This window comes from Echeneis naucrates, chromosome 7 (genome assembly GCF_900963305.1).
Source record: "Echeneis naucrates chromosome 7, fEcheNa1.1, whole genome shotgun sequence".
Lineage (NCBI taxonomy): Eukaryota > Metazoa > Chordata > Actinopteri > Carangiformes > Echeneidae > Echeneis > Echeneis naucrates.
The window spans coordinates 13,637,582-13,707,785 of record NC_042517.1 but is presented as its reverse complement, the minus strand read 5'-3'; the positions used below and the strand labels follow the sequence as shown (position 1 = coordinate 13,707,785).

General features: G+C 41.5%; 7 protein-coding genes across 9 annotated transcripts; all 7 read right to left on the bottom strand.

The window, feature by feature from the left end:
* Positions 1 to 7,527: 7,527 nt before the first annotated feature.
* On the bottom strand, positions 7,528 to 13,794 carry hoxc1a (homeobox C1a). The gene is made up of 2 exons (XM_029505447.1): positions 13,242 to 13,794; positions 7,528 to 9,706 (listed from the first exon to the last, which is right to left on the bottom strand). The coding sequence occupies exons 1-2, from the start codon at positions 13,792 to 13,794 to the stop codon at positions 9,315 to 9,317; spliced, it is 945 nt and encodes a 314-aa protein (XP_029361307.1). The 3' UTR covers positions 7,528 to 9,314.
* Positions 13,795 to 23,246: 9,452 nt separating this feature from the next.
* Positions 23,247 to 56,972, bottom strand: LOC115046695 (homeobox protein Hox-D3-like). 2 transcript variants are annotated; one of them, XM_029507223.1, is made up of 5 exons: positions 56,481 to 56,972; positions 41,287 to 41,328; positions 26,244 to 26,378; positions 25,740 to 25,912; positions 23,247 to 24,398 (listed from the first exon to the last, which is right to left on the bottom strand). In XM_029507223.1, exons 3-5 carry the CDS (start codon positions 26,333 to 26,335, stop codon positions 23,863 to 23,865), a joined length of 801 nt encoding a protein of 266 aa, XP_029363083.1. In that variant the 5' UTR covers positions 26,336 to 26,378; positions 41,287 to 41,328; positions 56,481 to 56,972; the 3' UTR covers positions 23,247 to 23,862. The 2 variants fall into 2 exon arrangements, with proteins under 2 accessions (XP_029363083.1, XP_029363084.1); XM_029507224.1 differs by lacking the exon at positions 41,287 to 41,328.
* On the bottom strand, positions 33,986 to 36,717 carry hoxc4a (homeobox C4a). Its single transcript, XM_029507225.1, has 2 exons — positions 36,059 to 36,717; positions 33,986 to 35,541 (listed from the first exon to the last, which is right to left on the bottom strand). Exons 1-2 carry the CDS (start codon positions 36,492 to 36,494, stop codon positions 35,180 to 35,182), a joined length of 798 nt encoding a protein of 265 aa, XP_029363085.1. The 5' UTR covers positions 36,495 to 36,717; the 3' UTR covers positions 33,986 to 35,179.
* On the bottom strand, positions 45,199 to 48,091 carry hoxc5a (homeobox C5a). Its single transcript, XM_029507229.1, has 2 exons — positions 47,554 to 48,091; positions 45,199 to 46,281 (listed from the first exon to the last, which is right to left on the bottom strand). The coding sequence occupies exons 1-2, from the start codon at positions 48,035 to 48,037 to the stop codon at positions 46,073 to 46,075; spliced, it is 693 nt and encodes a 230-aa protein (XP_029363089.1). The 5' UTR covers positions 48,038 to 48,091; the 3' UTR covers positions 45,199 to 46,072.
* Positions 49,224 to 51,174, bottom strand: hoxc6a (homeobox C6a). 2 transcript variants are annotated; one of them, XM_029507226.1, is made up of 2 exons: positions 50,616 to 51,174; positions 49,224 to 50,173 (listed from the first exon to the last, which is right to left on the bottom strand). In XM_029507226.1, exons 1-2 carry the CDS (start codon positions 51,010 to 51,012, stop codon positions 49,866 to 49,868), a joined length of 705 nt encoding a protein of 234 aa, XP_029363086.1. In that variant the 5' UTR covers positions 51,013 to 51,174; the 3' UTR covers positions 49,224 to 49,865. The 2 variants fall into 2 exon arrangements, with proteins under 2 accessions (XP_029363086.1, XP_029363087.1); XM_029507227.1 differs by having other exon boundaries at positions 50,619 to 51,174.
* Positions 56,973 to 61,541: 4,569 nt separating the features above from the next.
* Positions 61,542 to 63,689, bottom strand: hoxc8a (homeobox C8a). The gene is made up of 2 exons (XM_029506122.1): positions 63,254 to 63,689; positions 61,542 to 61,858 (listed from the first exon to the last, which is right to left on the bottom strand). The coding sequence occupies exons 1-2, from the start codon at positions 63,687 to 63,689 to the stop codon at positions 61,542 to 61,544; spliced, it is 753 nt and encodes a 250-aa protein (XP_029361982.1).
* Positions 63,690 to 67,834: 4,145 nt separating this feature from the next.
* Positions 67,835 to 69,915, bottom strand: hoxc9a (homeobox C9a). The gene is made up of 2 exons (XM_029506037.1): positions 69,322 to 69,915; positions 67,835 to 68,233 (listed from the first exon to the last, which is right to left on the bottom strand). Exons 1-2 carry the CDS (start codon positions 69,863 to 69,865, stop codon positions 67,989 to 67,991), a joined length of 789 nt encoding a protein of 262 aa, XP_029361897.1. The 5' UTR covers positions 69,866 to 69,915; the 3' UTR covers positions 67,835 to 67,988.
* Positions 69,916 to 70,204: the final 289 nt, after the last annotated feature.

Here is a 70,204-nt window from a genome sequence, read left to right as displayed (position 1 = left end):
GACAAATTGAACTCAACCAATAAGTAAAGAATGAAAACATGTTATTCAGCATTAAGTCTTGTACAAGGCTAAGCAAATGGCTCAGTGTTTTGGTCGAGCTCTTGATGTTGTTCCAGTGCACTGAAGCAAATATTGATAAATGAAGTCCAGTATGAGCCATTGCCTTGATGACAGTGATGCTTTTGTAGAAATGCTGGGTGCAATGCATTTAAGTACCCCCAACATTCTACGAAATAAGTTTATCATATTACTTACCCATACTCAGCCAAACTCATCTGTAATAATAATCCCATTTCTTTACATTCTGCTGAAAAATAGCCATTGCAGTGCTTCTAACTCTCCAGCATACTAAGAAAGGGCCCATGCCAACAGCAACCAGGATCTCTGTTTGAGCAAATAATTCCTCCAACAGCTTCAAGGTTGGGCAGTTAGTCATTAATTTGTATTACATAGCTGTACGTTATGCATAAATTATGAATTCATTATTTTTCCTGGATAGCGAGAATAGCATGGTCTTGTTTTTGTGGTTTGGCTTTCTTGTGTACCTGGTGATTAAAGAGATCTTCCTGATGAATAAAATATCTGTTTCTGCTTCAGAGCAAAGGATCCCAGCACATGTTCATTACCAAAATAAAATATGCAATTTCATACATTTTCATCTTGTTCTTGTGAGCATTCATATGTTTATTTCTGAATGGAAAATGCTCTGAGCTCCATGATAGTCCCACTGATAGTCTGGCTCTTCTTTGTTGTGCGTTGGCATTGATGTCAAAAGTGTTTATGTCCCACAGGCTTAGTTCTGAGGTAAACCATGACACACATATTGGAGAAATAGTCACCAGCCAGCTTCATGTTTTGTGAATAAAGCTTTGCCTCGTTTTCATCAAGGCACACCGGTCAATAGTTATAGTCTATTACTAGACCACCGGAACATGGCTGGCAGCAAGATTGAATGTGAAATTTGCCAGGAAAGTCCACTATTCTGTTTATTTTTATTCCTAACTTCTTTGCAATTCAGACATTACCTAACATTTCTGAATTTAGCTGAATGTTTATGGGCCTGAAAGTCATAGCTGAGCTAAGAGCAATCATCAATCAATGTGGTTTTGGCAAACTGAGCTATAATAAGGTGCCACAAAGGTCACTTTTAATAGCACCATTATGTTTATTCTGTGATAATGAAAGCTCAATTCAATGAGAAAATATGTCTCCTGGCCCCAGAAACAAATCTATTTTCAGCTGACTTCAGGATTTCGCAATTTGAAAAATAAAATAAATACTCAGTTTGGTCAATTGACTGGATTAAATGTGGCCTGATAAAATTTGCCCAAAGTAAAAATTGATATAGTCACCAACTGCTTCCCACCAGGTATGTCAATATGAGCTGTTTGGATCATCCCTCTCATTTCGAGCCCATTCTGTGTCACTCTGCACATCTCTCCCAGCTGCTGCTCCCAGCCCAGGTGCTGTTGCACTGACTAACTCATGGATCACAATCAGCCCCCTCGTTCAACCCAGCAACATCCGTGTCAATCTCCTTTGTCTCCCCAGGGCTCCGTCTGATCCCATTCCAGCCATCATGCTCACTACAGCTGCCCCTGGCTTCACATTGGAATCGGATGATCTGATGACTAGTACAAATGGTCAATAACAGTCCTTGTGATGTTCAAGAAACAATAAAGCTCACAACCCCGACTGCAATTGTATGACATCACCCTATTCTTTATGCAAATGTGTGGATAGATTAAGAAAAGAGGCTTAACAAGAGCAAGATGTAAAAGCAGTTCATTGGGGAGACACTTCAACAACATGCTCCAGTGCTCTTCAAATAGGGAGGATGAGATTTTGTGCACAAGGCACTGACACCAATGGGTTAACTAATGATGGCATTAGTGTTTGTGTGTGGGTGTGTGAATGCATGTGCCTACGTGTGTACGTACCTTTGAGCATTGCTGTCTGTGTGCTTTCATTTGCGTGTATATGTGTGTATGTGCCTTTCACAGGTGATCAGTCAAGGCTTTCCACTCAGCCCTTCTCTTGCAGCCCCCTCATTACAGCCCACTATCTCCTCTAAACACCTGCAGCCCCACAGCCCACCTTCAGCTCACGGGCCCACATGCTGAATTTTTTTGTCCCAGTGTAGAAAGAGCCTGCCCATCACATCAATCTACCACACTGTTTATATTTATGTACAGGAGAGAGGCTAAAAAAGGCCCCTCTTACTGTGGGCTTTATTGACTAAGCATTAAGCGGACATTATCAGGCGATAGCCTAGTTATTTATGAGTCGGTGATAAAGGCTGCAGGACTGAGTTATGTGAGAACCAGGAGCAGGATGAAAGCTGCTCATACAGCAGCACTGATACCCGACACTTGCCTCTCTCTGTCTGGGTAGAGAGGCATGGCAAATGCGCCAAACGGAGCTGAAACACTCAAGGATTTATGGGTGGTAAATTTATGCTTCCCATAGGTCAAACGAGAGGCTGTTTATCTGGGTTTCATTGTCACTGTCCTCGTGGCACTGCGCCGCAGGTACTGAAATTTTCATATTTGCCTTAGGCTTGGAGCCAAACAAGGGGAGGGGGGAATCTCTTCTATTGACCTTCTGAACTTAGTTTGAATTTTCAGAGCAACATGGCGCGTGTGTTTTTTAGACATTGTCATAAATTATGCATGACAGAGCATACCCCTCAATAACCGGACATGTTGAATACTTGTGTATTTCATTGGAATGTGGTAACCTTGCATGAGAGGTCTGTGGCAGTCATTGACCTTAAGTGGGAGGGTTGTATGACAAACATTTTACCTGTACATACCACAGCTGCATGGTCACTTTGAAATTGTTTTAAAACATGATGCATAGTGTACAGTCCAAGGTACCTTGTGTCGGTTGTGTGACTGCATTTGCATTCACCGTTTGGACACTCACTTACTTTTTTGGAGCTTACACTGATCTCAAACACGCACTGTCACCCAAATTTTTTGATCCTCACCTCTGTATACAGTACATGGCACCATCTTACCCAGCCAAAGCCATCTTTCTCCTCAATAAACCAGGTCAACAAACAAAAAGCAATTATGTTGGGCAGCTGCCGCCTGGGAGTGGGTAATTACAGTGCGGTGTGGACAGCTTCATTCTAAACAGGTACTAAAAGCATCATTAATCATCCTCCCTCTGACGCTTCGCCCTGGTCACGTGACACAGGCTGCTGATGAGCTGGGGAGGAGGGATCCGCCTTGGGGGGGAGGGAACAAGACCTGATTGGCTCCTTCTAGAAGTCCTTTTAGAGGTCAGCCAGTCAGCAGAGATAACCTGCCAATGACCTTGTATCACTTGACCCCTGAGGGCCCACCGGGTCACTCTCATATCAGTTGGAGAACAGGCAGCAGTGAGCAGGAGGGAAGACGAATGACATAGAGAAAGCAAAGAGGAGGAGAAGAATGGTGCAAGGGTAGAACGAAGGTCCACAGAAGGTTTGTGTGGAGACGCGCTGGGAGGGGTGAAGATGAAAAATAAAACAGTAGGTGTGAGGTTTGATTGAGCACCTGGTCTTCCCCTTTTGCATAAAATGGCTGATGAAAAAAAAGTGTTTTTACAGCAGCGAGGCCAGTCTTGATCCCCCCCCCCCCCCCCCCCCCCCCTCCCCACACACACTCTCTCTCTCCCACCCTTTCCCTCTCTCCCCTTCTCCTTGTCCATTGTCGAGCTGTCCTCTGGTTGGCTGAAAGGTTGATTGCATCATCTGAATCTAATTACCAAGGAGCTAAAACATCTGTATGTTTGCTTTTCTAATGTTAATTAGTCATTAGTATAAACACCAAAATGGTCAGAGACTGGAATGTGATCGAAACCTGCTAAATGAATTTACTATTAAACATTTCACTGAATTATCAGTCAATGTCCCCTTTGCATGTAACATGTTATTATGAGCAGTGAAGCCAAGCACAAGAATGAATCCTTTCCTGCATGTAATACAGCCAAGATGGTGCCTGACAGAGACTAGATTGAGAAAAGTTTTAGCACTGTTCCCTCGCCGAGCACAGACTGACAAGGACGGCTGACTGACAGATGAAACACAAAGACTAACCTGAAAGACACAGCGCCAGCCTCCTCCAACCAGTATACCCATCCCCTTCTCCTCCATCCCCTCAGCACCACACCCCTGCAATCCCACCCCTTCAACCCAGCTCCCCTTCTCATCTCTCTCCATATGTCTATGAATCTGTCACTATGGCAACCTCACCCCAGGGGCAGAGGAGGAGGGGGCTGCCTTCGTTCAGATAAATAAGCATTGGAGGGCTCATTTATGATGGTTTGTTTAGGGATTATAAAGCGCTGGTGAGAGGTCAAAATGTGCCCTTCTATCCACATGTTTGGACATGAGCGTATGTGTATGTTTGAGTCTGTCTAAATAGCGTTTAACATTTTAGAAGGGGGATAAAAATGACAAAAAATGTGTGTTAATTGATTTCATTCAAAATTCTTTTCTAATTTCTTACATGTTTTATGGGCGGTATTCTCAAATAGAAATCGACGTTGTGACAGATTTTTAATATCAGCAGCAATAATATTCAAATTGCTCTTATGGATACAATCTGCAGAGAGCCTTGGCAGCACACCACGACAGGCCCAGTCATTAAATAAGTAGATTATATCAATGGCATCATTAGCAAAGCCCGTCCCATGTTATGGCTGAAGTCTCAGATGCAGTATCAGCAAACTCTGTAAAGGCTCATTGCATTGTTTCCCATTTTCCCCTTCACTTTGTGCTTGTCTGCAACTTTTGAAAGGGCAACCAAAACTAGTGAGGAGACAGAGCTGCACAGGAGAGGTCAGAGGCAATCAGAGATACATAGCAAGGCCACCTTAGTTGAATCCACTGATGCTGCATGGTACAGCAGGGCAATGCTGTACATGTGCTGCACATGACGCTGCACAGGCACCAGATATCTCAGGAAAATAAGAATTTTTCCTATTCAACAGATCCACAACCTTGACACCATTTCACCTCTGCTTGCCCCCTCTGCTCACATTTACCCTCACTTCCGTCCTTATGATACCTTACATTGACTGATAAGCCTCCCCTCCCCCTTTTCAAGAGCAAATTTCCCTTTGCAGCCAGAAGTGCTGAGTGCTGCTGTTTGCTTTGTACACACAAATTCGCTGAGGCTGTAAGCTGTCCCCAAACATCTGCTCCCTGGAGTGGAGCAGGAGAGGGAAGGCAAGCACAGGATTGGTGTGCATGTTGTTCAGTGTAGCGCTGTCAGAATGTGTTATGTATGGATTTGTGTGTGCACGTTTGCGTGCGTGAATGAACAATTATTCAAATAGGTGCTTTGTATCTTTTTGTGCGCTTTATTACTCGCACCTAGGAAACAAAACACATATTTGTGTAATTGTACACAGGGCATTCACATATGTAATAGGCACATGCATACACACATACACAGGTGCACTTCATTTCAACTTTCTTGATGTACAAATTGTTTGGTAGTCAAATATGTGAATGAGACTGATCGTAAAGACAAATAGTGCATGAAAGTCTTTGCAAATAAAAATAAAAACAGTAAAATCAGATGAGCAGAAAAACTAAAAGGGAGGAGAACATTCAAATGATTAGTAATTACAACAACAAGTAAGCTATCTGTAAATGCTTCACATAGAGTTAGAAAGAGCTTAACTTGATCAATTGATTTAATTCCCCCAAGCACCGGTGAGGATATTACATGCATATTATGCATTAAGTTAATTTTGGGTCAACTTAGCATTAATTACAATGAGCCAAGAAGGAACCCACTTATATCTGTTAATTTAAAATGTAATGTAAGCTGTTCTGTAAGCTGCATGTGTTATCTCATTGCTCATGCCACACAGCGCTCCTAGGGAGAATTGCAACAGCTGCCAACATCAGCTCACTTATAATACAAGACAATACGGGAGAAAATACAAACGTTCAATGGCCTCATTCATCGTGAACTAATACATCAGTGGTTTCTCTTCAATATCTCAAATGCTGTTTACTCAAAAAAAAAAAAAAAAAAAGAAAAAGAAAGAGCAAGTGACTTCAATTTTACAAGTAACCTAAGATCACCTGTATTACATTATGAATATATTTATTATCGATTTAAATACATTAGTCTAACAATTTAGTGTATTAGGTCTGGAAAGAATTGCATCAAAATATATTATTCAATTAAGTGAGGCAAAAGGAAAAATGACTTTGGACTTTAAGTCCACATGGCTCCTACCTGTAGCATTCCGAGTTTGAGTTATTTTGGTTTCATTTCCCCCACATTTACCATGTGTTTGCTGGTGTATAAGCACTCCACAGCTGTCAGTCTAGCGAACCGACCGTACATCTTCAGGAAGGAATTACAGAAGAGCACAAATTCATCAGAGCAGAGTCACAGTCAAATGCTTTTGAACAAAATGTCAGGTCTGAACAAACAATGTGCTTCGACTTCCATCAATTGAAAGGAAAATGCTGAAGCTGCCACAGGATGAAATTAAAGTGATAGTTCACACTAAATAAATCAGCTCTTTTCACCTTCACCTTCTCTTCATGGTACACATTAAGTTTTACTCTTCACATATTTTCTTGCTGTGGTTTTAAATTGTTTTGCAAGTCTAAACGAATGTATTATTCAGTAGGAATTTGATGAAGTAAGTTGGGTTTTTTTTTTTAAAAAGTGCACACCTGCTGCAAGCATCCTCTGTTCACATTACAACCTGTAACGTGAAGCCCTGCATGTGGCAAGGGAACTTAACTTCACGAGATGATAAAAGAGTTTCTAACAAGGTCAGACTAGCACGCTTCTCAGCAGGAACACTGGACAGACGAGACCGTTCACAGCTTTTGTTTCACCCTCATCATCCTCATCATCCTCATCATCGTCCTCTTAACCTTCACAAGTGCACACTAATTTGCATTAAAAACAAGGGTGCATTTAATAGTTTTGTTAAACATTTCACTTTGTACTATTTTGTTTAGAGAAGGCAGCCTTAATGGTGCTGATTTTCCTTAAATGCAAATTCAAAATAAATTGAGTTCAACACACTTTCAGTCTAGGTTGCACGTAAAATCCTTCAAATCAATTACAAATAAACTTTTAAAACATTTGCATGGTTGAGAAGTTCCTCTACTGACCTTTAGGCTTGAACTTCAAATCCCATCTTTAATCTTTTAGGTAATATTAAAGAGGTAAACATTTTCAATGATATTGTCTGGGAAGGATTAATACCTGAATTACTGCCAGATTTTATTTTTTATTTGTAGTTATTCAAGCAGATATGCATGAAGTAGCAAGCATGTAATGAATGGTTGCTCTAAATTTTGTTCATACTGGCTCTGACATGGAATTATATTAAGTGTTGACTATGCTCAAGTATCTTAAATTTTTTTAACCATAAAAAATAGGTCTGGAGTTTATATCCAAAAACTTACTGGATGAAAAGACTTTTTCATCCAGTGTATAAAGTGAGCCACTAGCATATATTTTAACTTCTTAAAATAAGAGCCGGGGCAAAAATTAGGTCAGCTCCTGGTGTACAAAAAATGCATTATCTGGTGCAGTATGGAATTATAATATGAACAATAATCACATGGCCTGGCCGCCCTTCTGTTCAGCTGGATGAAATATTATTGCGTGGACATCACCAGAACAAAAGCTTTCGGAGTTGCTTCTTGGAGTGAAAAACACAGAAAGCGAATGAAAGAACGAAAGAGAAAAAGCTCAGACTTCGAGGTCACCCAAATTAATGGTCCATCCTTCTCTCTCCGAGCCGCTGACCGGGTCATCGTTGTCCCGAGGCAAGACAAAGGTCAAGAGGTGAGAGGTGAACTCTGGTGTAACTGCATATATTAGCTTGGCCTTGGAGGTTTCATGTCCACTCTTGGACCCAGCACTGGTGCGCGTGCTTGCTAACTATAATAATTATTATAATTCTAATTATCATTGTTATAATAATAAGAATTATTATTGTTAGTAATAGCAGTAGTAGTGGTATTAAACTTACAGGCAAAATTTCAATGAAGAAAAAAAGTTTATGAACAGCCCAACAGTTTTAAGTTCAATGCACTGTCATCATTAATATGTTTAGGTTACCTTCATCTCCAGTGCACACACCGCTAATTGAAAGCTAAACAAAAATATTCCCTAACATAAAATTAATGTAGCTGATGGACCATATCTTGATATTAAAATAGACATTAACTTGATAGAAATGCATTGTGATGCCGGGAACATAACAGTGTTTAAGGGCCGAGTTTATAATCATTTACTGTCTATGAGATGAGCTGTGAATCTGGAAGGAATATTTAGCTGCTGGAGCCACACAATTTATTGGTTGATCTGCAAAACAGCACAGACAGCATTTTATTGTGTGCTCTCCCGCATGAGTGTTCAAGCTAAATTATCATTTTCTGATGCATGTACAGTGGTAATAAAAGACGAAACAACTCCCGGTTGTGATATTTCTACATTCCATTACCATGCAGTTACAGATGCATGCAAATGCTCCCAGATTTGTGCCTTAAATAGATGGATCACCACGGATCAATAGTCTTAATACGAGTGGTCAATAAATCTATCAGTCAATTATGGCATTTTAATCCTTCCGTGGGCTGAAGATAATGAAAACCTTAAAACTGAGCGAAATATCGACAGCGTTAAGGCAGCATTGAAGTGCTGCTAAATTAGTCTGACAGTTATCTGTAAAAAACAAACAAAAAAACAAAAACAAAAATATGCTGTCTACAGGTGCATGAGACAAAGAGGCTTTTTCAAAGAAATGGGAGGTCTCCATAAAGCTGAACTGAGGCTGCGTGATTTGGGGGGGGGGGGGGTCGTTTGTAAAACTCGCTATAAATGTAGCCTATTATCTTTCTGTGTCGATAAAATAAATATGATCAAATGCAGACCTTAAAATAAATAAAAAATAATTTTGCCATCGTTATTTTCGAACGAGCCAAGCAAGCACGCTGCCCTTGTTGAATAAATACGTTCGAGTAAAGTCTTGTTCCTGAATAAATTGTACAAAATAGCCTAAATAAACAAACAGTCTGCCACATTTTCTATGGACAATTAATATAACTTTGTATCTTCATTTGCACTGTGTAGATAGGAGTGTGTGCATTGACTTGAATTTTAATATTCAAATCAGAGCGCCAGTCTGAAGCTGGAGGATGACAAATTGTTTTGACCCGTTCTTGCATGAAGAAACTTGCCATTGCGCTTCTTGCAATAAGCATCCATCGGGGTAAGCAAATAAAGGTGATGGCTGATTGAAAGCGATGCAAAAGCAGAATCAAAACATCACGGCTTCGGGGGCAGGTGTTGCGGGGAGCTCTGTCCGGGAGAGGGGCAGGTGTCCACGGCGTCGGCGTGCGAGTGCGGAGCCGCGGGCCCCGGGTCGCAGAGCAGCCCGTCTCTCTGTAATTTCTTCTGCTTCATGCGTCTGTTCTGAAACCAAACTTTCACCTGCGTCTCGCTGAGCTGCAGGGCGCTGGCGACCTCCATCCGCCTGGCCCGCGTCAGGTACTTGTTGAAGTGGAACTCCTTCTCCAGCTCGGTCAGCTGTTTGGTGCTGAAGCTGGTCCTCGGGGCCCCGGTCACCGGGACGGGGCCATCCGGGCAGATGCTGCCGCTGCTGCTTCCAGCCTCCGCAGGACCAACTATGCTGAACCCACAGGTCATGTGCGTCCTGGCTGGGAACAGAGGACACGAAAACAGTCGTCAGCGAGCTCAATGAGGTTGCTCACAAAAGAAGCACAAAAAGCCCTCTGAATAAAATTATCCACGCCCATAAACAGGAAATAAAATGAAAAATTATTTAAAGCTGAAACTGGTAAAAGTCTTATAAAATAAACATTGCTATTTATATGTTATGGAATCTTAAAATTAAATGAAAAGATTTATTACAGATTACACTAATAAAGAGGACTATAAAATAAATAATCTAAATTTACATGCATCCTAGGTTTGTTTGGTACAGAGGCAAATTAGTTATTCAAATATTAAACTATTTAATGGACTTAAAATGATTTTTAAGAAAATTCTAAAGATTTATAGGAAGTGGCGCTGAGCCAGTGTCACCATGGAGCAATTTTTCTGTCTGTATAACAAAGGTGTACTTCGCTGGGGCATCAACTTTAGCAATAGCCTGTAGGCACTTTGGATTGGGAATTGTGTGTTATCTAAAGGGGCGGACGTAATAACAGAAAGGCCTGAGCAATATGATACGATCCAAAGCAATACAGCCTAAAAAAATGACCAGATATTTGAATCAGCGCCTCTGAATCCAAGAGAGTTCGACCTCTCACAGTTACTGCAGGGCTATTGTCCTGAGTCATGCGATACTGTTGCGGTCTGTGTGTGTGTCCTGGAAGCGCTCACCAAATCACGGGGGGGAAAAAAGATGTTGTATGTTGTAACATGTATGAAAGTAGTCAGAGAAACATTTGGCAAGTCAAAAGAACTTTACAGCTGAGCGTTTACAGTCCATTAACTGTATTCATCAGAATCATTAATAATTTGCCTTTAGGCCTTTCTCTGTCAATGACAGTTTAACAGTTTACAAATCCTTTCAAACACTGTATCAATGACAAATGTCTCCATTTTTTTTCCTCTGAGGTTTCTGGGTTACACATTAAAGTATCATCTGTGCTGCTTATGTGCAATGAATGACAGGAACCGCAGCTATATCTTGGTCCTTCAGCGCTGACATTGTGCATAGTTGTCAGTGTGTGTTTGCCTCTGAGAAAATGTGCTGCTTCTCCTCCTGCATAATGGACTCAATGTTGCCAGGTGGAGTCCGATGTCTCCCCCCACAATTCATAGACAGGAAGGTTAACAGGCCTCTAGCCACTAGGAAAAGCACGGCAGATGGAAAGGTCAGTTATAGGATAAATGTCGACATCTGTGTTTTAAGAAAATGAATGTCAAGGTAACCGAGCCTGAGAATTAGAGGCCAGAGAATATGAAGAACCAATGCAGAGGAACTGTGCGTAATTAAGAACTTCAGTTTTCAGGAGTGCAAATCACATGCACATTCTGATTAATGGCCCCAAAGATAATAGAATTGATGCCAGCCAGAAGGCATAAAAGAATCAAACTAAATATTTGAGGAATGACTTGCACGTTTAAAAATAGCCAGCCAGCAAAGGGAATGTAAGGGCCTTCCAAAGCCAAGGAGAAGGAAGAAGAAAAGGGATAGATCGATACACATTGCCTCAGTCATCTGGGCATCCAGCCCACAGTAATTCAGGTGCTGTCAAAGCATAATTGAAGAATGACGCACTGGGAGTATATACACTGAGCCAGGAGATCAGGTTACAGCAGGTCTGTGGAGGCCTTTCAACATGGAGGAATACGCAAGACTTTGTTTTGTGCCAAAACCAATACAACCTCCAGAGGAAAGCACACTCTCAATAATGACTCTTTTACAAGTTACACAGAAGCGCTAATGAGTTACTCCTACAGATGATCCCCTTCAGAGAGACAAAGACAGAGGTTACAAAGATACTGACATAACTGGAGGAGATGTCTTTGTGTGTGTGGGCGGATGTGAGCAAATGGCTCTCTCAAGTGCATGGACATAGATCAGATAATTCACTAATGTGTTTTATGAATAAAATGACTTTTAGACCAGTTAAGGGTTGTTGTTGTCACCCCTTGCCTCCCTCAAAGCGGCATCATATCACAGATGTTTACCCATTAATCTATACTATTCAACAGGCAACTAGAAATGATTGTTTTCTCTTTGTCAGTATGACAATTCAGCGTTGCCTTTTGCTTCTTGCATCATCAGAAAAATGTTGACAAACCAAGATGTGTGAAAGCACATTATCCCAAATCTGGATTAGGAGGCTTTTTTATTTTGCTTTGTCCACATTGTTTTGATTACCATTCTGGATATTGAGCATAATCAAAAGCAGCAAAGTTTAGTTTTGGGTTTATTGCTTTGCACACAACCCTGCAGTAAAATGAAAGTTGTTCATGAGTCGTTCTCCATGATGCAACAACAACATATGTTTTCCAGTCCATGCCATTTTTCACACCTAATTTGAATTTTGGAGCAGCTTTGTGCTGCATCCCTTGCAGAGGAAGTCAGGCCTCTTCCCACAAACAGTTTGTGTTAATGACCGACGTGCATCATTGGTCACTCAACATTTGGGTCAGCAACACCCTCACAGCAAACAGAGGCTGTTCTTGGGAGAGAATTCAAAAAAGGAAAAAAAGAAAGATGGACCACCATTGCTGTAAATTTTCCTCCATGCAAAATTTATGAAACTCAGTCCAAGTACAGCAGTCAGTCAGTCAACTGGCATTATTGATCAAATGAAGGATCTATATAAAATACTATAACTCATAAAACCGAAGATTGATATGCATTTTTCACATTAGTAAGCTATTTGTATTTTTCTATTTAAAGCTGTGTGTGTATTCTTCCGTGGGCTCTCTGCCCAGGACTCATCAGTCAGGGAAATGATGATCTGTGACAGCAATTATGTTAAAAAGGTGGACACATGTAAAGGTGCTGCAAACTGAAATCAATACACAAGGGCTTTCATTCCAAACAGACAACTAATCAATACTCAGGGAGCACTCCAGCTCACAAGAGTAAGTTTTACTCAACTTCCTCTGAGTCTGGACAGGCAGTGGTCTGTTGCATTATTCAAGAGCTACTGGTAAATAAGGGCAAGGGTAAATAATTGATCCTTTTCTGGGTTGCCTACACGCTGAGGCTAAGCAGGCCTTTTACTGTAGGTCACCCTCATTCTGTGTGTACAGTCTACATCCTGTTTGTAACAGTAGGTGGAGCAAAAAAGTTAAATAACCCAACAGATTTACATTAACACGGAACCGTTAAGGAAATAGTATCCGAGTCCTCATGTGCATAATCAAATGTACCGTCGAGTAAACAGCTACTTCCGCTTTTCTTGCGTTTTGATCTGCCTTTCACATGTGTTGATTTTATTTTATTTTATTTTTCTGACTAAACTTTTGTTGACGGAGGACAGAGGTGTACGATGACGCACAAAACACGTCAGATTTTTTTCTCGCCCTGCTCGTGGAGTAAACTTGGACCAAACTTTTCCAACTATTAAAGAAAGTTATCCAGTGCAGAAAAATGAAAGTGATTTAGTCTGGACTGTGATGCCTGTGGGTTGATGTACCCCTCCTGCCGTGCTCAGACAAAAAACAAAACAAAACAAAACAAAACAGAAAAAAAAAACTTACCGGGCCGGTGCTGACTCCTCTTTACTTTCATCCACTCAAAAGTTTGACTCCTTCCTTCCACACCAGCCACGTTACAGTCCGAGCTGGCCGAGCCCCCCTCGGAGACCTGGATCTCCGGGCCGTGGAAGGAGTAGATGTGGATTTGCTCTGTGTGTGACCCAAAATCGGAGATTCGCTTCTGGCTGTTATTTGACGCGCAGCGGCCGCGTCCCGGAGAGCCCTGCCCCTGCGCCCTACGCCGCCAGGGGACACGGGACAAGTGGGGGCAGGCCGGTGCCGGGAAGCCCTCCAGAGCCTCACACGGTGCAGGAGGAGGAGGGCTGTCCGTGGAGGTGCACAGAGTCACGTTGTTGGAAAGAGTTAAGTACCGGGCATGCGGAGAATTAAATCCTGAGGCAACTTCCACCTCCAGTTTCCCCTCCTCATCTCCACCGCCGAGTTCAGGATGAGTCCTGCAGCTCAGGTCCCGGTTTATGACCCCTTTCGCTCGGCAGCAGCCCGTGAACAGAGGACCACTCTCCCCTTCGGCCGTTAACTCCTGATAGGAAGTCATTATCACCTCTCCCCTGCATAATCATTGGACGGGGTTGCACTTCATGCCCGGCCTCTCATGCATCCAGTAACGCATGGTCAGGCGGCTGGACGACCGCGGGGACATTCCTCAGAGGAAAAACAGCAGTCCCTGATTGATAGGGATGACGTGCCCTCCCGGTCTCGGCCAATAGCTGGACATCTCTGTCATCAGGGAGGACAACACTGATTAAGGCGAGCATGCAAGTTGTGAAAGAGACTTCAGGTTAACGTTTTATAGTCTGAGCATGAAGCAGCGACCTGGAGGCCACAATATAAACACATCATTTTTATCCTGATCATCCACAGACTGTGAGGGCCTCCGTGGGCCTCACCTATTCAGACAGGTAGGCTCTGACGTCACACGTTCATTTATTTAGATTTTTCTCACCTCAGGAAGAGAGACTTTGTGTTTTGGCTTAAATTCTTTTATCACGATTACTTTTCAAGGCAACAATGAAGCTTCTTTTCCCCAACGCTCCATTAGCATAATATAGGCCTACATTGATGCAGCTAATGGATCATGCAAATTCGGGAAGGCTTCTTGAAAAACCCGAGGCCCTCTTTAGCAGAGGGCTTAGGTCATGTGAAAGGCACACTTAATGGGGTCAGAGTTCATGACAGCTGGCATTTAGAAGTTCAGTGGCAGCAGATTTGTAATTAGCCTCGAACAAATACAAAAACGGCTCTGAGATCAAGAAGTTGTAAATGACAGAAGAGTGTTGAGCTCAAGTTAAAGCAGCCTCTGGCTTTGGTTTGGCCAGACCTGATTTTAGGACAGTGCTCTTCTCACCACATCTGCACATCTGTTTTTTTTTTTTGTTGTTGTTTTTGTTTTTTAATCTTGCTAACGAATCATCATGTGGTATTCTTTATATTTAAAGTTGTAGGAGAGACAAAAAGAAAACAAACTGCAGTGCACAGAGTTGAAAATCCTGGACACACATGGAAGCAACAAAAAGAAAAAGCCCAGTTTAGTCCTCGCTTCGGTTCAGCAGCAGTACATCTACAGGAACAGACAGTATCCCCCCCCCCAGTGCAGGAGTGAAAATGTCATAGAGCTCCACAAGTTAGTTGACCTACTTTCAAACTGACACGTCACTGTGTCTCAGCCTGCTGCCATACAGTGTTAATAATGGCTAATAATATCCTGATGTGCATCAGGTCCAGACTGCTCAATTGTTTTAATCTGCAGTGAAGGGAGAGAGCGAAAACTAGGTTTGGTGACCAGACAAACATGAGACTTGATATGGTCTTTTTTTAATTCCTTTTTTTTTTTTTTTTTTTTTTTTTTTTTTACATGTATGGTTTTCACTTACATGTCATGTGATTGATTTGCATTAGAAGGATACGACTACATGTATTTATTTATTTATTGAGCATTATTTTCGATATTATTATTCATTATTATCATTATTATTGCACGTTCTTATTCCTGCAGTAATAGTAGCAGTAATATGAAAATAAAATATCATTAAAAATATTTAATTTACCACAATATTAACAAAACACCAAATAGATTATTATTATTGTTGTTATTATTATTAGTCGTAGTATTTCTCAGATAACAGTACAAAGGAGCCATTTATAACATTTCATTAGAAAAAAACACTATAACTAAAACCATGTGGCCACTTTTATCGTTTTATTTTAACAGTATTTCCTTATATTTCCTGTCTTTTAAGTTTGCAGTAATTACAATATAATTCAGCGTAATGAACAACTTCCAACTGCATTCTTACAACACAGAAATATGGTCCCAGCTGTGGGAGTTAATGGGATTCTACAGGCAGCGATGTGCTGAATGACTGAGTGCAATATATCCCTTCTCTCCATGCATTTGCATGGCGCACTGATCCATCTTCATGTCAGCTCGGAGGTTACTCAGGGTTCACGCGCTGGCTTGTTTCTCTCCTCCACACTCAATAAATAAATCTCTGCAGCTCTCTGTTTACCGCCTGAATATAAATTTGTTTGCAGTCGATCGAAGACCTGTGCGGAGGTATTAGAAATTGTATTTCTGTAATGGCTTTCAGCAAAAGGGAGGGTGGTGGGAGAAGAGGGAAGAAGAAGAGGAAGAAGAGGAAGAAGAGGAGGAAAGGGGAAAAAAAACAGGTGTGAGCAATCTCTGCTCTCCCCCTATGCAAACGAATTTTAAAAAATGAAGCCGCCTCAGCCTATTACAGCTCATGGACGCATTCAAATTACATTCAAATCCAAGTAACCTTTTTATCTTGTAGGACAAGGACGGCAATCTGTGTTTGTTCCTAGATGTGCCATATGTTTGATTAGCATATTTGAGGTGTTGTTCCACATCACTGCCCAGCACCTTTATGCAACAGAAGTTATATGATCACATTTAGCACAAAAACAAAACAAAAGAAAACAACAACAACAACAACATAAATAAATAAATAAGAAGTGATCTGCTTCCTCTGGACAGATTGTTTCCCTTAAACCACAAATTCTCATTGAAATGCCTTCAGAAAAAAAAAAAAAAACTAACAGAATAATCTCACAATTTAGGTGAAATGGGTGTCACAAATACAATTGTGAATTTTACATCCCTCAAACCAAAGTCTGCACCACATTTACACACAGACCACAGATTTGACTATCTACCTCCAAAGCCCAAAGGATCCTCTTAAAACTCTGTGCAAGCATTTCCCATCAAGAGATCCCTATTCTCTTTATTGTTTTGACTGGAGGTGAGGTAAACATGGCAGCACTTGGGTGGCTGTGACAGGAGACAGGAGGTAGGAGATAATATTGATTGATGCTAATTTGTTTTTGCGTCTATGCTCTGATGTGTGTCAATAGGCAGTCGTGGCCCTGGGATCAGTCCAGCTGCACTCGGATTACCTCCACGGTTCAAATTGAACCCTCATCCTGCTACCGCTGCTGCTGACACCATGCTATGGGTGCTGTTGACACCAGACACTCGTCTCGCCCTCGAACACTGTCAGGCCTCATTATAAGTCAGTTCTTGACCCTCACAAGATCAGGAATTAGCCAGCGCTGACAGACGACTGTCAGCACACCCAGAGAGGTCACTGCCTTTAATGCAGTTCCAAAAGGGAAATATGACAGCTATCTATGCCACGTTTATGGAAGTCCGGCTCATCAATGTGGCACAATGATAGAGCTGTAATATGGCAGCAGGATACAATGAAATAGTAAGTAAGAGAAGAGGTAAAAAAAAAAGAGAAATAGAGGGAGAGGGTCAGAGCAGGGCTGACAAAGAAACAAAAACAGATATTCAAGTGTGGCACATTGACCGCTTGAAAGATGGCTATCTGTATGATTGATAGAGCATGTCAGGGTTTTTCAAATATTGACATTTTTGAAGAATAGTGATGTCAGAAGTAAGATTTAACTTAGTGTGTACTCAGCCCACACACAATCCAGGGAATACCTTTTAAAAGCAAAAAATAAATAAATAAATCCCATGTACTCACAGTGTACAACTCTAACAATTGTCCTTGCTTTGTTGAAGTGTTTGAAATCTGTCACAGTACATGAACGATTTTCATAAATCCAATGCAACTACCGTGCAAATGGCCAGGATATTACAGATAACTGCATTCTGCCCAGCCTCAACAGTGTGACAATGAAGCAATACCTTGCCAATACGAGGACTTTTCAACAACAGCCTGTAGTATGTACTGCAGCGCTTCACAGCTTCAGAGCCAAGAGGCTTCGAGTCGGCAGAATCCCAAACATCATGACAACAAGCCATCAGTCATCTTCCCCCCAAGCTGCTGCGCACACTTGTGTGTTTCCGGAGTTCTTACTGTGGGAAATGAGCAGGGTTAAACATGAAACAGGAGGAAATGTTCATCATTGCAGCACACTCTGTAATATTCCCCTCATACAGCATTGTTTTCGCTGCAGGGAAAGAGAGGGAGTGGTTTTTAAATTTTTATTTATTTATTTTTTGCTTAAACATCCCCTGTTGTTCACAATGCAGATCAGTAATCTACTGTGCATGCTAATCATGGTTAATAGCAAAATGCTGTTAGGAAAAATGACACTGTATTAATAAAGCACTTATCTTCCTTTGAGGCTGAGGAAGGTTTATTCCTGCAGTCAAACAGAAAAGATATTTAACCTAACCAAAATGTCGGAAAAATAAAGGTTTAAAATAGTAAAATATTATGTTTTCTTTTACCACATTCAACGTTAATGAAATGTCTTTTATTTCCAAACAGCTTTAATGTAGTTTATACATTATAGTGATTGAATATTCAAACCCATGATGTTTATAGCTTCACTACTCCATCAAATGAAAATATGCCTGATGCGGTGTGTGTGTTTTAAACAAATCTTCTCAAAAGTCGGTATCTTTTGAACATCTGGGAAATTCAGGAAAATTTAACATAAAGTTATTTGCCAAGTGCCAAAGTTCAGCTGCACGCCATGAGTTTGGAATGAGCAGACCAATGTTTCATGCAGACAAAAATGTAACTTTCTTGGTAAATATTGAGCTTAAGGAACTGAGGTTCTACGGGGATTAAATGCCATAAAAGAGAGGGGTACTAAATGTTACAGTTTTAACATTTCTGTTTTGTTGAACTTTAATTCATCATTGTTTGGGTTCCTGCTGCTGCTGCACATGGAAAAATAATATTTGCAAAGCTGATCTTTAAAAACTGGGTTTGCGGTGGTGACAAAATAGGAAAATTACCATTAATGTTATGACGCCAAACAAGGAAATATTTCATGTTTTTTTATGTTGTACAGTCCATGCATGAATAAATACATACTCTGTTGCCGGTTGATTAGGTACACCCATATAAAACTAATGCGGTCTGTACAACAGTGGAGGAATAAATCTTACATTTGTGAAACTGTATATTATATAAGTTAATTTTTAATTTAAACTATGTTGCAGAGTTTATTCTACTTCGTGGTGTTTTCAGAAGCTGCAGTTGAACTGTGCTGTGGGGGAGGTTTTAATACTTAATCCCTCCCCTCATGTGGGTATGGGAAGGACACCATTAAAAAACCCAACTACAAATACTCATCATGACCTTCATTTAAAGCTGAACTTAGATTTTTTTTTTTTATTATTATTATTTTTTTACTGTGGTGTACCTAAAAAACTGGCACATGGAAATTGTGCATTATTTTTTTCCATACATTTATAATTGTCCATAGTTAAAATGTTCTGTTTGATGTTTGAAAGCTCTGGACATAAACAGATTGGAAACATGACATGAATTCAAATATAATAAAATATCAAGCAGGTAAAATAAATGTTCTGTATATCTATGAAGTCAGAGAAGATCCAAGTTCTCCAGGACCCCAAACAAAATGATCTGCTCCTTATCTCTTTGTTCTTTGGTGTCATGAAACATTTTTTTTCTCACTGTTTCTTTTGTGTCAGAAACAGCCAAAAGAAACTGCGCATTGATTAGTTTCTGTGTGATGAAGCCGTTGGGTGTTGAATAATTCTTGAGTGATCGATATTGGTCAACATGTGACATTTAGCAGGGTGACTGTTGTGATTACAAGTTCATTCATTTAACTGGGGCTCTTCAGAGGCAAGGATGCAGCTCTGACAGGTGACTCCCTCACAGTGCACAGCGCCGCTCGCCCAAGCTGAGACGCTTTCATCACCAACTTACCTTTTTATTGTCACCGATCATCCTTAACTGGGAAGCATTTAAAATGTCATTGATCTTGATAATGCCATGCCTTAATATGGCAGTAACAGTTGTATGAGATTCAGGAAGTCAAATTTCCAAGATTGATGAGTCGTAGCAGTTGAGTTATAATCCATCTAGCTGAGTGATGCTCAGGTTCTGTTCCACGTGAAGGAGCAGACAAATAAATAAAACCCATAAAGGTGACACAGGAAATTGATACTTAACAATCATCTTGAGCAACAGGCAACTAGAGAGACTGTTGGGCAGCAGTTACTACTGTGGAGGGAGAAGGCTAAGAAGGTTAATAGTTCATAAAGAGATCAAAACCTCCTAAAGGCATAAAACTTGAGGGTTTTACTCAACAACAGACCAGAGTATTCCATGAAGCAGTTACTTCTGGGAAGATTTAACTTTTATGATTTTCACAAATTACTCAATTCTCATAATAATAACATACAAACTTACCAATTTGATGGAATTTTCAAAATGTAACAGAATTGTTCAATATTGTGTTCCTTCCAATTATTTAGTTCATGCTCAAAACCAGATTTAAAATGGCATCTAACATTGTATTTATGTCAGTGCTCAAGTACATAGTACAGCAGTCAACATGGCCTTGATCATAAGTGATGAACATTATCAACATTCAATAAACTGCGTCAATTACATAACTTTCAGAAACACAATCACAGCAAAGTGCAGAGTGTCAGTCCATGAAAATGAGCACAACATTATTTATTCAGCAAACTCTGCTTCTTCAGGATGGTGTCTAATCTTTTTCTTTTGTTATAATCAATTGGCAACACTTGTCATGCAACTTTTAAATAACCATTTAGTTATAATACAAAACATGTCCATCATCTTCTAAATAAACTATTGTGTTCTTTACTAGAGATTTACAATATACACACATAACATATTTCAATATTAATATTACAACCAGCCCTTGAAAAATATTGTTCAGAAAATCCAGTATTTAATTTTCACCATAAATTGTGTTTAATCTGTTATTGTATTGAAAAATGGAAGGTCAAGATTTAACGCATTTTGGCCCTGGATTTGACTTGTTTTGACTTAGTTTATTATAAAACTTCTAGTTTGTGTTCTGCATTTTGTATTAACATTAGTATGCTTTCCCAAATGTGTGTTGGGTTTTGTTTTGCTTTTTTAGATTTTGTATTTTTGGAAGTAAGTTGTTTTATAATAACTTTTGTTTAGTTTTTATTTAGCAAATTTTTTCTAAACTCAAATCATAATCAGAGTCCATAACTGAAATTCTCAACAGAAATGGGTCCATAAGGCGTTGTGTTTCAGAGCAGAGCTTGATATCATGATGGAAACTTCTGTTTTCCTTTTATGAATGGTCTCCAGTTAATTAGAATTTTCTTTATTACTATAAAACATCACTCATTAAAAATATACTAAATATAATAAGCAAATGAATTGCAAAAAAAAAAAAAAAAAAAGAATCAACAAATATTGAAGTTATGAATTGGTTATATAAATGAGTGCATGTATAGACTGTGGTATAAGTTATTTAAAAAAATTGTAAATGATGACCAAAACCATTAAATTCACATAACAATGTCAAATCTGTGATGGGCTTTAGAGGATTTGTGAGAAATCTGATGATGGCTGGGTATCCAACGAATCACATGTCCAAAACTAGCAAGAGCTTCTACATGGAGATTTATCATTATTATTATTATCATCATTATTTCAACTGAGTGATCTCCATATAATGAATAGAAACCATCAGTTTCCTGTGACGGTAACATGATGAGCTTCAGGCATCACTTTCGCTAAATCCAAGAGCAAATGCTTTGGAACATAGTTAGAGCCGGACATCTTTGTTAAGCTCGCAGCAGCTTAAGAAAAGTCTTCATGCACAGAGTGTTTTCAAATCACAACTAAATTTGGTTTCACAACAGCTGCAAATGGGACAGTGGAGCATTAGTCACTGTAAGGGATATAATGCAAAAAATGTTAAATTAATGATGGCCCGTAACCAAAGCTGGTTTCATGGCACCATGACTGGCATCATTCATCACTTCAAAGATCCACTTAATTCATCACTCAGTTCAAAGCCAAGAACTTAAAAAAACAAAAACCATGGAAAAATTTTGAGCTTTGCAGGTCTTCCCCTCGAAGAGCAGATGTCATCATGTGACTACAATGGAAGTAATGACTTAACTTGCTAACTAGGAGCAAACCAGTGTGAGGCAAACTGGCTAACTCAATGTTGAAATGAGAGTAGACAGTCCCCCTTGCAGTGAGGCCCTTGAGTGGAGGCGGGGTGGGGGAGAGGGTGGGGAGGGGCTTTCCTTGACCCCTGAGGATCCCCCTTGACCTCATCCACAGAATTACTGCACTCCAGTGTGTGGATCGTCCTGATTTAAGCGCCTGGAAAGAGAATGTGGTGAAGAAGCCGAGGTAAAGGTCCTATTGAGCCTCGACACCTCGACTCCATAAATCACCTGGCATATGCAAGAATCTCAGGAATCCAACACTGTCTGCTTCTTCCTCCCAACGATTCCCCCCTCATTCTCTCTCTTCGTGGTGAGAAGGCACATTGGTAGGAGAGAACTTCTTCCTGTTTTGTCTCCTTCCCTCTCTTGCCCTTTATTACTTTTCTCTTAAATTACCCAGCTGTCGCCACCTCTTTGATACAGATGTGGTGTAGACCTTACTTTATTTTATTTAACATTTCTACTGAGCTTTATTGCTCCCCAGACACTTTCTGAGACCTGCTGCAAATGGTGTCAAATATTTACCAAAGGCCAGCTGATCCAGACACTGATTAGGTAATGAATTAAGAACAGGAAGTAATTCCATACAGGACCACTTGGGGATTGGTTTTCTCAGCACCACCCTTGTTTGAAGCTGTCAATGGTACTCTGTAACAAAATAAAACCGATGTAAAACTTTCAGGATGTTGAAAACTTTGCTGAGAATATTGATTACATGTTTCAGATTAGCAAGTGTTAGTGGTTTTCTCCTTCATCATGAAAGTTGCTGTTTATGTTTGACGTGTGAAACTGTTGAGGCCCAGGAGAACCTGTGACCCACTTCTGTCAAATAAATTCATTATACCCCATGAGTGTAATTTAGCTCAGTGAGGGGAAAATTTGAGCTCCAAAATGGCAAAAAAAAAAAAAAAAAATAGGGAAACAACATTTGAGAGCAGTTGAGAATCCATATGTCAAGATGGAACAGGGAGATTTTAGTTCAAAAGAAACCTGTTCATTATTCTTTAAGATCATCATTAGTGATTGAATCTCATTGGTCTGTTGTGGCCTATGGGCTGCTGGACGCGCTTCTAAGCTACACAACTGACATGCCCCCTGAGAGGGAGGCCAGTCCCAACTTGCAGCACTACAATTTGGCTATTGAAAAGGCAAGGGTGGAGAAGGAGGAGGCAGGAGAACTTGTCATGGTGCCCAGTGGGTTCAGAGCTTGTGGTTGGAGTGCTGGAAAGACTGCCTTGTCTCGGTGATTAATGGTGGGGAACTGGGAGGCAGGAACGAGGGAGAGGCTTATGTAGCAAGACTCTGCAACTTGAATGCACAATACTGTAGAGTTTTCAATGAATCTGTACCATGCTTTAATTTGATTACAGAATATTTCTTATTTTTTTCCCATTCGGGATCTAATCCAAAAATCCTTAATCATGAAATACTGGAGGGAAAAAAAATCAAATCAGCGATGAATAGGGTAAACACTGCACAAGAGCTACAGTCTTCCCAAATGCATTTATTAAGCATGTACAGTATACTGTGTGGCATCTCAATTCATCAAGAACAGTATCAAAGACTCTCTGTATCCTTTAACAGCTTTAAAAAATATATATAACATCATTCAATATGAACAGTACTCTGTCCATTTCACAGTTAAAACATTTTACACAAACAACCTGCTATTTACAGCACATAATGAAAAAGAGGACTAATGTAACACTTACAAAATATGACAACAACTAAGCTATTATCTGCCAATGGGGGGAAATAGAAAACTTACTTCTAGTATGATTCCCACATGCATTAAACATGCAACAGCAATACAAATGTAACAGCCACAAAATTACAGCAAAAAACATGTAATCGTTAATCGCTCAAATGTCTCATAGATACATATACATACAACATAAACAGCAAGTCCAAAGACCTGCAGACTTCAGTCGCTGTGCCTGAGCAACACAAATGATATCTCTGTAGCTCTCCTTTAATTATGATATGTTCTTATAGTTTAATTAAAATGTTTCATGAATGGTGAACGGGCCTGTCAGGGGGATTTCAGCCCTGGGTTGCTAATCAGACATCTTCCACTCTTTCATAAGTAAGTGTAAAGGGATGTATCATCGGGATTTTGATGAGCACAGGATGAATGGCCATTACAGGGCCCTAAGGCCAATTTGAAATGCCAGTATGGTGATGACTATTTGCACCCATACACGAGGCTAGTCCACCATTTGCAACAGATGGAAGTCTGCAACTCATACGTGGCAGGTCTGCAGGGTGCATACACTGGCCATAGTTGCCATCAGAGCCAAAAAGGGAGGAGGACATGGGAGCATAATCCAGGAAGTGTAGATCTGAGGAGGAGGAAGTTGTAACGCACACACCTGGTAAACTCAGGTTGTCTGGACATGAGGTGGACCCGGAGGTGTTGGAGGGAAAATGCTGGGAAACATCTATCACTTTTCCATACTTGTGCTCCTTCTTATATCTCATCCTGCGGTTCTGAAACCAGATTTTGATCTGTCGGTCGGTGAGTTGAAGCCCGGCAGCCATCTCCAGTCGTCGAGGGCGATGCAGGTAAGGGCTAAAGTGAAACTCCTTCTCCAGCTCCAGCAGCTGGCTGGTAGTGAAGGCCGTCCTCTCCCTCCTTACACCAGGCCTCCCTCTGCCTGGCAGACCAGCCACTGCACCACCACTGACTAATGCAGGAGGAAGCACACGAAGAAGAGCCGGGTGATAAAAACAAGTGCCACATATTTAACGTCTATCCTGAGATGCTTGAGCTCCACACGGAGCACTTAAAGTGAAAGTAAGGCTGATGTTAATCCATAACCAATCAACCTGAGACCAAAAAGAGCTCTCAGCTCTTCCTGTGTATTCGCTCATGCTGGAGACACCATACAAGACTGGCTGTCTACTGTGTCATGTGTTCGGGGAAAGTTACCTCCCGAAGAAACAGTCTGGGGGAAACATCTGACGCCACTACGGCTGCCTGACAGGCCACATTAATCACAGCCACACATGGAAGCAGACCTGTCAAATCCCCATCTCAGTCACTTAAAAGGTACCTTGGGACCACCACTGAAAATAAAGACTATTAGAGATTCCATTTGACATGTATATCATGTATATCAGCACAAACAGGGCCCTGTTGATAGCAATATAACATTCAAGGGTTAATGTATATTTAATAAGGTCTGCAGTGACCTTAGAGTGTAAACTGCACTCCTTAACAACACTCCCCCACAGTGGGTGACTGCAGCTTCCTGTTTGTAGTATCTAGGCAATGACTGTAAATATTACAGAGCAAAACAAGAAGCATTATCTGTGAACAAGAAAAAAATACTTAAATTTTTCTTTTTAATTATTTTGGATTTTTTTTAAATGACTTAGACACGGCGTGTGTTAATGCTGAAAAAAAAAACATATTTTATTTTCCCTACTTACTGAGACATGTATTATAATGGGAAGATTGATTTTATTTGATTGTGATATATAATAATTCAAAGAAAAACTTCTGCAGTGAAAATGAAGCACAAAAAAAGTTTTTGAGCAGCACTCTTTACTGAAATGTGCCCGCTGAACATGACTTTGCCTGCAGGAGTAGAAAAATAAAGTGCTCGGGGCATGACAGACGTTTGTTTTTCACTGTGCTGCTACATTAACGCTCATTGATGCCCTGGTTACCCTTACAGAGGAGAGAAAGCCTTCACCTCTGATGGATGCACTTTAAGGTGCATTAAAAATGATGCAGATGACACATTAAACACATTATTGACTTGTTAGATTTTTGGCCTGCGTAAATGATGTAATTAAGTATGAAACATTTTTATATCATGTACATGCAGTGACTTGATGAAAGAAAGTTATCTAATTGCTGTGTATCATTGAGGTCAGCCATCAGTTGTACATTAAAATGCACGCATGAGGAATGTGATTTTAAGGATTAACGCTAACGTTCAACAATTTTTTGCGCACTCAGCTGTAACTCTGTACTGGAAGTGGAAGATCCTTGGTATAATAAATAAAAGAAGTGTTACCAGATTGTTCAGAATCAGTTGTCCGTGGATTCATCCAGGGAAACATTACTCCAGAGTGGCAGATGGTGAGTAGACTGCAGCTCCTGCTCTGGATGTCCAGCTCGCCCTTGGCATGGCAGTGAACCAGGGGCTCCAGTGGGCTCTGGGACTGCTCATCTGGGCTCAGCCTGGAACTGACATGAGCAGAGGAGGTCATGTTTTGCTGATTAAGTTCTGCTTCTTGGCCTCCTCCTCCTCCACCATTGTATCCCGCGCTTAGTTTTGGCACTTCTCCAGAGCTCATAGCAAAACTGTTGCCATGCAGCTGCAGTGGGAGGGCAGACTGTTGGGGGTCCATGGACCCGGCTCATTAAACTGTCTCAAATAAAACCAGGAATCCCTCAACAGCAGTAAAGACCAGGACTTCTGTCTGTCTAATATCCGATCACAATTAACATAACTGTAGAAATGCATGCAGGGAAGAGCACTTGGAGTAACCATGTGGAAAATTTGAATAATATTTACCAGAAGGGTGCCGTAGTCACGTGAAGCCGTGCGCCAATGAAGGAACTCCGGAGTTGCAAAGTAATCCGCCGGTAACTTGGAGCTCCAACCATATTTCTCCAGACAACATTTTTGGAGCCGTCCGCGCTTCTTTACCTGGGGATTAAAAAAATGGTAGAAAGGTAAATGAGCAGAAGCCAACAACTGTGTAATCTGTGTGGGTGAAAGGGAGAGAGAGGAAGGTGATGTGCTTGGACGACGAGAGAGAGAGAGAGTTGGGGGGGGGAAGGGGGAGATGGTGTTTGGGGAGGGGGGGCAGACACACACACACACACACACACAAGTTGGCTTCATGTGACGTGAGGGGCGTCTCATTAAGGACTCGGAGCCGATTTCTTCTCAAACTGGAAATCTTTAGACGGGACCCGGTTTTTAGACGCATCCGCAGCTCGCAGCTCACGCGTCCGACGCGAGTCCTCGCCATGCAGTCAGGACTGCGTCTATAAACCGGAGCCATGTGCTGCATAATGATAGCGGCTTATCGACCACAACTCATTATGTTTGCTGAAGCTTCCGAAGTGTAAAATACCCCCGAAAATAAATGTGAAAAGAAACTGCATTCCTTAGTGCCCCCTCCCTCCCGCCCAGTTTAACATCATTTTAAGTCATAATAGTTTCCACGTATCCAGAATATCAGCCATCTTTATATTATTTATGCTTTTTACCTGTTAAATAAATCATTCCGGTTATTTTTGGGATAACTTGGTTAGCAGCTAATTGAACAGGCCGTTATGAATCGGCGGGCTTTTCTTTAAATAACAGCATATGTTTCTAACTGTCGGAGTGGAAGTGGAGCTGCGGTTTAATAGGATTCACTGGGAGTGGTCACACAAAGGCTTGACAGTCATTGCCACACAAAGACAAAGGAGGCAATCATTAGAGATTTTTTTTTCTATAGGACGATTCAACGCATTTGCATTAATCAGCCGTGGCTGTACAGTATGGAGTGTCCCTGTCTGAGGCTCAGTGAGGCAGCAGACAAACAGTGGACATGTCTCATAGTAAACATCCCGCTTGCTGCTCGGCCGGATTGACAAAGAGCTCAGTGCGCGTCTGGTTGCACTAACAAAGCAGACTGCAGCAGAAATAGGTGCAAAGCATTTAAATAAAATATGTATTTTACAATTTCATTTAAACCCCACATAATAAATATTTTTTGGGGGAAATAATTTAGGCTAAAAGCTGCATCAAGTTGCCTAACTGAGTTACACTGTGGGAAGAAAAAAAAAAACCTTCATTAAATCCAATTGCTCGATTTAAACAATACACCGGTGTGTGCAAAGTGGATGAATAACTCGAATAATGAAGCTCTCAGAAAATTTAAAACCGTGCGGCCAAAAGCATCTTCCAAAATGAGAGGGTTCTGCAGGATATAACGTTAGCATATTCCGTCCCAGAATAAATCACGAGCCGAGCCAGGCTTTAGATACAAGTTCCTTCTGGTGTTTCACTACAACAAAGCTGTCGAGAAAACCCTCTTTAAATGTCTCTCAGAGGTGATGGATTATGCACACAGAGTTGCATAGCTAGAAAGGAGAGGAGCCGTCCCCCTTTTTTCAGTCTCACCCCTTCATGCTCCTGCTGCCACTGAGGTTTCACCTGAACCTCAACAGAGCCGCCACGTCCATGGATATTTATATATATATAAACAAGCAACAATAGAAAAAATGGGGGAAAAAACAACAAACAACCATGAATAATTTTATTTTAAACTCCCCCCCAATGGAAAAATGGACATAGCACATGCAGCTACAATCTGAGTAATGATTATTGGTAACCACAACCAGCACACACACAAAAAAAGCTTGATTTTATTGTCATGATTTACTTGGAACGAGGAAATGACTGTAGTCAGGTTGAATCCCTGCAGTGTATCTATTAAAGAGGCTAAAAAATGCTAAATATTTCCACAGTCTGTCTCAGTATATAGACACAGAGTAACACATCAGAATCTGCTTGTACACACAAAAATCTATTATTATTATTATTATTATTATTATTATCATTGGTATTAGTATTAGTATTATTTTTAGTATTATTACTACTACTACTACTACTATTAGTGGCTGGAATGAGCAAAGTAATTAAATTCGTTGTGTTTTCCTACCCTCACACCCTTGAACACACTCTCTGAATTGGAGATAGAATCTATGATATACTGGCACAGCAAGACCATAATTTAGCTCCTCCGCGCCTCCACCACAATTCTCCGTGAACTCTGTTTGAACCGCCTCTACAGCAATAAATCATTTTTCTCTCTCACACAAAAGCGCGCCGGTCGCTCTGGGTGTCAACCCTTTTACAATTCCTCCTTACCTTCTGCGCTCTCTCGCCTGCTGACACAAACAACCAAGGAAATTGTCGATAAACTTTTATTTTTCATACCAATAACTTAGAGAGAAAGCGCTACCGGGGAGTGAGAGAAATCCGCAACTGCACACACACGCAGAAAAATCTGGAGAATGCAACACAAATCATGAAAAAAATATATGTATATGTATATATCTGTGTATGTATATATACATTTTTTTGCAAGGGGTTATATATTTGTTTCACTTAAAAAAAAAGCGTAATTGGATTTCAGAGCTCAACAAAAGCACGGATCAGTTAATGTATTTCCAGGGGACAGAGCTGAGCAGATAAGAGGAGACTGAGGGAGCTGGGGAGAAGACGTTAATGGGCAGAGGATGCTGTCGGTTAAAACGGTGCATACAAATGGCGCTGTCTTGGCAGAGCAAGGAGAAGATTTATGGGCCCGGTGCCCTATATTGCTGTAAACAATGCAGAGTGAAATGAAAGGACTAGAGTTTGCAGACTGCACTTCATAAGTGAGGAAAAGACACACATTGTCAATTTCCCAAACAAGTCTTGACTTTTGCATAAGCATGCGCATTAACATAGAGTATTAATTTGGGCCTGATGTGCAGGACAACCCACTGTAAATCCGGGCCTGTCTGTGGAGAGTGCATGCAAACATAAATCCTGCTGCTCGCTGCCAATGAAGTGCCATCTCAAAGTCTGAAATCTGGGTATAAATTTTTGTTCATTCTGCTCAGGAGAAATATATTTTTCTCGCTGTCTATAGATTTGGAATATAATAACGCTGCAGCAGGAAAACTCACATTTTCCCTCTGAGATCAGCTGTATAGGTGACAGAACGCCAACTCTTCCAAATATGCCAGTCCTTTTGTTTTTCCAATTGACGAGAATCATAACATGGGCCTGTTTAACAACAAACATTTCTGATGTAAGCAAACTTTAAACAGATTCATAAAATATTAATATCTTCGATTCATTTCTGCTGTTGTAATAAAGGCTTGTCAATCAGTTGAGGGGAGAGAGCCGGTTCCACGCTTCTGTACGTTTTCATAATACATGGCATCCTTTCCTCGCTCTGCGTAGTAAAATATAAGGACACCCATAAATATAAATATCAGTCCTGATGCTGCAGCAGCTGCTCAGAGTCCAGGAGAAATCTTGTGCAAATGCAACTGGTGGCCACACGAAGTCACCGGAAAATCATTTTCAGAGAACAAATCAAATGAAAGGCGCTTTTTCACTTAACCCATACATAATTGTGGGTCTATAGTCTTGGCATCCCATATTCAGATCATCTTTGCTAATGAAAAGTGAATAACATAATCATAACTCAATCCAGTGACTGTCTGGGCCCCCGGTGACACCTTGATCGGAGGAAAATGACTGTAATTTCGAAGGTCCTCAACGATGCAGCAAATAGGCCAATGAAATATTCCTTGCTTAGGCGTTATGGTGACATAAAGTATTACTGGCAAGTTTACCCAGGCCATCATTTCCTGTGCGATGTGAGGCTGGAGTCTACAGTGGGACATCAGAGCGCTGCTTTGTCGTCCCCTTGCACGAAAAGCTTTGCCAGCATGACAGCAAATCATTTTAACATGTCTGATGGCGTTTTAAAATCTCGTTTTATGTAAATTCATTTACCTCTCCTCGCCATCGCACACGCGCACACGCACGAGCAGAGGAAGACATGGTGCATCTGCTCCCCCTGAGTGAGCGGATGGGAGAGAGATTTACGGATTTATGACACACCCACTGCTGGTCAATGCGAGAGAGCCTCTGTGTCCCTGGAAAATGGCAGTGTGACCCTTGTTTCAACTCTCAGCCTTTATGCAGCTGCCATGGCTGCCGTTTAAACACACCCCACCATAACAACACACCGGCCAGGACCTTTCATTGCAAACATAAGTGGATGAAGAAGACGCTCACCTGAGACAGACAGGAAAAAAAAAAACACTTGCTCTCATCTCTATGTAGACACAGGCAGCAGGTAATAAAGAAAGCCATTTCCAGAGCAGCTGATCATCTCTGTTTCTTATTTGTTCAAACATTTCGATGGCTGTGTGTGTATTTTTTTTTATTATTATATATATATTTTCCAAAGAGAGAGAGGGGACGAGAGAGAGTCCTCGCCTGAGGTGCTCCATAAATCACAGAGAGCCTGCAGCAGTGCAATGTGAGCTGAGAATCATGTGTGATTCAACAGTCTCCAGTCAGAGAAGAAACCAGTTAGAGCTGAGTAAGTGCTGAGGAATTTAAACACTGAACCCCAAACACATAAACTACAGCAGATTCCTGGGTGGTGGTGAGGTCGATGGTAACTACCGCTTCTCACTGCTATTCTACACGTTCAGCTCGGAGCAAAGGGGGGCTCACTGCAAAATGAATGGATGGGATTTAAAATCAAGAGTTTATTTTTAGCTTGGTGAATTGTACTCATTCATTAGCAAAAAAAAAAAAAAGCAGAAAATGCAGCTATTACTCAGAGATATGTTTGTTTTGTCCATTCATGTTGACCCTTGACAGGTAAGACTATATAACTTTGACGTTTATGGACTGAATGAAATATTTGCTTGCTAAGATCACATAAAACATTAAAGCATAACGCGTACAATGTGCGCGCCCATGCTGAAATATTGTGATAATTAATAGCTATGTAAATATTTATTCAACTTTCTGCTCTTAAAGTCTGCGTGTATTGGAGCTGAGTTTAATAATAAACCAGGACACTGGACTGATTCATGACTGACAGACGACGCGAGCTTTTCTTTGAGTGATATTTTTAAACCACACATTTTTTTCTTTTATTCCCATAATAAATCCAACGAGGCCTTATAAGGATGCATTAGTTAAATCTCTGCCAAAGTCAAGAGGGGAAATCTAATTCTGCCTTTCTGTTTCAACTCCACACAAATCTTCAATTACACGAGCTCAGACAAAAGACACGTCGCCTACTTGTTCAGAGTGAAATCCGAGCTGCACCGTCACAGGTTTGGAGCGGCAGGATGAGGGATCACATACAAATGACAGACACTGAGATTACTTGTTTGGCTTTCAGTGCCAGCTGTTTATCTCGGAGGACACGCTGTCTTAATATTTTTCCTTCAGTGCTGAATATTTGCTCGTGGCCACCATAGAAAGACCAAACTTGTTGCTTGGTGCATCAAAAAATCTGACTATTGTAATAAATTCAAAGCTGCTTTGAGAATTTATAGCTACAGAAAAACAGAAAAAGCATTTGGTTGTCAGCCTCGATCACATTTTTTATATTTTATACTAATCAGAAGATTTTGGGGGGAGAATGTTCATCTCATAACAAAAAGCCAATGCTTGTTGGAGTCTGTTTCCTCTGAGGGAAATTTGCATCTGGATAAAAAATGATCGTTTCAGGGTAGTGTGCGGCCCGTGCAGAAAGTTTCCAATGTTTTAGTGGCTGTACACTTGAAGGTCCCTGTCCATTAACTAATCACAATGACCAGCTGTCCCAGTACTGTCAAACACACCCAGCTATAATTGGCAGCTTACTTTTGACTGCCAGTGCTGACCTGAGACCAGTTAGTCTCTCAAGTCGCTCACAAATCACGTGACCACAGCAGCTATTTTTACTGGCCCTTTTTTGGGGGGGATATTTTCAGGGCCCGATGAAACCAGTGCCTTTATACTTAAGAGACCTTTAAATGTTGCTGTTAACATCAACCATGTTTTTTTTTTTTTGCATTACTAAATAAATATTTGATCAATGTTTTCCCAAATATGAAAAGCTTAAAACACAGAATCGCATTCACACGTCTCCTAAATTCACTCAGAGCATTTCAGCCATGTGTGCTTCTGCTGTCACTACATTAACTCTCCTAAATGCTCTCTTCGCCAGCTCGCTTCATGGAAACTCCATTTCACATCAAATCGCAAGATGCATCCGAATAAAGAAGGCGCATGCATGGACGTCCTGCAAAGAGGACCGTCCTGTCCAACACTGTCCTGGGTCACTGTGGTGACAAAGGCAGCAACACAAGATGTGATGTCCCACAAAAAAAGAAACCCACAAAAGAAAGCCTCAGCTCAGGGGGTACCAGCGAGGGCGCACACAGGAGGTTACACGTATAGAGCGAGAGTCAGGTCACAGGGTTGGAGGGGTCGGCCATCCAGACTGAAATGAGCCTAATGGGACAGAAAATGTGTCCTCGAGGTGAACTCGGCCTTCTCCCACTTCGCCCCCAAACTTCAATGAAGTACCTTTTCATCCTCACGACATGGAGGCGACAGGGTCGAGAAAGGGACTGGAGGGATGCTGCAACTGTGGCGAGCACATTAATTTCTCTAATCTGTCCAGCAACATAAAGGCTTCTGGATTCATTTTTCAGCGGCCGTCTCAACGCCATTCTAGTGCCTTTCCAAAGCCACGTCCAAAAAAAAAAAACCAACTAAACAAATAAATACAAAAACAGACTTTTAGCCGCTGTAGTCCAGTTAAAACACTTCATTTTGAAGTCCAGTTTTGGGCTCTCACACTTGAAGCTGATGGAAAAGGACGAGGCCTGTACATGATACTTGGTTGGATCACAACTGGCTGTTGGAGCTGTTTTCCACAACATAATACAAAGCTGTGTAGTGAAAGATTGATGATGGAGAATACCTCTTCCCTTTGTGCTCCTCCGCCCCCCACTATGCGAGGCATTTTATAAGGTCTATTCATGTCACAATTTCAATAATCTATCAAATTCTTGCGCTTCTTTGGGTTTGAGTCGTGTTTAAACCGAAATCCTTCTGCACAGGTTTGCAGAAAAACTTTAAAAAATGAATTCAATGAATGTGTGAGAAAAAAAATGTGAAGCCTCCTCAGCTGTGAGAGATGACGTTTGGTCAAACAGCTGGTCTACAGTGGTGAACAGGCCTGTAGCGTGTTTGTCCTCCTGCCACAGGACGTGCCAAAGGATGCGTTTAGCGCCGGTTTTTTTTTTTTTTGTGGATTTTTTTTCTTACTTTCTTGCGTTTTTTTTTTTTTTTTGTTGTTTTTTTTGCAAGCCATTCTCGCGAGCTGCTGAGCACCGGAGGCAAACTGCCCACCGGGGAGAGGCCGCATGTAAATGTGGCAAAAGTGTTTATACAAGCAAAAGCCAACGGGTGAGCACAGAGGGAAAACATCAGCACTGCTTCTTGAAGGCAGACAGAGCCTGATAAAAAAAAAAAAAAAAAAAAAAAAAAAGGTCAGCTGGTTTACTCCATCACCATCAGGACTGTGTTATTTCACCAAGACCACATGACGCATTATAGTGAATCTATCTGCAATTCACGACTTTATTTTATTTATTTATTTTTATTAGATGTTTTTTTTTTTACATTTGAAAATCCAGTCGCATGGCGCAGTGAATTATAGAAAAAGCAGAATGACTACAAAATGACTAAGAATATTTTCACAACAACCTATCTATATAACACATTGCAAATGTCTTCTAAATGAGACGCATGCAGCTTTCGTGTTCAAGTGAAGACGAAGGAAGCAGAGAGCTTCAGTGGTTGATGTGGCTGAGGCTGTGCAGTGTGGAAAAGAGAGGAGTGAAGGAGTGAAGGGCCTCAGTGGCTTGTCTTTAGCGTTAATTGAATGCCCTTCAGACTGATGAGGTTGCACAAAATGCACAGCGCAAACTATTTCATTTTCAGATTTTAGAAATAACTTCAGTCCATTATGAGTGAGGCTTTAACACACATACACACACACACACACACACACACACACACACTCTCTCTCTCTCACACAAACATACAGTCTATACACATTACTAATTGAAAGACTCAAAAAATGAGCTGCAGGATCGGTAAACAGTTTGCAAACACAGTGGCTGTTGTTTCCTTCATGAAATGTTCAAATACCCTCACATCTGTACACTTCTAAGGGGAGTCCTCGAAAGAGCCAAAACAATAGTTGGACCTCATTTTGCCTAAAATGAAGTTCGACCAAACGTATTTAAAACTAGTAGACACTCACTGTTTTATTGACCAATATGATTAGCACAAGAACACTAAACTCCGTTTATTGCATTTCACAATAATCTGCTTTTAACGGTCTAAACACAACATCAACACCACAAAACTAAATTGTAAATCAAAAATCCTTTTTCTGAAATACACGAGGTAATTCACACATTGTTATAATCCTCAACATACAAGTTCAAGATCAATGGTGTGTTCCAGCTTTTTATACCAAAAATAACTATTATTATATTGATTTCCTTCCAGTGTTGCTTGAAATAAATAGATTGTGCATTTCACCTTGGGCAGCAGGGCAAAAGAATGGCCCACAATAACATTTTGATAAAATGTATATTTTTCTACTTTTTTTTTATCCTTCATTCAAAACATTTTTAATAAAAAACATCATTTTAATTGAGCTTCAAATAAATTAAACCCTGTGTCACGTAAAAATAATTCATCGGTGTTCGCAGTAATCCATGCTATATAACATGCATTTTATATAACTTTGGACTTAAAGGAAACCGCACAAGATAGCTACGAAAACAAAATATATAATTGTTCTATAAATAACCAGTTCTTTTTTCTAGCCACGGTCGTGGTCGGTGGTTTTATAACCTGGTAATATCCTCGCCATGCTGTGCTCCGCTGAGTTCGTCGGGGGCCCCAGTGTTAGTGGCCGAGGCAGCGGCAACAGCGCCGGCTGCTGAGCTCGTATTGGACCCGGAGGAGGAGGAGGAGGATCTCACTTTGGTGTTCGGGAGCCTGTGATCCTTTTTCCATTTCATTCTGCGGTTTTGAAACCAGATTTTAATCTGTCGCTCGGAGAGAACCAGGGTGTGGGCGATCTCGATGCGCCTCCGCCGAGTTAAATATCGGTTATAGTGGAATTCCTTCTCCAATTCTAAGACTTGCTGCCGGGTGTAAGCTGTCCTAGACCGCTTGGGCTCCGTCCCATTGTAACCCGAGTTCACTGGAAAAAGGAGAAGTGGAGAGAAGGGAAGACAGAGAAGGGAGGAAAAGGAGGGGTAAACAAGAATGTCCTCAACTGAGATATGGCGAGAAAGATTTATTGGATATGAATGTTTAGCTGTTTGAGATATCTAAATGGGAAGTTAAGAACTTCTCAGGGTAATGAGAGGACACTCACATCCAACTCTGAACTAAATTATTAATGCAAGATTACAAAGCTTGGTTTTTTTTTCCTCTTCCTTATTCATTTCTCCCCTTTTCTCTATCGCGCAATACATAACAGCAGAAGCCACATGGTGATACGGCTGCCCTGAGTATACCTCGGCTATAAAATTTATGGTGGGTGTAATTACCAATGCCGAGTCGTAAATCCGCCTCAATTGTGCCATTTCAAAGGCTTCCCTGCTATCGAAACAGGGGCTGGCAACGAGATGGGAGTCAGAGGGACTGATAAAGGGAGGGAAAAGGGAGAGAGGAGCACGGAGAGTGCACTGAACATAAACACACAAGTTGCCTACCAGTGCTGACGTGAATTTTCTTCATCCATGGGTACACCACGGGCTGCTTGGAGGAGGCTGTGCTGTTTGGATGCTCCGGGGTAGCTTGGTTGCAGGCGGAGGTTGCGGCCGGTGGGGTGGCGGGGGACATAGACAACTGTGGGGTTTCACATGAAGCAGGCTGCCCTTTGCCTGTCAGCAGGTGCGCAGAATGGGGTATTCCATGTCCCCTTGGCGTGTCAGGTTCAGGGATGCTTGCACAGTTATACTGGCGCTCTTGGTAGGTCGCCCGCGGAGGATATAACTCCTGGTGGTGATGCTGGTAGCCAGTGTCCCTTGCGCGGCTGTAATATTCTGGACTATGCTCGGGGATGTAGTTATTTTGCGAATATTCCTCGCATGGAGGAAATTTCGGATCAATGTAGTTAGACTCCATCAAATACGAGCTCATGATCATTAATTTCTGGAGTGGAAAATAATTTTTCTAGCTTTGTCGTTTTTCTGCTCCATAAAGCCCTCCTACTTGCGAGCAGCCCTGTAAAGTTACTTTTACCACGTGACCCAATGGCCCAATAGCAGAGTAAGAGGTAGTTCCCGGATAAGGAACCAGAGGTATTTAGCATACCTACAGTCGCCATTGTGGGCACAAATCTCTCTCTCTCTCTTTTTCTCCCTCTCCCTCTCTCTATATCTCTCTCTCCCTTTCTCTCCCTCCCTCTCTCCCTCTCTGGTTGTGTTACCAAAGCAATTGATCTTAAGAACAAAACTAGTAGCTAGTTGCTGACCAAGGAAAAAATAAAACAGGCAAAATCCACTGGTCTCAATTATTCAAAGGGACAATAGGTGATTCGCCAAGGATAAGGCACAACAATAGCAAAGCCATCATTTTCTTCTCCTGCAGACTTGATATAAAGGTTATCTGCTAATTAATGAAGAGACACACTTTACCAACAGCTCCTCAGCTGTGACACACATTATGCTTCATTAATACACTTAAACAATCAAAGCTGCAGCAGAATCAGAATCAGAGCTGTGGGATGGCATTCCTAAGAACACTTCAGCAGTAATATTTTAATAAGTTTACTGTGGCTCGAAATGTCAGAGAGGACTGGGGTGGCGAGATTCTCTGGAGGTGTGGTTGATTTCTGAAAACAAGCCTGATAATTTATAACGCTGGAGAAAGGTGGACAGGAGGAGACAGACCCCCTAAACAAAAGCCTTCATTCAATGATGAGACATTTGTCTGGTTGTGCCAGTCTTGTTTCAGTCACATTTTAATTGACTATTGATGACTTAAGGTTGTAAATGATTTACGTAAGGATTCCTGATCTGCCAGACATATACTTTGCAACGCTGTTTTCGAATGTCACAGCAGCAAAACAAAAATAGTGCCACACCATCAAAACTGTTCAATAAGCAGAAGCCTCAGAATAAAACAAAAAGAATAAAGAAAACTGGAGATGCAGAAGTAAAAAGATCACAGTGTAAAACATGCTTTTACTATCACAACTTCTGATAAAAAAAAAAAAAAAAGAAAAAAGAAAAAAAGATGCAAATACTGTGGGAAAAAGGCCTTCACTAACACTGTGGTCACAGCCAAAACAGAAGAGACCGAGCAGAGAAATGTCATAGAGAGGAAATCTACACCTGATGTCACAGTCTAAACAAGCAACTCACAGCCAACAGACCAAACTAACACCATGCTACCAATGTGACAGCCAACCCCGGCCAACACTGAACAGCACCACTGTGGTGCCACTAATCTGACAACTGTTTAGCAGCAGTACCGTCATGGTGTTACAGTCCACACTCACTCACTCACTCATCTTCTACCACGTATCTGTTTCCGGGTTGCAGGGGGTGCTGGAGCCAATCCCAGCTCACATTGGGCAGGGTACACCCCGGACAGTCCATCGCAGGGCCAACAACCATGTTACAGACCTGAAGGAAGCAAAACATGATCTGCTGGCTGAAGTGCAGCAGGCTCACACTGTGTCACCATGAGGGTTGGGTGATGTGGTTGTTTCAGCAGTGCACATTTACATCTTAGTGACCGAACAGTCCTCCTACATGCAGTGCAGTCATTCTCAACATACTTTGCATGGACTTAACAAAATGGTAAAATAAATCAAACCACTATTTCAATTATTTAACACAGTTGACATAATATTCTGCTCCAGACTGTGTTTTTCCAGTGCAACGTTTGAAAGACCTTATTATTTTTTAAATATAAGACATGTTGTCTTTGTTACAGCCCAAATAACAGAACAGGAATAAGAACCAGTAAATGATCTGAAACTGTGTGAACTGTAGCTGCTCTGTGACCACCAGATACAAGCTCAGCTATGAGCCAAATCTGAAGAAAGGCAATGCTGAAACAAAAAGTAACAACTATGTTTACAATATCCTGAATGTCTATGGTGTGAACTACAGCCCCACTTAACAACAAGAGGAAAAAAAATCACCCCAGCTGCTGTTACATGCTGCTCCTGGCTGAGCCTCTGACCATCAGCCCCATTACTGGAGGTATGCTGTGATATTGTAAACTGATACTGCTGGTTGTATAAACTTGTCATGAGTTGTAGGCTCCTCACTCTTATCTAAGGGTCAGTTGTGGTCACACACACACACACACACACACACACACACACACACACACAGATAGAGAGGGAGGTTCACTCCCTAATAGCTTAGTATCTTCCCAAAGCCATCCAGATGATCCCTTTTCTTTCATAGATATGTCTTAAGTTGTAAGGTAATCAACAGCCACGGAAAAGCAGAAATTACAATAATAATAATAATAATGAAAAAGGGCAAACACATTGCCACATTGTGCACGGGAGTATCTATTTTCACAGCAATAATTACATAATATGGTTAAAAAACGACGTGAAGTGACATATTTCTGGCTGCTCTGTTTGTGCAGAATGCGCGCGACATTTCTATTACCTCTAGTGAGGATGTTAGAGGCGTTTTATAGAGCAATAAAAGCCGTAAATCAGTCACTTTTAAACGACCCCTGGTTCCTAACGTGTTTTACAGGGTCTGACACAGTAGAAGCCGCAGACTGCACACATGGGTTTACTCTCTGTATTACTCTCTATGGCTGTCTGGACAATGAATACAATTTGTGACAATGTTATTGCATCGCCAGTGTCTGGGTGGAGGCTCCGTGAGCATATCACTGATTCTGGTCTGTGCAATAGCAGGAAAAGGCCAGAGAGACGAGCAGAGCAGCAGGAGGATCCTTTGGCTGGTATCGGCGTGGTATTTCAGCTGCCCATGTATTCCTGTAGAGACGTATTTGCGATTGTTTGGACTTCACACAAATTCGGTTCTACAGGGTACATATAGACAACTAATGTGTAGCTTAGAGACCGCAAATGTGATCTCTCAGTCAAGCAGGCCACCGTGTCTGTGTTTGATTTTCAGAGGAGTGTTAATTGCAGAAATACAAATAAGGATGCCATCGAATGAAAATATTGCGCAAAAAGCGGATGCAGTTAGTCAGTGTTAGTCAAACAGATCAGGTGAAAGTGATCGAAAATACTACTTCACCATCTTTTATCAAGAAGAAATAGGCTTGCACACACACACACACACACACACACACAGAAAGAGAGCACACAAAACGTCTTGTGCAGAGGACAAGAGCATCTCTTTTCTCCACATTCAGCCGCTGCCTTTGAGGTTGCTCTTATATGAATATTCGCTCACAAACACGGCGGATACAAAAGGGACGGCGTGACAGCGCAGATGAAAAATAAGTTTCTATTGTTCCCAACCATTTCTTCTGCCTGCTATTAGCATACTGACCGCTCGGTAACCTTTCTTCCTGCCACTGTGGAAGCTAATGAGAAAAGCCTCAGATGAAAAATGCAATATCAGACATGTGGCCTGGTCCAGGGTTATTAAAAACGACAAACATGCTCAGATTGTGAATCAATTGGATCGATTACAGTGGAAAGGCACAGGAGACTTCAAACTCTGCCAGAAAACATCTTAATCTACATACTTCTCCACGTATCGGCTGGATGGATTCGTTTTATTGAAGAACAAAGAACCCCAAACCAACAGGGAGTGAACTGAGGAGAATATGGTGCAGGAAAAAAAAATCTAAAACTCCTTCATTTGGCTTTGTCATACTCTCATCTGAATACACGATGTTTGTTGAGCACCCAACCGACGTGGAGGAGCTGAGAGCACATCACACACTCCCTCTTCGCTCCGTGCGCTCTGGAGGACGCATTTTAATATTAGTTAGACAGCCTGACCCGCGTTTCACCCCTCGCGTTTGACTGGTTCCAATAGTTCACTGCCAAGGATTATTGATGGAGAGACAGCATGAATGAATTCTTTCTCCCCACAAATGGCTTTCAGATCGTGCACCTAGTTCAATAACTAGTTATAATGTAGGAGTACAAAAAATGAGGCCCTCGGGCGGACTAATTTGATGTTTCATTTGTTCATTTGAGAAATTGGTAACCCCCCCTCCAACCTTCTCCTCCCCCCTTCACTGCAAAATACACAGCGGTACAAGCGTGTTCACACATGTACATGTGTAAACAAAATAAATCTGTGCAAAACTACATGCTTCTGTCCATGCATGGCTGTTTTTAATTTGGTGGCTCAGCAGCACCTGACCTGGATGCAGACGGTGCTGCAATAATCCCGCTCCCTGATGAAAACGGTTACGATCCGCTTTTAATCAAACCCTTAACCTAATAGCCTTTACACGTTTACTCTCCCCAGGTGTAATAACGTTAGACTAGATGGTCCAGTTAGAATAAAAAGTTTTAATGAAGTGCAGACAGACTGGAGACTAGTTGGATATGAATACCCTCTAAAAGCAGCAGCCAGAGGAGCAGAGGTGGGTTTAGATACTAGGTGCCCCACAGAAACCATTGGTCGGTTTGCAGTTCATTATTACAGTGTTGTGTTTCATTAGAGTCACACTGTGGCGTTAAATCCGGTTCACCTGAGCAACCAGAGTGCAGCCGGTCTGACTAACTGGGAGCAGACTGCAGGAGGACAGTGGAGATCGCTGCAGCATCTCATGTTTGGAATATATATTTAACAGCGTGTTAGTCAAACCGAGGTCTTTAGATAAACAGCACAGTCCCCAAACAAATTCTTTAAGAGTTCAGGCATCCAGTGTCAGTGGATCCAGCTGTTTGCCTACAGCCAAATAACAAGCTCCACCACGTAGAGTCATATTTCCTGACTGAAGCCAGGTGGACAACACTTACTGATAAATCCACGGCCCCACTCATTTTGACCCGATGAGCTGTCTGAAAAATAGAAAACAGAAACAAAAATTAGGTCAAGAACGCCTGGAAATTAATCTTTGGTGAAGAGTTTTAATTTATTTCTATTGCGAAAGAGGGGGATTTATTTTCTATCCGCTAAATCAGTTTCTACATAAAAAAAAAACTATGTCAAAATCAACAACCTATTCAATAATAAACTGTGTCACAAATTGTATAGTGTTGAAATCCATGGTGTGTACCATATTTCGTTTTTATCCATTTAAAAATCGTCACCATATGATAGAAGTTATACTAATAAATAAGACGAATGGAGTAAAGAATGTGAACAGCAACATGTGATGTAAATAATAACTGAATCGGCGATGAAATAAAAAACTCAAAACAGTTTTTGTCAGGTTTACTGCCCTTAATCTCTCGTTTTTTCAATATCCCAAACGAATAATTTTAGTGTGTTGTTATTATTTCATCCTAATGATCGTGGAGTCATCTGTCTGATCTCCTGTGTTGTCCAGCCTCAGTGAAGCCAGACTGTCCTAGAAAAGCTTTGACAAGGAGTGAACGCACCAATTTAGGACGGGTCATTTTCAGAAAGGGAAACTAAATTTATAAGCATTTTGTTATTTCCTTGGGCGAATATTCTATGAATAGAAATCCCTGGACCTCAGCTCCGATTGGATTAATGCAAAAACTCAAATAAATAAATAAAAAATCACGACTTTGCCTTCACATTGTAAACAAATTCAGTCTGCAATGACTGAAGGTGCAATGGCACTTTATGTCTGTTATTTGGGCTCAGACAAAGGGAACTCTGTGCTCACCCGGAAATGACCTCTGTGGATTGAATGATGACGGTGTCAGCTCCACAGGTCAGAGAAAGGGATACAAGAGCACAGAACATGGCAGTGAAAACGGATGTTTGGACTGTTTCACTTTTACTGTGGTGATTTCGATCTGTCTGGAGCAGCAGTGTTTGAGTTAGAGTGAGATTAAACAGCATCTTTGATTCAAACTCGTGGGAATAAAATGATTTAGATTATAATACGGGTTCCGGCGATGTTATATCACATCCAATGCGTGTCTAATTTATAGGAATAGGACATTTTTTCTTTTTTTTATTTTTGGGGGAAGTGGGTAAACAAACATCTCCGTTGTGGACGGCTTTATTCTTGTTTGGGAGTTTATGATGATAGTTTTCTCCTGTTGGTAAAAGTGAATGTGACCTGGCTGCAGTTTAAAAGGACGACGACGAAGAAGAAGAAAGCAACAGTGCTCGATTCCCTGGTTTGGACTCATTGCCCCAACAGTGTGTCACCCACACTGGAGCGTGTTACACAGTGCCCCCTATTGGAAGTGTATCATTGATCATCCTGCACACCTGAATAAAACCTGCAGGGTCCAGGCTGAAAAGTGTTAAAGATACATTCAGGACAAAACACATCATCACTAAGCGTGTGTAGCATTACACGGTGAGACACACGTGATGACGCAGTTAGCGTTGAGCCCTCAGTGCAGTTGTGTCCTGAACCCGAAGTCTGGAAAATCTGAATTTGGCTAAGAGTTGGATCAAAAGCGTCTCAGTTCTGTCATATTTCATTTCTACATTAGGATCAGAAGCGTCACAGTCAGAGTGGGTCTAAACGAAACAAGATCAGAATGAGCAATCTGCAATTTCACCCAGCGACTAAGAATCTTATGTCTATGCTGAACTGCTTCCTGAGACATATAGGCAATAAAATGATCCACCCAAGACGACAACACAGGTGATCTTATAAAGCCTCAGTCCCTCATCAGTCTGCGGCTGATCAATGCAGTAATATCTGGAGCAAAAATGGACATGCAGGGGATTGTTATCTCAGCAAAAATAAAAAGACAACACAACAGCTGTAACACAAACGTGCGTTTTTGGAAACTATGCATGGTCTAAACTACGTAGACTGTCTTTATCACAGAGTTGGAGTGTGGACAATACCACGATTACTCTGAAAAGAGCCTTTGAATCAAATCTGTGCTTTGGCCCAGACATGACCCTAAAACAACAGGAACTCACAAGCGCAGACTCACGTCCAGGGGAAATAATGAGATTTAATAAGGTTCTTGTATTTTACAGCTCCCACATGTACACTACTTTTAACCTATAATACAGTCTTTTTGTCGCACACAAAATCTAAGTTGCATTTTATCCTCAGCTGCACATCGCGTTGAATCTTTTCTCCAAGCACGTTAAAAGAGAGAGAGTCAGTGAGTGTGTATGTGAGAGACGGAGAGAGAATGTGGGCTGGATGGTGAAGCTGGCTGATTTCTGACTTATTCTTCCAACGTCACTTTTTTCCCTCAAATGTTTTTCTTTTCACTCTCTGAGAGGATGAACAGTAAACTGTTGACTGCCACCATGTCTCCGATCTGCTGCGAGTCACTCAATCATTCCGGTTTTTTTTTGTTTTTTTTTTGCTCGCCATATACTTTATTTCGTAAGATTAATATCTCGCATAAACTTGAGGATGATGCTGCGAAAAATAGGCCTCATAAGAACACGGTCACGACGCTCGCCTTTCCCGGATTAGTCCATTTCTGACAGTCTAAACACGCAAAACCAAATGTCCCATGTAATGTCTTAAAATATATTTACTGTTCTATAATTCACAAAATAACAGCACATTCACTTTCAGGAAAAAACCATAAAATTTTTCGTTAATCATTCTAACAACCATGCCCTCGAAACAAAATGAACATAAATGTAAAGTACACATTTTGAGAGTGAGATAACAGCACGATCGCGGGCCTGTAGGCAAAGTTAAAGGCAACTTACTGCAGCAGCTCTCAGTCCTCCGCACCGACCCGACTACACAGTCCGGAGAAAGGATCTGCATCCTCACTGCCACAAAGCCCTTTCTTCCTCAGATAAGGGGAAGCCAGCAGCTGCGATTCCGGACAGTTAAGATTATATATGATGTGTATATATCGAAGGTTTGTCAGCTCTTCCAGGCCATAAAACCCACTTAAATGACACCACGTGCTTCCTATGCACCATTCACAGGCCCTGCTTGGGGCAATTGGCATATGTAACCTTGTAAACTTTAAAATACCCCTAAAAGAAAGACATAGAAAAAGGGATTCAATACATTGTCCACGTATAGGTTAGGCCTTACAGAGCGCAGAGAAAGTGGAAGCTGCGCTCGCCGGTTCTCAAAACCGTCATGGAAGTTGAATAGGAAGCTATTAGTTTGAGAGGTGAGTTGAATTTTATTTTCTTCAACTAGCGCTAGAGAGGAATTACCTCATAACCCTCATAACCCTGGGCTATACTGCGTCAAACTGCTACTTCTACTGAGGCTGCTGTTGGATACAGACACCCAGCAACTGGCACGGTTTAATGTCCTTTATGCCACCAGATAGTGTTGTTTTAACTACTGTGTAACGACGCCAGGATTAAAGAGCGGGGCAGCATCATAAAGTGGCCATATGGCCTCAGCAATGATGGCGCGTGAGTCTGCGGCCCCAGGAAACCAAAGTTTTGCCTCTATGTTGTGTTGTGGGCGAGTGTTGTCACAGGCTAGTGTGTGTCTTCCTTCCCTGCCCAAACAGGAAACGGAGTCTGCCTGTGGTGGAAAAAGGGGCAATAAAGTTTTATGGGGGCCTTAAACTTCAGAGCGCGTTTGTCAGGCAGTTGAAATTCAGACTCAGACTAAAAAGAGCACAAATCAAGATTTCCTCTTTAAACATTTGACATTTCTAGACCGCTCAATTCGGTGGATTTGTAGCAGAAGTGTAGTTAAATGCACTTTGTAATTTTACCGTTGAAATCTGATACCAAGAGAAAAATAATTGGAAATGTGCAAAATTTGATTTTTTTTAACGTTTTAATTATGAGACTTTATTGGTTACAATCAACAGATGAGCCATCTATCAGTTATCCTAGGCCTTGTGTAAACCAGACACCTTCAGTTTACAGGAGAGGAGGAATGGCTTCTTTGCACATCACAATATCATCACACAGTCGCTGATTTATACAGAAAGATTTAGATTCACAATGATGACAGACAACATGGATGGTGTTTTCACAGAAATCCACTCACTAAAATGACACATCATACATTCAACCACTTCCTGACTTTGCACTGCAACATATTAGAGGATCGGTTTTAAAAAGAAAACGGGGAAGAGCCTGGAAAGTTTTTTTTTTTCTTCTTCTTCTTCTTTTTTCCCCCATTGGTGAGGAAGTCTTTAGCTGTTGCGTACAGGACAGGTCATGATCATTGTGATTTCCAAAAGTAGTCATATTTTTTTTCCTTTTGTGTGTGTGTGTTTATTTTATCCGTTGACATAAGTGTCTTAACGATGTTGACATAGAGTTGGACATTATGCATGCGTTCACCCATCCTCCACTACTCTTAGCCTAATTAAAACATGGATTATTAGTAGCTTTGTGCAGCCTTACGTGTGCACTGCAGACCAAAGTCTTGCATCGTGAAGGTCCCAGCTCCCCCCTTAACCTCTTGTCCCCTTCGTGCAGTAAAGTGAGGTTATCATCGCATGGGCAGCAAATTAATTTAGAAATGTAAACCGATTGATCAAAGTGAGTGATATTCAATACATTAGGTCCCAAACTGCAGCAAGTGACACATAATTGGTGATGAAGCACACAGAGCAGTGTCATGATGTCATTTCTCCTAGCAGTTCATCCGGAGGTCAGGCGGCACTCCAGCACTGTGCAGTGTGGGGCTGTGAACGTGCTGCATGCACCCGGTTCACTGGAGCACTTTTTGTTTTACTCCTTCACTTTGATCTTTGAGTCCTTCTTCCACTTCATTCGCCTGTTCTGGAACCAGATTTTGATCTGCCTCTCGTTTAGACACAGGGTGTGGGCGATCTCTATGCGCCTGCGGCGACTCAGGTACCGGTTGAAGTGAAACTCTTTCTCCAGCTCCAGAGTCTGGTAGCGGGTGTAACTGGTCCTGGACCGCTTACCCTCCGATTCTGAAGTGGTATTAAAATAAGTTAGCTTTCAGCAGCAGGGTAGTGGTAAATAGAAATAAGAATAGGGTGATAATGAGGTTATTGCGTAAAAAATGCGTTGGTCTCTTAAAAAAATAAGCATTACAAGCAAAAATGTGTTGGTTTATGTCCTAAAGTTTTACGATCAAATATCTTTGTATAACCTAATTAAACCTGATCTAACGTGCTGAGGCTTCGTGTAATAAAAATTTATGTCAGGCTGATAAGGATGGTTAACTAGAGCCAATAAATATACTCAGTGTAAAGGAGGGCACTCTACACCCTTTCCCATTAAAACATTAAAAATATACAAGATTATTGCTTCTTGTCCTATCTCACTGTAATATGTAAAATGAGATAACTGGTAATGTGATGGCCCCCCTATAAACACTGGCCTCGGCCTATTGCCGCTGCAAAGGAGTGGAGTATAGTGGGAGGAAAAACAGATGTGTAAAATCAAAAATAGTGGGATTAGAAAATGGAAACTGATGACTTCCAGATATGTTTTCTATATTTATAGACTTGCTCGTGCACAGACATGCTGAGTAAAGCGACAGGCCTGTGCTGCTGGACTTAAACATTTTTAACACCCCTGCTGTGGGCTGCTGGGTGTTTGCGTATGGAGCAACACAAAACAAAAGCAGCTTCTCTTTCTTTCTTTTTTTTTTGCAGTAAATGTGCTCACTGTCCATCCACAGCCTAAAGAGTCAACCACTGGTTTGAAGGCATGGAGAAGGAGCAGCCCTATTCAAATCTTTTAGAGGTGAAAAGTTCATGATTGGGTCAGGGCATTGGTGTTTCCCAGAGTTCAATTTAAGGCTAACGCTTCTCTCTCCCACATACCCACACACACACACACACACACACACACACACTGATCATGTAATACACGTAGTTTAACTGGAGTTCTAACCAAAGCAAGTAGGGAAAAAACAACAAAAAATAAATAATAAGAAAACTAATACTTGGCGTTGAATTGGTATTATTAGTTCACAGTTTTATCAGTTTGGTTCTCTTATCCAATTATACCACCATAAATCACCCACAGATCACCTCTTCACCGTAACAGAGCAGGTTTACGAGCAATGGATGCCTTTGTCATAAAATTTATGACCGCGAGTTTTTATTATTTCCTGCGTTTGGCCTATAAAACTCAAGGGGGAAACTGGAACGGGCGAAAAGAAGTGTTTGCAGCGTTAAGAGTGAATAAGGGAAAGCATCTTAGTCTCACTTCAGAAAATAGGCAAACTTTACCGTGGCTCATGTGCAGTTTTGTCATCCATGGATAAATCTGTGGCCGCGGCTCACTGTCCTGACGCTGGCTGTTCACATTTGTGTTTCGTTTCACCGATTGCGCGTTCTCCGCGTTTCTTTCGCTCTCCTGGCTCTTGTTGCCGCCGGATTTTGCGCTCCTCTCCGGGTCCCTGTCCGCCCCTCGTCCCAGCAGAGCGCTGCTGCCGTAGCTGAGCCCGCTGGCGTCCACGGACGAGCTACCGGAGACCATGGCTCTCTGTGGTCCCGCCGGGAGAGGAGGATCCGTAATGCCACGCAGGCTAGTTTTCATCTCCTCCCGCTCCACAGAGGTCGTGGGGACGGGACAAGTGAATATCCCGCTCACATTAACATCCTCATAACGGCTGGACCTGCGCCCAGACAGATCGAAACTAAACATAGTGTTGTTGGGAGAAGTTGTCCCGCTCGTTTGCCTGAGATTGGAGCTGTCAACATAAGAGCTCATTTTGAGCTGGCAGCGACACTTTCTTGTTAAACTAAAGAGGGCTGCGGGATGTATGTTGCGCTTGTTTCCCTGTTTTTGTTGATCATTGCTTTTCTTTGTAGCCGCTTTTGGAAAATTCAGAGCTGTCTGCCCTTAAAAAATAATCCAGGATTTATAGGTGGAGTAGGCTTTGGTATCTGTTTTTTTTTAATTCTTGATCCGACGCGCGCTGCCCAAATATGGGGTATTTGTATGGGATCACGTGCACATGTTGGCCAGTCATAAATTGGCTTTGATACTCAATGGGGATATTGATGAATAGGAGAAACGTGTCCGGTAAACTTTGAGCTGTTGGTTGTTCAGGACCAGGCAGGGATCTTTAGCGCAAAAAGGGCAGGACAGTAAGACAAGAGCGTCATCTGGTGTCTGGTATGGGGCAGGACGGTCGGAACCGGCCACCGGCTGTTTGCCCCCGCCACAAAACCCGAGTCCACCACCACCCCATAGAATAATAACAATAATAATAATAATAATAATAACAATAACAATAATAATAATAACAATGACAATAACGATAATAATAATAATAGCTACTTCATGTAAAAAGTCAAAAGTATATTTGCGCATCTGGACTCGAAACGCAAACGTTGCTAAAAGTGATGTTACAGTAGTAAAGCGGCGGGAATGTCATAGTGTTTCACTGGATTGGCTATTAAACAATAGCTCATTCCCGTGGACCCATAATGCCAATACGAAAGTCCAATATTTTATATTTAACAGACCAAACACCAGCTTAAAACTCGCTTTATCATCTTATTTGTTGCCAATTGGCTTGGTGATAGAATTAAAATGTGATATCAAACCTCCTCATACACTTCCTGCGGATTTTCTGCAGCATTTCTTCACGCCGTTATCTCATAAATGATGGGAAGCGGAAAGTTCCCAAAAACACAAAACGAGGGTGAAAGTTTTACAAATATTTTTATTCCATGATACACATTTATGACAAAACATGACTTTTAACTTCCCAAACAAAGTGAAGAATTACTAGTGTACAAATCTATCTCACAAGAAAATCCTATTGAGTCAAATGATCAAAAAAGGGGGGCTAAAGCGCAGTTTTGTTATGCAGCGTCTATTAAAGCGGCTAAATGGACATAAGTCCTCACAGGACATACATAATATACCGTTACTTGGATTATATACAGGCATTGCAGTTGTATGCATATGTGTCAGTGTGTCTGTGTGTGTAGATTGTTGACTATCCGTGCAATTTCCAGGTTTATGTAGGACTTTTATTTTGCGGACGATTCAAGTACTGGATCATATTGGGATTAAAATGAAGTGTCCGCCTGGTCCTTTCCTTCCGTGGATGTGCATGTACAATACTGACTTGGAGTTTGACCAACACTGTATTTTGTGAGGTGATCAAAGAGTTCACAGTGATGGATTGGATTGGGTGTGTGTGTGTGTGTGTGTGTGTTGGGAGGGGGAGTGTGTGTGGGTGGGTGGTGGTGGTGGTAAATACACTTTTACTGGGATGGGAAATAACACAGAAATTAATGCTTATTTTTATTTTCACAATACTAGTGTGACACTGCAATAATAATAATAAAAAAAACCTTCAGCGTTCAAAATGTCACAGGTCCAGACTGTGGCTGAAATGATTTGGATTTCTAAGGCTCAACACTCCTGTGGTTAACATGAGCTATATGTGGGAGAGCTGCGGGGTAGCCATCATGCAGTGAAGTCGCTCTCAAGTCCATATAGATTTTTTTAGGTAGTTATGTTGGGTTTTAATGGTCATCAGGTGTTTGTTTTTTTTCACTTCATTTTATTTTTGTTTTCACTATTCTTTCTTCTTGTCCTCTTCCTTCCCCTCTTCCATTGCGCCATTGCGTTCTTCCTCTTGAGAGGCTCCTGTCTGTTCACTTCCAGTCACCGTGGAGGTCAGGTTGCTCTCCTTCTTCCATTTCATGCGTCGGTTCTGAAACCAGATTTTGATCTGCCGCTCTGTTAAACAAAGCGCATTTGCAATTTCGATGCGTCTGCGCCTGGTCAGGTAACGGTTGAAATGAAACTCCTTCTCCAGCTCAAGTGTTTGGTAACGAGAGTATATTTGACGTCCTCTGCGCCTGTCTGTCCCGTAGCCCACTCCTGCTGGGATACAAAGTACAGTCACTCATTTATTCAGCCGTTCACACATTTTAGGATTGAAAAGAAAAAGCCTGTCTGTGTTTCTGATAGCACTTGACTAGAACTTTAGCCTCACATTTACAATCACAACTGTAATCTAAATGCACAAAGAAAAAATAGGCACGTTTAAGTACAAGACAAATCCTGTCTCAAAGGGCATTTCAGCTCCATTATCTAAAATAAAGGAAAATCCTAAAGTATTCCGCCTGACTCGCGCTGCTGATTGTTCCCACTATATCATTCTTAAAATGAAAGCTGTTTGTTTGCACATGTAAAGGCCCATCTACAAGTCGAGGGGATACAGTAATGTTTTATGGGGTCATAAAAAGTAACTTACTCTCTTGGTAAGACATATCGTAAAACTGGCCCATTTCCTTAATTTATTTGTCGTAGTAAAACTCACCGCTGTGTGAGTTCATTCGCTGCATCCACGGGTAGATCGGGATGTTGCTTTTCTGCTCCTGCACTCCTGCTCTTCCTTGATCCAAACTGTACTCTTGAGCAATGTGGCTTTGTGTATTGAGTCCCATGTTTGTTTGTCTGCAGCTGGGGAGTACGTCCTTGTCTTGAAGAAACACGTTTGATCCATATTCATACTGTGCCCTGCCAGACCCAAAAACCACATTATCTTGAGGAGAGTAGAAAGGTGTATATATCCGATTCTGGGTCACAGCTGCACCGTACGACGAAAAATGTCTGACTGTGTCATAGGTGGTGGAGTTTAGGGGTACGTTAGGCAAAACATCTTGACCACCGGATAAATGGCAGGAGAGCGACGGGTTTGCGAAATAAGAATTCATACCTTGCTTGTAACCCTCTCTCCAACTCTCCCCACTTCTTTATCGGTCTCTTTTCAATCCCCTTCTCAGTAAATCTCCTTCCCGTCTGTGTCAACCAACCACACCTTTCTCCAAGGTCTTCTTTTTCTCGACTTTCTGCCTCTCTAACTGGACGTGGGCTACTTTGAGGATTCAATATTATTAATTTCCAATCTCCGGTTAAGACGCACAAACCCGAGTGTTATAGCCGAGGCTTGGCTCGGTGAGAGACAATATGACAATGTCAGCTGACCATTCTCAACCAATTGAGAGGCAGGAGTTGAGGAGAAACTGTAGCTTTTAGCTCAGAGCTTGAACATTAGTGCTAAATGCCGATAAACACAACGTAGAGTTGGTGTGGCACACTATGCTGCTTGGCTGTGTGAGAAATGTTGGACTTTAAGAGATGGGGCGTTTAAGGAGCGGATGAGATGCAAAGTGTGGCCGGTGTCAGCCAGTGCAGCCATCACTATTCAAAGGAAGGAGGAAGATTTGCATAGAAACACACGGAGAGTCAACTGTGCTTAAAACAGGCTAATTAAGTTTTTGATTTATTTATATAGTGCAATATAAACCAAAACCCTAAACTGGGATACTGAGCGTTTTAGTGAGTGTGTGTGTGAGAGTGACCGTGTGTGTGTGTGTGTGTGTGTGTGTGTGTGTGTGTGTCCAAAATTCCCTCACTTTTAATTGCACAGCCCCACTGCAGAGATTAGGCTTCAATATCTCTCTGCTCTGATCCCGCAGGACGCGCAGCCTTTTGTGTGGGAACTAAAATGAAAATGGCCATTTATTGTTTATCTCAGCCACACCGACGAGTTTCCAACATACTGTTAATGTTTCCATTGTGTATGAATTATCTGGCATGTGAGCAATCTCCATGCTTTTTGCTGTGAACTGGGGGAGGGTGTAGGTGGTAAGAATGCGTTTATGGTGTCTCTTCTGTGAGGGCAATAAAACAAGTGACGTTCCCCAGCTCACCAACAACTATCTCTGCAGCAAAGCCCTGCAACACGAGCAGCAATCTCCCAAGCTCAGCAATGAAAGCTCTGCACAGCATGTGCAGGCATAAAGCGAAGGGGGAAAGCGTACGCAGGTCCAGCCGACTAGTGCACAGCTGCGTCCGAGGAGACCATTTCTGCCAGTCCCTTGAAAAATCTCATGAGTTATGCGACTGCCCAGCACACGACAGACAAAACCGTCTATAGGTCAACTGCAGCCGGTGTTCACTATGAGCTGAGAGCTCTCAGGTACAGTGTCTTTGGCTCATAACAACAAAGAGGACACTTCTAATTTACGCGCAGAAGTTAGAGCTGATTTACTGTAAACAGGCAAGGTACTAAAATGTTTATACAGATGTGCCAGTCTTTTTCTCTTCTCCTGATCATACTTGGACATTCCTGTGACACACAGAGGAAAGGCAACCGATAATTATCCCAGCAGCAAAACATGGGGTTGGAAATGACTCTAGAGGTGTTATGCAAAAAAAAAAAAAAAATAAATAAAAATCTAGCCACGCTTAAGAAGCTTTTCTTTGTGTGATGTGCTTCCTCTAAATGAAATAACACACGAATTATAATTCAAGATGACAGCGTCACTCACACTTAGCTTTGTACAGTATAAACAGAATAAAAGGACTTTTTGTGCAGTGCACCGGAGCGCCTTTTTACGCCACAAGCCTTTCATTTCCAAAAGTCTGACGCGTTTCAACAAGATAGAAAATAAACTAAACACATTCACCGGAAACAACAAAATTCACATTATCTTCGCTTTTTTGCAACTGGCCATAATAGATGTCAATAAAAATAATCGATACAGTTATTGAAAATGTCTGCTCAAACGCAGTCGCTCTGGCTACAACAGCTCCATTGGTCCACCTCATTGATTTCTTCAATGGAGTGAATACTTGCAGCCTAAACGTGCAATACTGTTTGTTCTGTTGTTTGGGATCCTGGATAGACCATAAAAGAGACAAGAACAAAGAGAAGGAAATGGCTGGTGCAATAAAAGTTTCCCCTCGCCATATTCGTGGCCATATGTGACATCCGCGTCTCACAAATATGAGGCAAATGAACCGCAGAAGTTAAAGTCTGTCTCTCCAAAACTGACCTGAAATTATTTCCTCCTCGTTGTAAAAAAAATAAATAAACCAAAGCAAAACAAAAAAACATATCAGTTAATGACGCGGTAAAAATACAGCTAAAGGAAAATCCAGTGGCCCTAAAATTAAATATGTTTATTTTTGACCCATAAATAAGGGACAAACCGAAGATCAGGTGTTGAAAACATTACAACTTCATTTCGACACTTTACCTGCCGGGTGAAATGTTCATGTAAATTTTGACAAAAGCAACGAAGCAGAACACATGATGAATGTAGGTGTTTTGTAGTCAGTGTAGCTTCTTAATTTGGCATGACTATAATGTCAGAGACAACATGTGTACAAGAGCTGTGAAAGCCTTTGTTTCATTATAACACTGTCAGCCTACTGTTTATGAAAAAGAGCTTTTACAATTAACAAATTTACTCATTGTGTAATTTCAAATAAAATATTACTTCATACGCATTTAAAAATACAGATATTCCTTCGGCTCATTATTATTCACCCACAGCTTCCACCCCCAATCTCAAAAAAAGGAAAGAAAAAGAAAAACCTTACTGGTCCATAAAGTCCAGGTTGTAAATAAAAGGCTGAACAGTGAAGCCAATGTGTGGACTGGAAAGACAGGAATGCAGCAGAGGTTGTGCCAGTGTGCAGAATTAGAAAGGTCATTCTTTCCCTCGTGTTTTAGTGTTTTATTGCGGCCCGTGAGGCAAATCACATGTGCGGCTTTTGATGCAGCAGCAAAAGAGGCCGTTTGCTCCACGTTTCCACGATCTTCCTCGGGATATTTTGACCACGCAGAACCAAGAAGGTCTAGGGCGAAAATAATAAATTATTAACGACAGCCCAGCACTAAGTACTAACCAGAGAAATTAATAATCGGCCTTAATAATTCATTAATGAACAGTAGATGTTCCTAGTTGAAAGTTATCTGCGTGAATTCGCAATAAAACCTAAAAAAAAAAAAGATAATGCGTTCCGCAATCTATTATTAATATTATTATTATAATTGATGTACATATTATTATTTTCATTATTGTTATTATTATTATTCCATTTGAGGGTGTTAAATGTTACTTATTAAGATGCTGGGCCAGATTCAAATTTACGCTTTAATAAGTTTCTCTGCTGCAGGCCTGACTTTTAACAGCCCTCTCCCCTGCACTACAACAGGGCTCATCCATTTCCATGAATCCATATCGCTTCTGTTCCGCATGCCTGTAGATGTGCATCAATATCCAACATCACAACATCACTCAGTATTAGTTATATGGGACCTGTAAAATTTTCTACATTATCAGCCATGATTAAAAACACAGCGAGGGAGGCAACGTCTGGTCAGCCCCTGATGCTTTTCCTCTTCCCCGCTTCTAACCTTACTAATAAGGAGTAATTCGCATACTAACAATGTAAAGCCCTCTATAAGCACTTTGCCATCGCTGGCCAGCCCAATTAATGTCCGGAAGTGTTCGACTTTATGCTCGTTAAGCACTCAGAGAGCTGTTGCCCAATGAGCGCATGTTGATCCACACATCATAAATTATGACCATTAGTAGGCAAAATTTTGGTCCTGTCGGGATTTGTAAGTGAGGTTTTAAATGTGGTGATGCGGACAGATTCATGACTTCATTTAGTTTTATGTGAACCTTTCTCTTGTTTTTAAAACACTGCAGGGCAAAACAATGGACTGTGGTTTTCCCCTCTTATTTTAAACCAAGATTTACCTAACAGCCCAAATGGCATGCGTTAAAATGACTCTGTCTCTCTCTCTGTCTGTCTCTGTCCCTCAGGCATGGATACTGGGCAGCAGCGGACACGATCCATTTCTACAACAATGTTTCATAAGGGCAAAGCAAACAACGTGTGGAACAGTAGGTTTAAAGACTTTAAAGGCTTTTAGATCAAGGATCAGCCGGTAGTTTAACAGGACCAAAGTGCGGGACTGCTGAGCTTCATCAGGGAGACAGAAACACGTGAAACTACTTTACAGCACAAACAATAATTTGTGTCTGCACAGACAGTAACAAAACACCGAGGGGCGTTTCAGCATGTTGACCCCTGATAAACACAACCACTTTCAACTTCAAATACACACACACTTAACTTTGTTTGGGGACACAAAACAGGCCAATGCTGCACACACACACACACACACACACACACACACACACACACACCAGTATTTGCTTGATGTTTCACATGCTGTTTTTTTTTTTTCAATCAAATAATTGTTACATCTTGGCGGGACATCCAAGTGTTGAAGTGTATTAAATCGGAATGATCCTTCATTCTTTCATGTAGCTGGTTTACAGAGCGGCAGTCAGCCGCAGTCAGCTGTAATCTTTAACGACTGTTGTTACTGAGAGCTGTTTTTTGACAATGAGGATATTCGTGCTGTTTTCTTTTATACATTTATATACATATACATATATATATAAAGCTCATGGTGCAAATAAAATGACATGCTAACTTCCCGTAATGTCGTCAGTGATTATGTCACAGAGCGCGCCGTCTTATAGGCCCGGAGGTCATTGCAGCTACAGCCTCACACTGATCTCTCCTTCCGTCTCCGAAGTGATAATACGGAAACCAGACACTCGTAAACACTCCGGCCTGTCAGCCGGTGCGGTTAGGTGCCGGTGAGACTGGTATCTGCCGGGTCAGCTGACATCCGCAGTGAACCTCCGCCGAAATCCAGCCGCCATAAACAACAAGCTTCAACACCCGCCCACCTCCACATGCTCTGGGCTCTGATCACTAGGGGGCACTGCCGGGAGCTCTGTGTGTGTCAATGTGTACATACTAAACACCGTATGTGTGTCTGTGTCTGTCTGTCTCTCTCTCTCTCTTCGTGTGTGTGTGAGAAACTGTATATAGATCTCATTCAGCTCCTTGGCACAGACTGGACATAACAAGTGACAACAACCACGGGGACAAGAAACAATTAGAGCACATCAGGCAGCTCTGAGCGCAGTTTGTCACTGCCTGGTCACAGGGGCCTGTGAGTGATGAGAAACTTTACTACCACCATGCAATTTATTGCAACAGACTGGCACAGCCCCTTTAAAATGCCCAGCTAACATGAGCTAGTGCGCACACAGCCCGCCCTGCTGGGCACCAGCAGCTTCCCGGGCTACAGGTCAGGTCACCAGCCCGCACCACAGCTTCCTTCTCATGATCTCGCGCACTCACGCCTCCGCATTGTCCATCATTACAGCTCAGAAAGCATCAGTGTTTGCCAAACACAACACAAACAAACACACACACACACACACACACAGAGTGAGAGAGAGGGAGGGAGAGAGAGGAGGGGGTGGGGGGGCGATAGAGAAATATGTAATCTTACCCCAGCTGACTGTCCGTGTAGTTTGTAGTCTCTCTGTTGTCCAACACAGCAGCTGAGGGGTCACGATGGCGAGTGGGAAATATCAACACAGCGCGCACATCTCCCGAGTGCTGCTGGCTGCCTCCACATCCCCGGCCATAAGGAGCTGATGGAGGCGGCGGCTTTGTTTGCCCGGGAAAGTCTTTATCTCGCAGGCTTGCCTTGCTTGCTCCTTTTCCCTACCCAGTCGCGGCTTTATTGCCTCCGGGGGGGACAGACGCAGGCGGCGGCTGGTAGAGGCGGCGACTGTCCCGAGGATCCCTCTGTCAGGAAGTCGGAGATCGCATGAATATCACACGAAGCAAGGCCAAAATGACAGTGCGGTGTTTTTATGGAAGAGTAAAGGAAAAGGCGTTTCTACACCCCAGCTTTAGTCTGCTGCTGATACAAGGGAAGGACCAGAGAATAGACAACAGCATAAAGTTCATGTTCATAGAGCGTGCGCCACGTGGCTCGCCGCAGCCAATGGCAGAGAGGATTCAGTCGTAAACTTTTATTACTCAGCTGTAAATTTCTCCCTTTAACAACCAGGAATGTTTGCACCCATCTTTCCCCGTCTTTTTTTTTTCGAGTTCACAAACCTAAAAATGGCCACACGATATGGAGCGCGATGCTGAAATTTTCCCATAAGTCACAAAATAGACGTGCGTCAAAAAAAGAAAAAAGAAAAAAGACAGTTTCCGCGGTGGGCAAGCTGTTTGGCACCATGTAGTCAACAGGAAATAAAAGTGTGAGTGTGAGAGAGAGAGGAGAAGGGAGGGAGGAAAGAGACAGGAAAGGAGACAGAAAGGCTTGGATAGTCAAGAAGGGAGAGGGAGAGAGGTCTAATTAAACTTCAATTAGGATAAACCCTACTTCCTTGTGAGGGCCTGTGTCTCCCTGGCTGACTCTCAGAGTACATCAGATGTCCTGATTTTCTGCTGCACACATCCAATGTCAGCCATATACTCCAGATACAAGTGGGGTATAAAAATTATGGCAGATTGAAATAATGGGCTCCTAGGTACCACTTAGAAAAACCTGGAAAACAGGTAAGGTGAAGTTTGCGCCCGAGGAAAAAAAAAAACACAAAGCATGACATCTGCTATCAAACATCCCTACAAGGAATCAGCATGCACAGTAAATCTGGTTCACACATTCAAGCTGAAATGTTGCACGAACGGAAAGGAAACGAAATGTCTGTGGAAACACGAACATAAATTTTACATCTTTGTGATGTGCGAAATGTAAGGCGGGCTCTGGCTTTTGAAGGGAAATCACCTTGATCAAATTTAATGCAAAACTTATATATATATATGTGTGTGTGATATATATATATATGAAAGTGAGAGATGAAGAAAACAATGCAGGAGAAATCATCTGATTTGTGCCCCGCGCGCTTTCGTAAATCGCAGGGCGAGGCCTCTTGTTTACATTTAAAGGAAAATAAATAAGACAAAGTCCAGATTCAGGAACGAATGAAACAAAAGATTATAGAAATTTCTGTTATATACTTGGTACGTGCATCTTGTCCTTGCAGACCGTGATCTCCACGCTGAGCCTCGGCACAGACAAAAGATGCAGACCCATCCGAGCCGCGCCTTTACACTGCCAATAAAGTTTACAGCAGGTACACTAAACTTTATTGGTAATGTCAACCCTGTGGTAACCGTACACACACACACACACACACACACACACACTCAGACTCACAAAAGGCCCAGAAGAGCTGAAGATGAGCTGTGAGAAATAGAAACGGAGAAATAAACACCCTGGACGAAAAGGATGAGCTCTGACGGAGCATTATTTCATTCAGGGGGGGAAAAAAAACAGAAGACACAACCAGCGAGAATTAATCCTAAACGGAACAGCTACAGGACACAATTTCCTTTCTGGTATTAAATTCTAGTTTGTTTGTTTTTTTTCCTAATACATTGTAACATTTAGGGGAAATGCTAGCTTTAAAAATGATGCATATTTTGCGATTTTCAAAGATAAATTCAGTCAGAAAGCCTGAAACAATCTGCTTTCGATTCGTTCGTTTGACAACAAAATACAGCTTTACCAGTCAGCCACAAGAAAAGCCTCTCTGTCTTTACGATGATGTTTTATGGAGAAATATAAATGCAACTCGTCGCTGTTTCTTTCTATTTTTTATTTCTAAAATTATGCAGTTCAATTTAGGTCTCAATTTTCCAAATCCCACGCTCTGAATACTTGATAAATGAACAAACGCTTTTTATTAAATTTAAATATAGTCTTGGTAACTGAACAGCATGAAAATACTCTCATAGTGCTCGTTTTAGTCTCCAGTGTCAAATATTTACATCCACGCTGTCTTATATACACATCGAATGGATCACTTCAGCTTATTCTAATAGCCTGTAGGACAATAATGGACGTGAGCGGATCAAAAGCAGACAGACTAGACGGACCAGGAGCTTTGAATAATTTAGATGTATGAGACTAAAACAACAGAACAGAAGGAGACGACAGTCTAAATTAGTTGAAAAGCAGCTCCGAGAAAACATTCATAATTTTGAAATTAAGAAGTCAACAAGATGTGCAAGAGAGCAGCTTGTTCTGGCCTTAAATTAAAGATAGAGCTCCTTTAGGCCATCTCAGAGAGATTCTGTTTCAAACACTGGGTGGGAAACCAAGAGGTCAAATTACATGTTTTGGAAAAAGGGGGATCGAATATCTATTAATAGGCTATAATGGAGCCAAAACTGGTATTTCACCAACTCTAACAACACTTGAAACGACCTACACTGATGTATAATTGAGGCATATTGTGCTGTTAAGGGTGCGTAAATGTTAGCCTGCTCACATTTTATGGTGGCTGCTCATATCAGTTTAGTCTAAACGGTTATCATAAACTCCGCAGCAGCTGGGGAAGATGAAAGAGGATGGTTTACCTGCACTCGGACTCTCACTCCTGTTTGTTTGAACACCGAGCTTTACAGGACACCTTGCATGGTATAGACACATGAGGCCTCCCCCATGCTTTGCCATTTTTTAGTCGGATTATTAACACAAACAGTTGTTTGTTAATTTCACCTCAAACAGCAATTATTCATCTCGAAATTCATTAAGAAGCTTCGTGTATTCCCTCTAGAGACTAAGTTTCTTATTAAGAGGATGAATCAAACACGACTCAGGCTTTTGGGAGTAGACATGCTGTGAATGGGATTCACAGCCTTTCCTTACAAGGCGAATGGATACATCTGCAAATGCAGGTCTTTCCTTTTTTTTTTCATTTTTCATTTCTTTTTTTTTCTTCTTCTTCTTGGTAATCGAATAAGTTGCAAAGTTTAAATTAGACAAACTTTACTCACGAGCCTTCTCCTCCCTCCTGCAGCCACCAGCAGATGATTTGGACGCATATGGGCTAAAAATCTAAGCATCATCAAAACATCAACATTGCTGCATGTTTTTCACCATTTCCTCATTGAAGTGCTCTGATTATTTAAACTAAATTACCTCTGGAAGTGCTTCGAAAAGCGATGGGTATATTGAGCTCTGAGCGTTTCTCCGGAGTCTGAAAGTTTATAACTTGTTAAACAGAAAAGCAGTGGAGTGGCAAAACAATAAAATAAATGGGCAGACGAGGCTACATATTACATTGGACTGTGACTTAGCTTTTCAGTTCACGTATGTATGCGCCTCATTTTTCCTGTGTGCGGGTTGGTGGGAGAGGAAATGCTCTCCGTAATCAAGGCTGCAATATCAATAAAAAGCAAACAAACAAACGATTGTGAGCCATCTTGTTTATTTGTGATTTTACATCAACAATGGCGGGGACACACAATTCCGTCTTTCACAGGAGAAACACCAGGAAACGAGCATATTGTTATAACATCAATATATAACAAGACGTACATAAAGATTATATTCAGTGCAAAACAACTACGCTATATCACCAGCACATTAAAATAAAAATTCCCTTACTTTAAAATCCTTTTAATTGTAGCAGGTACTATCATACACAGTACATGTGCGTTATAGGCAGTTTTAGTTGTTGGGGAAATAGCTTGCAATCAAATCAGAGCGATCCCATGAGTGTGGAATAGAAATTCTGCAAAGGCAAGGCTCTGAGTTTAGGTAGTGCCGTGGTACAATCTCAAAATTGTTTGCTTGGCTTTGAGCTAAGTGTCTTCCCAAGACTCACAAATTGTCTTCAACAAGTGTATATTGTATATCGGGTAAATGCTACATACATAACTTAATAATATAAGGTTGATATAGAACACTTTAAAATTAAAACCATATGAAATCTCTATATTCAGAAATCTCTATTGCAATTTCCCCAGGTTTAGGTAGCATCAAAGGATTTCAAACGATTGCATTTCCCTGGTCATCCTAGAAAAAGATATCTGAGGAGCTAATGGCTATCTTTGTCTAGGCCATTCACATGAAAACAAGTAAAACAGTAACAGTAACAATTAGAATAATAAAACGTGTGGTTTATACAAAGGCTGGGAGCCAATGTAACTGCTGCGATGATGTTGGAACACTTACTACTAAGTTATAGGCCTACATTTCACTGACAATTCCGCAAAGGTTACTCTGAAATGATGTTGTTTTTTGTTTTTTGTTTTTTTTAATGTAGGCTATACTCTATTTACAACACAGGTCGGCGTTGGCCGTGTTTTGATCTTATTTGGCTATGCTTTTGATAGAGTTATTATTAAAAGCAAATTTGTAAAAAATAGCTAAGCCATTTTCCGTTGCATGCGTTTTAATTGACCCCTTTTTGATTTCTGCAGGGGCGACAGTCCTACCAAAAGAAATATGCTACAAGCATGTGTAGCTCCTACAGAGGAATTCAAATAACAATGCGGATCATGTTATAATCGTGAGAAGGGAGAAATTTGTCTATTTATGACAGCAATATTGGTGGGATTCCTGTTCCCCTCTTGACAAAATGAAAGGGTGGTCATAAAGTTGACGCTCTCTGCCTCCTTGTGACTCTTGGTCTGTTTATGGGACCTCTCTTTTTTTCTCTTTTTCAGCCATATAACCATAAAAAAGACCATAAAATCACTCCTTGGTCTCTTCTTTCTCTTCCGCTTCTTTCTCTTCCCCGTCTTCCCCTTCACCGTCCTCGTTGCCCTCTTCCTCGGCCTCGGCCTCAGCCTCTCCCCTCTGACCCGGAAACTTGTCTTTGTTGTTTTCTTTTTTCCACTTCATCCTCCTGTTCTGAAACCAAATCTTCACCTGCCGTTCGGTGAGGCTCAGGGCGTGGGACACTTCGATCCTTCTCTTGCGGGTCAGGTAAGGGTTGAAGAGAAACTCCTTCTCCAGTTCAAGAGTTTGGTAGCGACTGTAGGTTTGCCTCCCATTCCGTCTGCCTGGGGCTTGAATGGAATAAAGCCATAAGTTAGCTGGACTGATCACAGTCCCAAAAAAAAAAAAAAAAAAAAAAAAAAAAAAAAAAGAAGAGCATTCAGATAACTCTGATAATTAAATCTGTATTTCCTCTCAGCTTGGACGCTGATCGTCCAGCTTGGTTCAGAGTCACTCATAGCGGGAAAAGCCCTGATGCAAATTTGATTTTCCATCAGCTGTAATATCTATCAGGCCACACATATCCCCAAACACACAGCAACTGGGTTTTTATTAGTGGGGGAATTTTTTAAAATTTGTCTTCTCAGTTGTGGTCATTCTCTCTAATGCTTGTGACTTTTATATTTCTGCATACAGGAGTGATCAGCTGTCTGATACAACTTTTGTATCCGCCTTACTTAAAAGTAACACTGGATGAGTCTGAGAACACAGTGTATGTCTGTTTTGAACATGTGGTTATCAATTATGAATTCACATTTCCAGCAATTTCAATTGTCATCCAGCTGTCGATGCCAAATTCCTACAGACAAAAGTCATATGCCATTTTACTTTCAGCTTGTTTACAGAATTTGTATAGTATTCCTTAATAGCAACAGGGCCTATGGAAACATGGTGGGGACTTCAGACAAGAGTAAAAATAAGGAGGGAGGGAAAAGGATGAAAAGAGAGAGATAAAGCTTCACTGTAACAACAGTTGAAGACAGGCTAATGATAAATATCAATCTCAACAGATACAAATGAAGCTTACACCTGTGTGGAGTTAAAGCAGCCTTATAGCCTGAACAGGATGATCCATGAATGGAAGAGTTAATATCTACAAAGCCCTTATGGTTATGGCTCTATGAGTCTGAGCCACATTGGGCCTGTGGGTCAAATTACCCCCAAACCCTTAAAACCTGGATTCTGGATAATCGGGGCATGTTGTGTTTCAGCTAAGCCTGCTGTCACTCTGCATGCTCACTGGGGTGAGTGGTGCTATCATATTCTAAATTATGACTTATTCGTCCGCCCCCCTAGTGCGTTTAGAGTTTGTGAAATTTCTTATGTGAACGATAATTGACTTCAAAGAGCTGATGTCAACTGCTGTGATCAGCAATTCGTTGTTTTAAAGGCACTTTTGAAAGCAGGAGTTCAGCCCTGTATGGACATGTGCTGCACAGCAACAGCAGCCTGCAGTACAGGTTGTATGTGCCCCATCATGTCCCCTGACTTATTTCGTTTTATACTCTGGAGACATACCCATATATATACACATATATATATATATATGTATATAGGTATACATATATATGCACTCGGGCATATTTAGCACACATGCACACAAACACAGTCAGACACACGCTGACGCACATGCGCGCGCACAGAGTAAAATAAAAAGAAAAAGGAAATAATTGTATGATTCTGACCGTGGGGTCTCATCCAAGGAAACATAAGACTGGGAGAGGAGTTTTGATTTAAGTGGCCTTGTCCTTCTCCGGGGTTAGAGCTGCTCGACGATTTACAGTCTGGGTATTGCGCTAGGCTTGCGTCTTGCTGGGTACCATAAAGCGTTTGCCTCGGAAGGGCTTCATATCCATAAAATTTCGTTGCGTCTCCGTGGCATGCCAAAGCGCAGGGGTTTTGTTGGTATCCGGGGTTGGAGATCCCCGTGGTCCCGTGGTGGAAAAAGTCCTGCACATGATGGGACGGGTGCTGAAAGCCCGGTGCGGCTGCTCCGGGTCCGTAAACCAGCGTGTGGCTGCGGGCGACGCTTTGTGGAAACCTGCAGTCGTAGTAAGTTGGCTCCAGTGACTCGCCGCCTTTGTACTTAGAAAAAAGAGGGTTAACAAAATAAGAGCTCATGTTTAGTTAGCATCAAGCAGACGGGCTCTCTCGCAGCTGAATATCTCCTTTAGGATGATGGCAGCCTTTTGTTTAGGGTCCCAACTCGCACAGCGCACACAGGCAGACAAACCGGAACTAGGAGAAACGCTGCCCCTTTGGACAATCTACGGCAGCTCACTCTCTCTGAGCCGATCCTCTCATCGGATTTCTCTCGCAGTCGTGAGTGGGGTGTTTTTTTTATCTCCAGATTTTTGCGGGCTCAAACCCGGCTCATGGCATGTGCTTTGGATATGCGTTAGCTAAGCTTAAAGCTGGCTTGTTCGACCGGCACAGTCACAGACGCCGCTCTTTTCTTTCTTTTTCCTTTTTTCAGCTTCCCACCCAACCACCCCCACCCCCAGCGCCCCCCCCCCTCCTCCAACCTCCCCCCACCCCTTCATCTTTCTGCGACCGGTCAGACGTGGGCCCTACGTATATCCACCTTGAGAGGAGCTGCACTAATCATAACCAACAACCCAAGTGGCTCTAAATGTGATCAATGTTATATTTATCACAAAACGCCTTTGTTAGAAGCTGATCCATGGACTTGTGAAATGGTCAAAATATAAAGACTGTGAGACGTGATGCATTCCCACTACAGTCTGAATTTATAGTTTGACTTGTTGTCTTTGCATGGAGGTTACGAGGTGTGTAAAGCAGGAAGGGCTTCCTCTCTATACACGGATAAAGCTCTTATAGTTGGAGTTTACTGTGTGTCCTCTCAGGGCCAATGGAAGGTTACACACTAATGTCCACAAAAGAGATGACCTTTTATGAGCCCCGGCCGGTCAACAGAGGATTTTAGAGTTCATAAAAAGCAAATGTGACAGAAAACGAGGCTAAAATACTAAAAGACGGCAGCAGTGAAGATTATGACACACGAACTGCAAGTGAAATAGTGAGAGTTAGAGACAAACCATCCTCCTCGGTGTAATGGAGTAAAGAGCGACACATTTGCACCATGCGCTGTAAAACACCGACACAACGCAAATATAAACACGACCTATGAATACTAGGTGCCACTTACTGACCCCGTAAAACCGACGAGGATGAGCAGTAAATCTCCCCGGTGGAGGAGTTCATAAAATTTTACATTGGATATTTAGCTACAATCAGTGCCCGCACAATTCCCAGCTCAATACTTGTATGGGCTCTCTCTCCAAATACGCCAGTGTGGTTTTCGTGGGGTTACTGACGTTTTATACACATCATCGTAAAATATGAAAGGCGCACTGGGCGAATTTATAGACCTTTCACACTCTATAAATATGCAGATTGCCAATCATTGTTGCACCCATCTTGGGCACTTTATACTGTTGGTGCAGACCGTCAAATATCAAGGATACAAATGAGAAGGTAACGTTATTATTATTATATTTTTTACATCAACTGCAGTCATGATAAAACATTATTCTTATTTTACATTTATTATTATTATTAGTAGTAGTAGTAGCATCAGTAGTGTTATTATTGTCTTGCAACTTATTGTATTGATATTTTGTTACTGATGCAATTGTTTATGAGCTGACTGACAATAAAGTAGTATTTCGGAGCGAATTGTGGTTCTTGGCTTTTTTTTCGTTGTTGTTTTTCTTGTAAGTCTTTTTTTTTTATATTTGATCACTTTCTTCTGAATCTAAACCATAAAAAAATAAAATAATAATAATAATAAATAAAACAGGCAATAAACAACTCCACACACAAAATGCCGTAGATATATTATGCTATTTTTTTTTCCAAACTAGAACCTGCCTGAGCTCGATTACACGTTTTTGACGGGAACACAATATGACATAGTCAAACAAAAATCACAACATATTCTGCAATTCACAGGCATTTGATAAGATAAATTAAAGCCTGGAAATAAAATGGACACGACAAGATAGACGGAAAGCGCAATTGTTCATTTAAGAAAAAACAATAAATCAAACGTAAAAAATTAGAAAAATAGTTTTTCTCACATAGTGTGCACAACACAACAAGCAGCTTACTGCATTCTGGAGTGCTGCTCTGTGGCCTATTACACAAAATGCGGTGGGTGACCATATCTGTCATTTTGTCATCGATAGGTTACTCTTCATTCCTCAGCCAAGCCACAGGAGCTGTAAAAAAAAAGCCCTTCAACACGCGGAACCAGCTCAAAACGTGGATCAACAGCGTCATCTAGTGTTGAGATGTGTCCCTAAACCTCAACGGATCCACCAATCAGAAGCAGCTCTGATGAGGACAGACAGGGTCTCCACATTTGTCCAAACTGTGCACGTTTCATGTTTTGTTTTGTTCTCGTTTTTAAGTATAAAAAGCCTCCGCATATCACTTTATATGTGATTACAGGCCCACCACCCCTACTGCTGTGCAACAACATTTAAATGTGTCTTATGTTGTATCTTTTCCTGTTATGGCAGAAAGCTGCTTTTATACAAGAGCTAAGAGTGCTGAGCAGCACTCATATTTATGAACAATAACTATTGACTTTTTCCCATCTGATTGTAGCCTAATAGGCTGCTCATGTGATGAAGTGCAGGGGGCTGCGGATGGCCCATCAGGCTAAAGTCCCCTGAACAGCGCGCATGACTCTCCTTTGAACGAGTCCACCACCACCGTCCATTAAAACCATAAAGTAATTTAGCCCAGACGTCTAGCCAGTTAGTCGAGTTTGCTTTGTTCGTCTGCATTTGAGACAAACAGCCGAGCTCCAACAGGGGCTGTAAACTGGCATTTTTGTCCGAGCCGAGCGGAAATGCGCTGGATTGGGCTTTGAAATTACTGCATCCTGTTCGTATTGTTTGCCACCACAAAAAGGCAATTTAGTCCTATCCCAGGAAACAAATGTGAGACATGAGAAATTGTCTCTCATTTAAAACTCAGCTGCTGAATTTCAGACTCAGATTTTCTGATCGCCTGTGGATCTGGCTAAGGTATGAAACCACGTGCTTGTGTACAAGGCAAGTCGTCGGGGAATATCTACAAACGAGCACGTCTTCGGAAATGTACTTTTGCATAAATATTTTTGGGCACTTTCAACCTGTACAGGCTGTGAAATAAATACAATAAATATACCAAATGGATACTGTCGCATAAAATGTTTTGTGCAGAGCTTAAATAATAGCTACGGGCTGCCTCCTCCATATTAGTAAAACTGTAAACACAACGACAGGGAGAATTTGCAACCACAGAATTTGTGGTTAATGTTTCTTGAGAAATATATGTTTCCCCCAATAGGAAAATGTGGCTATTTGTGCGTTGATTTAATTTGTATTCAAAGAGTGTACTTTATAATAAACATAACTGTAAAGGCACGTAGTTGGCTGAACAGAAGGCAGATAAGAGCCCATTCTACGGCAATGCAGCACAGATTGGGACAATAATCTCTTGCTTAAGTCTAAACTGCCCTCACACGGTAAACATTTTCGACTTTGTCAGTTTTTGAAGTGGCAGAGCTCGTTTTAGGCCTTATATCTACTTAGGCTAAAGCTCTTCGGCCAAAATATATGAGCCTAAGACTGACGAAGCTATTTACAAGCATAAAACAATCATCTATTTGTAACAAGTGACTTTGCCAATACAACTGTGTTTTGCGGATTTTTAAATCAACAAAATACTTTAGTGGATGAGATAGTGTTTGTTAGGCCCTCCGTAAAGCTGCACACTAATTACCAAACATGCACTTTGAGTCACAATAAATACAGAATACAAGCACTTAGTGATTATGTTTATATTTGCAGAGGTCTATATCTACACTCTATAATTAAACTCGTAGACTACAGTCCAAATAAAAGATGCACAAATACAGGAACAACTATCACAAAATTACAAGACATACAAGTCGCAGATGTTCTGTTTCTGTACAAAATACTACACCTGCACAACAACGTACAAAGGAAGTAAACATGAAAGAAAACATTCACATCATAAATTATGGGTTTGTGAAATTCAAAAGAATTCAAGTATTCTCTCTCTTCGGACAGTTTTTACGTATCCAAACTGCGCTTGTACAATTTCTCTTACAAAAAAGATATATTTTAAGTGAAAGCAGAATGCAGCTTCTCCTAATGAGGTTTTTCTTATCATCCCTTTCTTTGTCTTGTTTACACATGACACATAATTGTGCATTGGAAAAATAACATAATCAGAATCAAACTGTCTTAAAATTAAGGTTAATACAAAATCCAACAGAGTGATAAATATGGAGGAGGGGGGGTCATCGTGTGTTTTGGTACAACTGTGCTGTCCATGTGACTAGTGGTTATTATGGTTCTTTTCTAACTACAGTCCACATTATTGTTCTTTGCTATCGGTCTTTTCTTTGTTCATTTTCTTCATCTTCATTCGCCGGTTCTGAAACCAGATTTTGACCTGCCTCTCGGTCAGATTCAGGACCCTTGCAACCTCGTATCGGCGGTCTCTAGTAAGATACATATTGAACAAAAACTCCTTTTCCAGTTCGAGAGTCTGGTACTTTGTGTAAGGGCATCGCTTCTTCCTTGTTGAGCGGGCATGTATCCAATTTGCCACAGGATTATCTGCAAACAAAACCATAATAATAATGGTAATAATAATAATGATAATAATAATAAAGGCATAACAGAAATGGGCAACAATGATATAATAAAAACTGAAAGAATGGCAGATAACTACCAGACTAAGTGTTCACAGCAATCTTCGGAACTCCTGAGCTGATGCAACAATTAAAAACATTGTCAAAGCATACACAGGTTTATTGTTTACCATTAAAGCTATACTGATGTTGCACATTTTGGGCAAAAGCTCTCGGGATCAAACTATCCGAGCTTAGACTGATTTGCTTCCTTGTCCCTTAACTTGTGAGTAACACCGTCGTAAAATACTCAATACGCTTATTCACTTTATTGGCCCATAAATGGCCCGTAGTTCAAGCCGTTACAGGTCCGTGGTGAAAGTCTTCGAGTATGTCCCTACATTCCTGAAGTTGGCTGCAAGAATGGTGAATTTGTTGTGGACCCAGAGAGAAGAGCAACAATTCATATATACATGTATAGGTCAACGTATCATCTTCTCATTATCATGTGGGTGAATCGCGCATTTTACCACATGGGGTCAAATTGAGCCAAAAGTGGCTTTTTGTCTCACAAGGGGCCCACATTTAAAAAAACACAGTACTGAAAGTGGCTTTATGGGGCTGATGTGCCGTATGTGATGGCACGGGGTCAAAACATGGTCGTAAAGAAGCACCATAAGGCATTTAGTGATGAATATTAATAGAGATGCCAAATTAGGTTGGTCCTGCAAAAAAACAAAAACAAAAAAAAAAACAACCCAACACGTTGCGTGTTTTCCACATCATGCAAAATCCTTCCAAATTCAACGTCTTCCTGTAGGTTTCAGTCCATGTTTACAACCCCGTCTGGTTTTATAGCCCCAATATTCGCCTAGTAGCGTCTGTCTTTTATAGTTCCTACAGCTCTCCCCCTAGCAGAGGCGACTCGGAGCACAACAGAAAAGGGGAGATGAAACAGCTTAAAATTTCACTTTATGCGGGACTTTAAATTGCCACTAAGCAAAAATCACTTGTACATAATCCCAAAACAAAACTCCCAGTCGGCTGTAAAAGACTATAGGAGCTTGAACTTACTCGGATCTAGCTCCGGCTTCTCGTCTTTATGTTTCCCAGGAGCCAGGAGCTCCGACTCGGGAGAGGGGACATTCTGCTGCGTCTTGTCTCGCATGTCAGTGGATGAGCAGTACAGATAATCCGTGTAGGTCCGTCCGCTGGAGCCGAGGCACTCTCCGGCTCTGTGCTCCTGAAATGCGTCGGGCTTCAGCCCATAGTGCCTGCTGTTCCCCGGATAGCCATGGAAAGGCACGGCGCCGGATATCGGCTCCAGCCATGACCGCATATACCTCGAGTCTGTGCCTAAATGAGGTTGGTGACTGTATGGATGGTAGACCACTGATGACTGGGAGTGTACGGGGGCCCAGGAGGTGGAGAAGACGGGTGGCTTGGGTGCGAAGCTGCAGGAAGGATAGTCAGCACACTCCGGTACTAGAGACGTCGGACGAGGGCCGGCTGAGTGCGAACCGGGCGCCGAGAACCGAGTTGCAGCAAGGACATCCTCGTTTTCATGGTTGATCAAGGAGTCCACATAATAATTACTTATGGGACCCGTGGTCGACATGTCGAAGCTTCCCCGACTCTTTTACATGCATCCGATTATTATATGGAGTGTATGTGTACTTTTTTTTATCTAGCCATAGAACAATCAAGGCAGGTAATTATTTCTCAACACTTCCCTGTCTGCTATTGGCTGCCTCACCGACACGTGATTATATTTACCCCCACAAAAATTGTACAGTGGATCAATGCGCCACTTATCCTTGGATACCAATGCACATAAATCGGATTAAAGAATGTGCCTTTTTATTCCTTTTCTTGGACGCATTAAAGGTAACTTCAACAACAACGTTTCCTTCGCAAGAAAATGGGCGGCTGTGGGACAAATAATGGATCTTTCTGT

What these genes read in the sequence shown, in the direction of transcription:
- hoxc4a (XM_029507225.1), bottom strand. Translation starts at nt 36,494, where the DNA reads ATGATCATGAGCTCGTATTTGATGGAGTCTAACTACATTGATCCGAAA. An exon ending in GAAAATTCACGTCAGCACTG is followed by an intron (nt 35,542 to 36,058) that starts GTAGGCAACTTG and finishes TCCTTTTTCCAG; the next exon opens with TGAACTCGGGTTACAATGGG.
- hoxc9a (XM_029506037.1), bottom strand. Translation starts at nt 69,865, where the DNA reads ATGTCGACCACGGGTCCCATAAGTAATTATTATGTGGACTCCTTGATC. An exon ending in GAAGCCGGAGCTAGATCCGA is followed by an intron (nt 68,234 to 69,321) that starts GTAAGTTCAAGC and finishes TTTTGTTTGCAG; the next exon opens with ATAATCCTGTGGCAAATTGG.
- hoxc1a (XM_029505447.1), bottom strand. Translation starts at nt 13,794, where the DNA reads ATGACTTCCTATCAGGAGTTAACGGCCGAAGGGGAGAGTGGTCCTCTG. An exon ending in GAGGAGTCAGCACCGGCCCG is followed by an intron (nt 9,707 to 13,241) that starts GTAAGTTTTTTT and finishes CTCTGTTCCCAG; the next exon opens with CCAGGACGCACATGACCTGT.
- LOC115046695 (XM_029507223.1), bottom strand. Translation starts at nt 26,335, where the DNA reads ATGGTTGGAGCTCCAAGTTACCGGCGGATTACTTTGCAACTCCGGAGT. An exon ending in GTGACTACGGCACCCTTCTG is followed by an intron (nt 25,913 to 26,243) that starts GTAAATATTATT and finishes TGCTCATGTCAG; the next exon opens with TTCCAGGCTGAGCCCAGATG. An exon ending in AACTGATTCTGAACAATCTG is followed by an intron (nt 24,399 to 25,739) that starts GTAACACTTCTT and finishes CTCCTGCATTAG; the next exon opens with TCAGTGGTGGTGCAGTGGCT.
- hoxc6a (XM_029507226.1), bottom strand. Translation starts at nt 51,012, where the DNA reads ATGAATTCTTATTTCGCAAACCCGTCGCTCTCCTGCCATTTATCCGGT. An exon ending in GCGAATGAACTCACACAGCG is followed by an intron (nt 50,174 to 50,615) that starts GTGAGTTTTACT and finishes GTATCCCAGCAG; the next exon opens with GAGTGGGCTACGGGACAGAC.
- hoxc5a (XM_029507229.1), bottom strand. Translation starts at nt 48,037, where the DNA reads ATGAGCTCTTATGTTGACAGCTCCAATCTCAGGCAAACGAGCGGGACA. An exon ending in AAAACTGCACATGAGCCACG is followed by an intron (nt 46,282 to 47,553) that starts GTAAAGTTTGCC and finishes ATACCACTTCAG; the next exon opens with AATCGGAGGGTAAGCGGTCC.
- hoxc8a (XM_029506122.1), bottom strand. Translation starts at nt 63,689, where the DNA reads ATGAGCTCTTATTTTGTTAACCCTCTTTTTTCTAAGTACAAAGGCGGC. An exon ending in TCCTTGGATGAGACCCCACG is followed by an intron (nt 61,859 to 63,253) that starts GTCAGAATCATA and finishes ATTCCATTCAAG; the next exon opens with CCCCAGGCAGACGGAATGGG.